Below are 70709 nucleotides of genomic sequence, written 5' to 3' on the forward strand. Positions count from 1 at the left end.
GGAAAGGTGGCTTCCAGGCGACGGATTTGCGACTTCCGGATACCATAGCGTAGCTTGAACATAGGGCTACAAGATGCAAATAGCGGTTGGGCCTCACCATGGCTTGTGGGTGTCCCAAAGAGGGTGTTACTTATGCTTGGTGAGATAGCAAACTAGTCATGCTAGTAGAGGTATCTACAATATATATATATATATATATATATATATATATATATATATATATGTTTTTATATCACTGTCGCCCCACTTCCCATTGATATTAATATATATATCTATCACTCTATCTTACAATTTTCTAAGACAAACTACTACTCGCCCACTCCTAGTCCTTCTGCTTCTGCTATAGCTCTTTCTTCTTCTATCTCAGAAATTGCTTCTCCCCCACTTTCTTCTTTTAGCTAGGTTTTTCTCCTCCTCCACTACTACTACCACTACTATATAATATACTCTAGCAATTTCATAAGTTTTGACAAAAGCTAGATTGGTACTGAGCTAATATATACAGTAGGAATAGATATTCTGATCGGTCATGTCTAGCAGAAGGTCAAGGCAATCATCGGGGAGTCCATTGATCAAAGATGACCAGATCATCGAGCTCGTCTCCAACTGGTGCTGCTCTGCCGTCAAGGAGACGAGGACCCAAGGACTCGAGGGCCAAGTTAGTTGAGTAGCTGCATATAATTTTTCTTCTTGGGGGCTAGTATGGATTGAAGGAAAATATACATATACTTGAGAGTTTTTGGACCAAAATTATGTCTAAGCTGCAGCCCAGACAGCGTACCATGTGGTTCCGCCCCTGGTTTTATCTACTCTCAATTTGTTTTACATTCAAAAGATCCTTCATTTTTAGGTTTAATTTTATTGTGAAACTATAAATCATATATAATTTACACCCTCAAGAAATGAAATCAAATTCACATGCAACTTGGTACAGATTCCTCTTTAGAAAGGCATGCATTTGTTACATATATCTAGTTCACAAACACCGACATCTTCATGCCATCAGATTTGCAGTCAAACCCACACATGAAATAATAGTATGTATCCAACTTCACCTAAGGTTAATGCTTCATTTCCACTTGTATAGTGACCCAAGTTCGGTTTATTCTTGCACTGGTCAAATGCATCACCATCTGTTGCTATCAGATTGTGATAAGCGATATCCCAATGAAAATCTGAGAAACAAGACAAAGCATCGATGAAGATCTGAATAATGTATAATCAAAACTTGCACAAAGAAATATATCAAAGGTTTTAACACAATAAAGTAATGAATTATTCCATCAAAGGAAAGTGATGACAAACTAACAGTAGTAGACAATGATCGAGGACTAAACGTTTCGATATTCAGAACTATAGAACCAAAATGTTCATAGTCTAAATCCAGTCTGATTCATAATGGATTTTTGACACCATATATAATTGATATTAACAAGAAAACTATGGACTCGGGTTATTGTACATGCATTTAACAAACTATGAACATTCCAATGTGGTGGTCTGTTTCCAGAGAAAAAGTTGAGAAATGCAGCAAATGAATCTGGTAAATAATAAGGCTAAGCTGCCAAAGTTCTAGATTACTCACTTATCACATCTCCAGCATAGAAAGTGTTTCTGAGCAACAAAACCACAAAACCAGTGTAATCAATTCCTGCTGCCCAGTTAATGTCGTATGTTGCTGCCATCACCATGATCGGAGAAACGAGAAACGCAATCAGAGCAAGAGCCAAGTATCGTGCCACTGCCATATTAAATACTTCTAGCAAATAATTCTTAATGTTTCTGTTTATGGCTAATTAAGCAATAACAAGCATGCGCGCGCGCGTGTGTATATATATATATATCAAGAATCCGGCTCCTCTAAAGTGAGTTTTTATAAAGTTATGTAAATTTCGTGTAATCCTAATCCTTCATATCATCTAATGACTAGTAAACTACATCCTCACTTAACAAATGATTTTTTTTCTTCCCAAACTGTCCTCGACGTGTCCTTAACTCCATCAGCAGAAGAAAAAAAATGCCATGAACTCAGAAGGAACTGGGAACGCAAACAAGGAATAAGAAATAACATGCTATACTCTCTGATCTCCTCTTCTCTCTTTCTCTGTTATCCTCCCCGTCATGATAATAGACTTTTCAGATTTCAATTGGTGTTACGATTTTAATTTCAACCACCTTGTTTGGTTTTCAACTTTAAATCTTAGGGTTTGACATTAATTATGTTTATTCTCCATGGAAGACTTCGATGTGGTTATTGCCCCTTTTCAGTCGCATATATGTGTGGGTTTAGCAGTTGCCACATGCTGTTTTCTACCCATTTCCTCTACTCCTTGATTTGCATCGATAGTTTCACCTCTTAGATGATTGGTTTCTATTGGCCTTGGTATAATTCTCAGTCTCTAGCTTTTGATTTAATCGCTGGTTGACTTTATACCAATAATGCTTAAAATGAAAGTATTATTTCATGATTTGATTCACTGATATAACAATGGAATATTTACCATTGAAGCCCAGAATATAGTCTTCAGAGAATAAGCGAGCAAAATTCACACAAGCGAATATGACGGTTAGGACTAATCTTGCTCTATTAGGTTGAAGTTACGGGCATTAAGGCAGTTGGAAAGAATTGTGTTCAAGTGGTATTAAGCCCCCGTAACGGATAGTTTGGGAAGGGAAAATTATATAAGTTGTATCAAGTGACGTGGTTATTTTATTAGCCATTAGATCATATGAATGATGAGGATTAAACTAACTTTACATAACTTTAGAGAAACTCATTTTAGAGGAGCCATATCCATATATCAATGTATTAAAAAGAGCGCCTCAAGCGAACCTTAAGGCTTAGAAAGCGCAAGGTGCTCTAGAAAATGAGCGTGTTTTGCAGGTGAGGCGCAGAGGCGGACAAGGCGGCGATGCAGGCGGAAAAGGCGGCCAAGGCGATCCTTAAGGTGACTAAAGCGAACGCCTGAGATTATTATTATTTTGTTGAAGGATGTCGACATAATGTGTGCCTCTACAAACTAGGGTTTAGAGTTGTAATAGGAAAGTGTTCTAGGTATTCAATTGTATTCGGATTCTATTACCTATTGTGTATTTTGTAACTCCCTATATAAAGGGCTCCTATTATCAATAAAAAACACAATTCCAATTCTCCTACAACACATTATCAGAATGAGCTTTAACCCTAGCTGAAAAGAAAAAAAACCTAAAAACCAAAAACTGCCGAAAACTCTACCTACAGCCTCCCCACCGCATCTACTACCCCTGCAGCCCGCGCACCACCGCATCTCAGATTGGAGTATATGTCGATCAAGGATGCAAGAGAGCTATGGGTAGCGCTAGAAGAGCGCTTTGGCAATGTCCAAGATTCCCTCCTCCCTGACTTGAAGGTTCAATGGAACAATCTGCGCTTTGCTGATTTCAAGTCTGTTGCTGAATATAATTCAGAAGCTCTTCGCGTACAATCCATGTTGAGGTTTTGTGGACAACCTGTCACAGAGCAAGAGCTAATTGAGAAAACTCTCTCCACCTTCTCCGTTTCAGCCATTGTGGTATCAAAGCAATACCGTACTGAAGTCAATGCTGGACGGATCACGAGGTTTCATCAGCTTATCAATGTTATATCTGTAGCTGAGAAACATGATAACATACTCATGAGGAATTATAATTCAAGGCCTATTGGAACTAAGAGCGTTCATGAGGCGAATTATAATGCACCCAAAGGAGGGCGCAAGGAGCGGTACCCTAAGAATGAGGGATATGAGGGACGTATGGGCCCATATAACCGCCCTAACCAGGAAGGAAACCGCAAGTTTGGTGTGGATACACATGGTGGTAATGCCACACGTGGGGGAGGGTGTCGTGGTATCCCTAGCCATAACGGTGGCGCCATGGGTCATGGTGGTGGCAGCAACCCTCCTAGGGAACGCCCGCAACGTGCACCTCAATTAAAGGGAGGCAACCACAATGATGTGTGTCATCGATGTGGATCAATTGAGGATTGGTTCAAGAAATGCAAGGCAAGCGAGCAACTAGCTGCAAGATACAGGGCATACAGGGACCTGAGGGAGCAAGAAGTGTACCTTGCAGAAGAAGAAGAAGAAGAAGATAGTGGAGATGTCAATCTCACCATAGAGGACTTCAAAGCTGAAGATGAAGTGCACAAGGATGCAGCAGACTTTGATTAGATTAGTCCTTTTATTTTTCCAAGAACTTTTGTAATGGCAATATGCCTTAGTCAATAAATGACAATTGTATTAACTCTTTCTTATATGGCGGACCCAATAAAATGTGATGTTTAGGAAGGTCATTGAGATTATTGGTACTTAAGAGAGCCTCGCTCCACTAACATCTCTCTCTACTTTCCTGGTCGTATTTGATTGGAGTTACCAAACGGATAGAGTGACTACAATGTGTCTTAGTTTGATTTTATTTTGGATTAGATTTTGGAAACTGTGATGTAATCATTAGCTATTAATAAAGTGTCAATTCTTTTACTTAATGTCTTGGACATACCTTAATTCGAACTTTATTATATAAGAGCCAATGATTTTCATGTGGAAACACATTTTCAGAATGGACAAAGTTCCTTTGCATCACCTCTAATGACTACGGACATAAACGAGTATTAGAGAAACTTATGTGTCGCTCTAGTGGGTTGTATGCAACCACTATTCGAGTTATTGAATCCAACCATGTCATGAGAGACGACTTATGGGATTCTGACACATATAGGCTTTGGCATGATGATCCGTGTATTAAAGACTTTACACTGACATCCATTTTCAGAACGAAGAAAAGTAAGAACCAAGAATTGGTTCGAGGAGCTGCACATGCCCCTCATAGAGCCATAATTGTGCAAAGACATGGCATTGATGTCGACATAATGTGTTCCTCTACAAACTAGGGTTTAGAGTTGTAATAGGAAAGTGTTCTAGGTATTCAATTGTATTCGGATTCTATTACCTATTGTGTACCTTGTAACTCCATATATAAAGGGATCCTATTATCAATAATAAACACAATTCTAATTCTCCTACAAAATTTTTTTTCCACCAAAACGACATCGTTTTGATGTTTTGAGAGTTAAAACTCCTTCCGGTCTCGAGCTGAAGTCATTTTCGATTCCTTCAGCCTCCTCCATCAAAACTCCGACACTTTCACTTCCAAATCCCAATTCCCAGGCAACAAATTTGATAAAATCATCAAGAGCCCATGAGTTTTCTCAAGGATTTGGCTCTAAAGGAGGCTTTTTTCGCACTTGGAGCAAGAGATTTTCTCACTTGGAGAGTTGGAATCGGATTTGCAGCAAAGGATTTAAGGTATGAATTTGATTTCCTCGATCTTGCTGATGAATCAAATTTGCAGCAAATGTTATGTTTTTCTTGTTCAATTAACCACTTTGGTGCAACTGGGAATGTGAGATTATGATAATAGCATAAATGAATGAGAATCATGTATGATAGCAATCGGTGCAGTGATAGCAATTGATACTAAATGAGGGAAAGAACATGGGTATTGGCAAGGTTTGCAGAATATGCAGACCATAGTGTTGGGGATTATCATGTGCTTTGGTCATATTACTCATATATAATAGCAATCTGGAATTATCATGTGTTTCTGGTAATCATTTTGTAATCAAAACAAAGGAGTGGTGTTTCATTATGGCCAAAGTTGTTGGCTTTACCTCCAGCAGAATTGCTTTCTCAATTAAGTTTCTACTTATTGCAGTAATTCCTTGTATGGCAGATCAAACACCTTCAAGTATAGTGAGGCTGGCTAGAGTACTAATCACTGATAATTAGCTTCTGGTATAGCTTCTGTTATTATCTTATAGAGAAACTAACGGTTATGTTTGTGTTGTGACGTGATGGTTATGTTTGTTTTGTGAGTTTCAGGGGCACATGATGTGGCTGCATAGACAAGATTCCTTCAAGGAGAAGTTTGAGGGATCTCAATGAAGCCAGTAACAATGTTGCTGATAATCAGCTTTTAAGCTTTGAGCCATTACCATCAGAATTGTATGTAAACAATTCCCAACTTCTATTTTTTTTTTTCAGTCTGTGTGATTGGTTTCTAAGTTTCATTGTGTAATTGGGAGGGAGCAGTCTGATTTTGGTTGTCAAATTTTAGTTTTTGGTTACAATACATGTTCTATATATAAGACTAGTTATAATACATAAATACAACTAATTTATACGTAAGGTTTATGCCTTACGCCTCAAGGCGAACGCCTTGCTGAGGCTCTCCCGAAAGTGCCTCGGCTACGCCTCAGCCTTTTAAAACATTGATATATACACACACACACACACACACATGTGGGTCTGTCCTTTCTAGGTCGAAAGCAACAGTGGTGCTTTGGTCTGGTCGTTGTGATTGAATATTTGAATATGCCCTCAGGGATTTGTTCTTGTGATAATGATCCAGGACAAAGGTTACTAATTCCTATGAGATTATGCCATATAGATACGCTTTATTCTAGTCTCCTGGTTTCCTCCGCGTCCGACCGGGCCGGATCAATAACAGTACAGACAGCTCATTTCAGGCATCCGGAGCAGCTGGTTTTGGAATCTTTCAAAATGGTGATGGTTTGGCTCCAACAGCTAGTGCTATCGTTTCTAGCTCTTGGTTTTTTTGAAAGTGCACAATGAATGCTTGTTCTGCTTTACTTGCTAGCTCCAGTACTGTTTGTTGCAGCTCCAATTTTTAGTGCCGTTAATTCAGATTCCATTATGGGTCTTTCTTCTCAGTTGTTTTAGCTTGGCCACCAGCAGGGACGGATCTAGGATTGAAACCTTGGACGGGCTTGAATTTCTTAAACCAAAAAAAAAAAATTATATATATATTGCCCGATTTGGAATATCAAACAATTGCCCGATTTGGAATATCAAACAAGTGCAGCTAAAAAAAGCAGCAAATTGGTTGGTTCAATGAAACCGCTTGACACAAACCCATTTCATACAATCATACCTCCATTTATATAGTCAAGTTCTCCAGTCGTCAGACCCACTTAATCAATTAATCAAACATTCAAACCCACTTAATCAATTAATCAAACATTCAAACCCACTTACCCACATCAATTAAACATTTAAACCCACTTACCCACATCACATTTAACCCACATCAATTAAACAATAAAATGATAAATTGCAAATTTGCAAAATAAGGAGAAGGAGAGAACGCTCAACGTTGCATACCAGATTTCCAGACCAAGAGAATTTGACCGCAAGTCCGCAACCTTCATTCTTCAATCCACGAAATCTTCAATCCAATACAACCTACGAACATGAATTTCACATCAATCCTTAAACCCTATAAATTGCCCCAAATTGGATTGATTCAATTAAACAAAATCTTACATTGAATCATTGCCCCAAATTGATGTTGATGTCTTGATCTCTGAGAGAAGTGGAGAAGCCGAGAATGCCAGAGCTGCAGAAGTGCATAGTGCAGAAGTTTAGAGGAGGAGGAGGACTGGAGGAGCCGAGGTGAGATGATTAGACGAACTGGAGGCTGGAGCGTAGTCGAAGACTCGAAGTCGACTAGTCGAGTGAATTGGAGTGGGTTTAGGAATTAGGACGGGCTTGGGCTGGACAATACCCAACTAAAAAAAAAAAGTATACATCTAATTTTTTTTTAAGCCCAAAATTCTCAGACAGGCTGGAGCCCGCCCCACTTATAGTGTACATCCGCCCCTGGCCACTAGCCCACCATCATCAGAAAGAATGAAATGCTGCTTCATTCGGAGTTAGTATGATCTCTAATCTCCTCTCTGGGGCCTCTAATGCAAGCTCTAAAGAATTTTTGGACTTTGCCAAAAATTCTTTAATATTCCGAATTTGCCTACGTCATATTAATATCTCAATACATCAATAGTAGACCAGTTCGATATAAAAATAGATTGACTCTATGCATTAATACAAACTAATTCAAATTATCAAAATAAAGAGTATGGGCAGCCTGAAAAGGCAAAGCATGAGACCAACTAGAAATCTCCAAAGTATGTCCAAGATAGGCATTAGCATTAGCGACAAAATTGGCTTTCCTCCAAACATTTTGAATCGGATTGAGTGAAATGACATAGAGATCATTTTGATGTCTCCAACTATCATTTTGATCTTCCAGGGGCAAGAAATCTTTCTGGTGATATGCTGTCAATGGGAATTTTTGAATCTCCTTGAACCTGAATATGAGTATGACTATGGATAAAAGCTGTTGTAAGGCCTACTCTTAAAGCCAACACCTCCCCAATGAGGACATCAGTATAACCTATATCTTTGGTTATAGGAATCAGAGGATTTCTTTCTTCATTTATAATCACAAAACCTGCAACACCTTGATGATTATGCTTCATTGAGCCATCAGAATTAAGCTTCACAGAATTTGAATCTGGGAGTTACCATCCCATAAGATGTTTGCTAGCATTTCTTCTTCTGTGAGGAGAGGAGTAAGCTTGTTAATATTGGAGAGCCATAGTTGATAATGCATAAACAACTTGAGTAGGAGTTTTATTAACTTGTATAAAGACCGCATGATTTCTGGCATACCAAATTTGATATCTAGTTCAAAAGGGACATTTCTTAACTTTTGAAAAATTTAACCAAAATGAGTATTCTCCTTACTAATATAGAAGATTAACCAAATGACCATGAGGCCCATGAAAGTGGAAAAGGCTTATTGCAACAACTCTTGCAAATCCACTCACTTCCTCTTCTCTACTTCATCAATTTGTTTGTTGCCTATCTGTTGCATTCTGTTCCTTTGCAATTTTCTTGTAGTCATTTTCTTGTACAACATGTTACAAAAATGGGCATAAGTTATGCCTCTCAAATTCTTATTCATCCTATCTTTACATGCCAAAACAGGACATTCTCTAGATATACAAAGAGATGCTCCCTTAAACCCAAAAGTACATATCCACTAGCTCATACCCCATTCATTTTTGGCTAAAGTGCCACTAGTACATACTGCCTCAAGCTACAACCAACATGGATAATTCCTTGTTTTATTTTTGCACATTTTCTATTCCTACTTCTTCTGTTCTCCACAGTAACATTCAGATCTCAGAGTCAATAAACCCAAAATAGTACCAATGGCAATGGGAACCATAATTGAGTATGAAGGCTGAGAGCCATCACCCATTTAGTTCTTGGGATGTAACTGAAGCTCCAGACCTCTAGCACATAGGTAAATATCCTTAATCACTACAGCTACAAACCACGTCACTTATCTCAATAAGAGATCAACCGAAAGCTCATCCACCAAGAACTCAAGCACGGCAGTCTCGATTTGTAAAGCCAACTCCTCTTTCTCATCCTCAAACTTGTTAAGCCACTTCCCTCCTTTATGCATATCTCTAACAAAGGCTTCTTTCTTGTGCTCAAGTCCCCACTCAAAGGGTCCAGTTTTTTCCTCACTAATCCAAGCTTTTGCTTTGCTAACGATCTCCCAATTAAACCCATCATCTGTTTGATAATTTCTTTGTGCACCCAATTCTTCCCTGAAGAAATCCAACAATAGTTTATCTTCCATTTCGTACTCACAGCTCTCTGGTTTTAAGCTAGTTGCTCTGACAAAATTCAACAGTTCCAATGCCCTCTCTTCAATTCCATGCTCTTCTTCTTCTTCGAAGTTGATACCTTCTTCCGGTGACAACCATGAGTCGAAATCAGCGTCTAGGTTGGCAAGACTCTCAAAGTGCTTGATCCTTTGCATAAGCATTTCTTTCGTTCCTGTCAAAAATTGATGAAATATTATGAGGAACCTGTGGTCATTCTCCAATACAAAAAACACTTGAATAATAATGGATGCAAAAGAAAAGAGGGTCAGAACACTAGGGCAGATTCATCATTGCAGATCTAGTATTCAAGTCAGTACATGTTATAGTCTTTTCAAATTCATGATATCAACCTGTTTTTCTCTTTTTGTTGCTTGTGGGTGAAGCCTTTTATGTTTAGCCAATTTCAGTGCTTAATGAACAAAGATTCATGTATATATGTTAATGATATGGTACAATACTAAATTGAAAGATATGATGGAGAGAATAGGGCACTTACTCTCCACATTGGCAAGGCTTTGGTCAAAAGTGGTCGAAAATGCCTCTTCATCGTCTTCCCCAAATTGAAAATCGAGCACAGAAACTGGGCTGTGTTGTTCATCTTCATCACAAAATAGCACCTCAACCTGATGATGTTTAAGTACCAATGATCAGTTCACCCCTTACGAACAAAACTGAACAATATTCACAGAAATGGTTCCTCTGGAACACATGCATATTTTGCATTACTCGAAGAACTACAGTTATGCCTAACAAGTAGAAATGAGATTTTATCTCACCTAATATGCATCACACTAGGGTTTGTAAAATTAAGATGAACACCGCTATAGAATTGGTAACATTATTGATCATGTGGGCGTGTAAACGATTGCTGTCGTAATTTAAGTTAAGATCCGACAAGTAACTCGTCGGTGGATGATCTACTATATATAGGACAAGGGGACCAGAAAGTACCACATAAAGTACAAACGTCAGGATAAGTCAACAAAATTAAATTAATTAATACCATCTGAGGACCCTGAACAGCAGACACATGATATTAATATAGATGCGGTGCACTAAATAATTGCTCTACCTTGGGGTCCAATTCACCGCATCTTGCTGTCCCTGCCGTAGCCTCCGTGGAATTCCTGCCGACACATGGTGAATACTTTTTACCCATCTCATTTTTACCACCAAACGGGGACGGTAAAAACTCCGCGGTAAAATCACTGTCACACCAACTTGACCCATTGCTGCTATTACTACAAGTAGTAGTAGTTGTGGACTCTGTTACGGTGGTGGCTGTGGTACAATGGTGAGGTGAAGAAGCGAAATCCCACGGCAGAGATTGAGGTAACCTCTCATCGCGGAATGATGTCCACCGTAGGATATCTTTGACTTTCACACTGACTTGGACTTGAGTTTGAAGACTCTGCTTCCTTGACCATGAGCTCTTTTTGGACAGCCGCCGTGAGAGGCTCCGTGGTAAAAGGGAGGGAGTTTTTACTGCAGTAAATTGGATGTTTTTTACCACATTCATGAAGGACTGGAATGCTGAGATTGTGGTAGATGCTGCTTTTGATCTGCTTCTATGTAACTTGCTAGTAATGGTGGTATTGGGTTTGGGATTTGGGTTTCTTGCTTTGCAATCAAGTTGTGGTTTTCTTGGAAATGATTTGAACACACTTGAAGAACATGAATTGGAATTTTCATTGAGGAAATCCTTGAGCATTGTTGGCCTGCGCTCTATTGGAAAAGGCTTTTTCTGATCCACATTCTTGTATGAGCATGAAGAACTAGAAGAACACATTTTTGAAGAAGAAGGAAAGTATATGAAAATTTTGTAACCCAACAAGCAATTCTATGTGATTTGACAATTCAAAGTTCTTGAAGCCCAAAACAAAATGATTGAAGCCTTCAAGTTGGATGATCCCAATTCCCAAATGATGCTAAGGATCACAGAAATGAAGAAATTGAAGAATTGGGTTATGAAAAGAGTGAAGTGGGAGAGTGAGAGTGAGAAGAGCTAGGGTTTATATATAAGAAGTGGAAGAAAAGGAGAGGAAGCTTCTTGTTTTCTGGGTTGAGATCTCCAGGTATTTGATCATATACAAAAATTGTAAGTGAGGAAATGAGAAGCTGGGTGGAGGATGCTATATATGCAGAGAATGATTTAAAAAATGGAGCTACATGACAAACAAGTGCAAGAGCTTGGATGCTTCTATTTTGCTCTTATTTTAAGAGAGGAGGAGAACTAGGACTGAGAGAGATTTGGGGAGATCTCTTGGTCTATGGGACTTGGAAGCATGTTTTTGAGGGGAAGGAGGTTGACCTTTTAATGATCATCATCAAGTTGGCCAAGACCAGAGTGTCCTTTAACTAGGGTTTGATTGTATGGTTCTTATAATGTGGTTTAGATTGGTCCTTTATATTGCCCGTTATTAATTCTGGGGGATGACTAATATCTGTACTTGAGAGTCTTGAGACTTGAGAGAGTTTGATCACATATTCACACATGCAGAAGGGTATACTAACTCAGAGTGATTTTGTGGTTCCCCTAGTGTCCTTAAACTGATCCTCTGCCAACAATAATTGTAATACTGAGATTGCATCAATACTGAGTGAGATTCACAACTTATGGAGCACATGATTTTGTACGTAATCAGAGGAAATTTGAAATGAAACACATGAGGCTAGCCAGCCACAAGATAGCTAGATATCATCATATCCAGAGCCGTCTCAAACTTTTCGGAGGTCTTGTGCGAAAGTTTAAGATGCGGCCCTCCAAACTTCAATCTTATATGAAATTTATACTCGAACAAACTCACAATGTAAAATCAAATAACCAATAATATATGATCAATATCATTGGATGAGCCTACAAAAGAGGGTAAGTATTCAATACAAACATAAAGTTTGCAGCATAAAATAATTACAAAAATATGCTTTGATCTGAAACCCTCAAAATAACACATTCTAGCAGTGTTGATTGATATTCATTTGAAAATCCATCTCCTTGCCTTCTTACCTGCAAACTAATCAATTAGCTTATCACAATTTTGTGTTCTAATTTTGAACCGTGCAAACAAGAACAAAAATCAAGATTACTGTTTCAATAAAATTAGTATCAAAACTCGGGAATCTAACAGTAAACCTATCCAGGTATCCAAAAGATCCCCAAATTTAGATATCGGAAAATCAGAAATGACTAAAGCAACAAGCTTTCAAGTGAGTCTGAATTTCCAAAAACAAATCAAAGCATTCATCCGAGCTGTAATCGCATGAAACAAGATCAATAAGGTTGAAATCAAGAAGAGATAGTCAAATTCGTCGCAAAACCTAACAGAGTGAAAGAAAGAAAAGATTACCTGAGGAGAATGAGTCGATGAGGGAATCATCCTCACAGGAAACGTCGATGAGGCTGAGGCGTCTGGGTTGGGTGTCGTTCTTATTGAGCAAGTCGGAATCTTTGATGAGAGGCTAAGTAGAGAGGTACTAAAGCGAATTAGGGTTGGCAAATTGGGCCGAAGCAACCGAACCAGCTGGAATTCGAACCGGCCGGAACTGATTTGGGCCGAAAACTCTGCCTGCAGACTTTCGGATCTGCTGAGCTGTACCGATAGCTCATATTCGGCTCGGCTACTGTATGAGATATTGCATACCGTCGGTATACCGTACCGACCGTATACATGTATACATATCGAATTATATACAAAATATATATAACTTTGTAAGAGGTGGGCTTCGAACGCCTCACCTCCTATACACCAACCCAACTCTCGACCACTCGAGCTGAATCTGCTTTTAATAGATTATGTACAAACTTTCTATGTATAGTTTCTTAAATGATAGATTAAACAAAACAAAGCTCCTTTCCTTATTTCTCTCTCTCTCTCTTTCCAGTCTCTTCTATCTTTTTCTCCTTCGTCGTTCTTCTTCTTCTTCTTCACAGACCTGTGGCTTTGCCAAACGTCGATATCAAATCATCATCAGATCAACACTGCCCACCAAATCAACATCAAATCATCATTAGATCAACATCAGATCAACATCAGATTCATCATTAGATCATCCTCATCTAATTAGTAATTACCATATCTTCCATTATCAAATCAACATCATCTGATCATCGTCATCTCCAACATCATGAATCTCCGGTGGAGGAGGAAGAAAAAAAGTCTCAAAATCATCAGATTTCAGACATGAATCTCCGGCTGCAAACCCACTGAAAAACGAACTATGCCAACCGAAATCTCGGCTTTCTGACAGTCGATATACCGACTATGTCGGATCGGCGGCGGTTTGAAAATCTTGATACCGACAGAGGTCGGTTCGGCAGTGGTTTGGGGAAAAATGGATCAGTTTAGTACCGAATCCAGCCCTAGGTCGAATGGTCGATGAGAATTGACGAGAGGAGATATGGAGGAGAGACAGAACGCAGAAAAAAGAGGAGGATAAGGTTTGGTTGTGTGGCACAGTGGACCTAATTTCATCTTCAGTTTTTAATATTAATTTATTTAAATATAAAACCATGAAAAATAAAATGGGCCCTCTAAATTGAGATGTAGGTGTCAGGTGTGTGAAGTTGTGAACGTAGAAAAAAGATTATGGGGCCTTATTTTATATTATTTATAGTTTTTAATATTTATTATTATATACATAAAACACATAAAAAAATTTTTGGGGCCCTCTCAATTAGGGGCCCTGTGTTGTTGCTCTTGTTGCACATGTTGAGAGTCGGCCTTGATCATATCATATAGAAAACATATATGTTTATTTCAAATGGTTTGATATGATAATGTGGTTATACGTTCGATTTAAATCATTTATAGATGAGTTTTTATTTGATCGTATTGTTAAAGTCGGGTTTTAGATAGTATAATGTTTATTATGTATGTCTAACAATACTAACTATATGCGTGATCAAATCGATTGTGATGAGTTTGATCCTAACTGCTAATAAGAAGTTTTATCGTACTTTGATATCATTTCAAATAACAATCAAATCACAATCATTATTTGACTTGTAGACTTGTAGTAAATGAATCACTATGGTAAGAAATTTGATCATACATTCAAACTATTTCATCAAGGATTATATATATGAGAAATTCTAGAATGTGTTAACGTATGACATGCATACAATTGTCTTAAAGTGGTAAAACGGGTCCTCAAAATAGTAATATTAGTCCTCAAAGTGGTTGCATGAGTCCTTAAAGTAGTAAATTTTCTTAGTTACCGCTTGAGTCCTCAAGTGGTAAAATGAGTCTTTAAAGTGGTAAAAATGAGTTTTTAAAGTGGTAAAAATAGTTAATGTATGAGAAATATATATATATATATATATATATATAAATGTTGTGGAAAATGTTTTGGGATGGTAAAGAGTTCAGTTTTAGATTGAAGTAAGCTTAATGGTCAAATTTGGTGGAAGAAGAAAAGAACAGAGAGGAGGAGGAGAAGGCTGAAGAGCAGGGACATGGTGGAAGAAGAAAGAGGTAAAAAGAAAAAATAAAAAAAGAGAGGAAAAAAAAATTGAAAAACAGTAAATGAGTGTAGAAAAGACATTCTAATGTGGAAATGACTGCCACGTCAGCAAGATAACGGAGCTTCTGACGGAGGCTTGATGGCAAGAACCAATTGGGTGAAATTAGAGAGTTTAGGGAGTTTCTAGGTGAAATTGAAAAGTGAGGGACTGAAACGTCGAGACCCTATAAGTATAGAGAGTAAACAGTATTTTGTCTTATATATATATATATATATATATATATATATATATATATATATAGTTTCTAGGTGAAATTGAAAAGTGAGGGACTGAAACGTCGAGACCCTATAAGTATAGAGAGTAAACAGTATTTTGTCTTATATATATATATATATATATATATATATATATATATATATATATATATAGGGTCTTTCCACTAAGAGATCCCTTTTTTTAGTTTTTTCTAGGGATATGGCATTAGACTAACTTTTCATCATATTTTTGCATCTTAACCGTTCAGTTTTTAGGTTCTAATGTGTAGATCGTTTCTGCAAATTTTCAGTCAAATTGATTATCATTAAGGCATTCAAAAAAGCAACTTAAGATTATAAGTATGAACGGTTCAAGTTTGACATATTTGGTTCATCTATTGATTTAATCTAGTTTGATACCTTAACGATCACATATTTGGCTGAAAATTTGCAGAAATGATCTACACATTAGAACCTAAAAACTGAACGGTTGTGATGCTGAAATGTAATCGAAAAGTTGGTCTAATGCCATATCCTTAGAAAATACCAAAAAAAGAGATCCCTTAGTTGAAGGGTCATATATATATATATATATATATATATATATGAATATTGAATTGTAGAAAGCTTAAGAAGTTTGATCATACTTTGAAATATCTTAAATATACTAAATGAATCACTTTGGTAAGAAATTTGATCATATCTTGAAATTATTTCAAACAAGAATTTATTCATGTTGTGTTTCTCTTAATCGATCTGAATCATTTATCACATGAGTTTTTATTAAAATCAAGATTTAGACAATTTAATTTAGTGTGCATGTCTAAACACTGGTATACATTTAATAATATATAAATAATTACAAATTAATCACTTTGTACCTCAATTTCATATTCCCTTAAATATCTTGTTGAAGTTACAAATTAACAATGTGTGTGTATCTTTTTGTTGTTGGACGAATAAAAATGTGCATTGGTGGTATGGTATGATCAGTCCATTGTATTACCCTACAAGATCTTTAAAAATATGAAACTTGTCCACTAGCTCACCGCCAGATCACAGAGGCAATCACATGAGGCTAGACCTTTCAAGCTTTCACGAATGTACACGTACATTTGGCTGTGGAACCCAAGCATGGTAGGATCCGATGTTGCATCTGATTGGAAATAGTTGTGGGAAACTCGAAATTGCTAAACCATAGTTTATCTCTATTTTAGATTGAACCGATCTGAGAGAAAAAAACGTTCTGCGGTACATAAATATAGTCAATTTATCGGAGCAATCATATTTACCGAACTTAATCAGTGAGATTTTCCTTTTTGGTGCGTGGCAAGCCTCGCGGTCTTGTGATTCCGAGTAGAGGTTTGAGACAGGGGGATCCGTTATCTCCATATTTATTTCTCATCGGGGCTGAAGGTTTTTCGGCTTTACTTCGACAGAAGCAAGCTTCTGGTCTCCTTCCTGGTATTGCAGTTTGCAATGAGTCTCCTTCAGTTAATCACTTACTATTTGCGGATGATAGTATTCTTTATGCTCATGCTTCTTTGGAAGATTGCTATGAGATACAAGATATTATTGAGACATATGGGAGAGCTTCGGGTCAGTTGGTCAACTTTGATAAGAGTTCTGTTGTGTTTAGCAAGAATGTACTTGTCTCAATGCAGGAGGAAGTTTCTAGTTTCTTGGGGGTGGAGGTTGTGGATTCACATGAGAAATATCTAGGACTGCCTACTTATGTTGGGAGGAAGAAAACGGCTACTTTCCATTACATTAAGGAGAATTTGGCTAAGAAGGTTGCTACCTGGCAAGGGAAATTGTTAAGTGGAGCAGGTAAGGATATATTAATAAGAGTGGTGGCTCAAGCCTTACCTACTTATGCGATGAGTGTTTTTCGGTTGACACAGAATTTTTGTGAAGATTTGGAGCAGATGTCTGCACGCTTTTGGTGGGGTAGTACGGAAGATAAAAGAAAAATTCATTGGAAAACCTGGAAAGCTTTGTGCAACCCTAAGGAGGAGGGAGGGCTAGGCTTTCGTAGTTTATCTGATTTCAATTCGTGTGATTAATAACCCTCATTCTTTGATTGCCCGGATTTACAAGGCAAAATATTTTCCAAACGATTCTTTTTGGAATGTGGAGCCTCATCCATCTCCCTCTTTCTCTTGGAGAAGCATCTTCTCTACAAGGGATTTACTACGAAAGGGTACTTTTTGGCAGATTGGTAATGGCACAGTTGTTAATGTGTGGACTGATTCTTGGTTGCCTGGTGTACCAAACTATAGACCTAATATGGATAATGCAGCGTTTTCTACTATTAGCTTGGTGAGTGACTTGATAAGTCAAACAGGTGTCTGGAATTCTACTTTGATTCATGATCGCTTTCCGGTAGAGGAAGCAGAGGTGATATTATCTATTCCATTATCTTCAAGAGAGGTTAATGACCGAGCCGTATGGAGCCTTGAAAAAAATGGAAAATTCACTGTCAAAACCACTTATCAGTTCTCTTTCTCTACTTCTTCTGCTAGAAACCCTTTTGAGCTGCTGGTTGGTATGAGTTTTTGGAAGAAGTTGTGGGGTGTGTTAATTCCTAATTCAGCTAAAGTCCACATTTGGAAAATCTGTCATGACATACTTCCATCAATGGAGCGATTGGTGTCCAAGAGGGTTGTCTTGGAGACATTGGTTTGTCCACTTTGTTCTAATGTTGTTGAATCTACCATTCATTTATGCCGTGATTGTCCCTTCACTAAACAATTGCTGCAGACAAATGGTGTTGCGTTCCAGGTATGTTATAATCCTCATGCTATGCTCTACAATGCCTTGGAGTGGCTTAGCTTTTGTGCTAGCGAATTGTCATTGCAGTCTTTTGGTGAGTTGATGTTTTTATTGTGGAAAGTGTGGAAGGAACGTAATTGTAGAGTATGGGAACACAAAAGTAAGCTAGTTAATGATGTTATGCTTATGGCAGTATCCAGGCTGCAAGCTTTTCGCTTTCACAATGTCCAATCTAAAGCTCACGGAGTGAGGACTGGGAGATTGGTTAGGTGGAAGGCTCCTCCTGTGGGGTGGTTTAAGGTTAATGTGGATGGCTCATATAATCATACAACAAGGAGGGGTAGTTGTGGATTTGTTGTTAGAGACTTTCAAGACTCTATGCTTGCTGGAGGGGGTAAGTCCTTATCGGGGTTGCTATCTCCAGAGCACGCAGAGGTTGTGGCTTGCAAAACTGCGAATCAGTTTATTGTGGAGAATGATTTCTTTCCAGTCCTTTTGGAGACTGATTCTCAGGTAGTTGAAAGGCAATTGGCTGTCAGGGATGGTTATAATACTTCCATCCTGGGACGAATTTACGATGACATAGGAGTCATCTTGGAGCATCATGCCAATTTGCAGGTGGTCCATACCAAAAGGAGTGCCAACAAGGTGGCTCATCTTATGGCAGCTTATTCCAGCTCTCTCTCTCTGCAGAAATTTTTTATTTTTCATCTCCTTCTTTCCTACAAGCTACACTTGCAGCTGATGCTTGTATCATTAAGCTTTCGTTTTCATCAATAAAAGTATGACCTCCTTTCCCTCAAAAAAAATATTTACCGAACTTAAATTAAAGTTTGAGATTTTCTTAAAGATAAGATTTAACAATGAATGAATAACATCATTCATTTTTTTATTTATTATTGAAATGGAGCTGGTGCGGCTATCTTCTAAGGCTTGATTAATGAAATTGCAGAATACAAGGCAGGGCGTAGAGTCTGAATCTCAAATTACAATAAGCATAAAAAGAACATCTTGAAATAATAACAGGATTCTCCACAAAACCTATTTATTCTAACAAACACTAATTAGTAAAGAGGTATTAGCAAATATAAAGTTGAAGTGTTCATGAGTTTCATAGTGAACTGTCATTGACTTGTGTTGGAGTTCATCAGTTTAACTCATGATTTTGTCCTGCTAAAGTGATACGCTAAGGACAGCACACAATTTAACCCTGCAAATGTAGTTGTTAGTATAGAATAAGTATGGATCGTTTAAGCCGGAGATTGAAGGTACATTTGTAATTGCAAAAATAAATAAATAATTAACAAAATTAAAAAATATTATATTTACAAAAATAAAACAAAGAATAGAAATATATACAAGTAAACACAAAAAGGGGTTTTTTAGGATTTTAAAATAATAAAAAATTAAAATAAATAAAATAAAGAAAATGTAAAAATATATATACAAGGGTGGAACGCAAGGAACAAAGATCAAAACCACATTCATATGAATGAAATTGGATTGAATACTTGTTACTCCTCAAACTTTTGCCTGAAAAACAGTTTAGTCCCTCGCCTTTCAAATTAAACTGGATAGTCCTTATTCTTTCAAATTCTCACACAACCGGTCCAAAACAGGTCTAAAATGACTATTCTACCCCCAAGATCCTTTTTTTTATTTTTTTCTCTCTTTTTTTTTCAATTTCTCTCTCTTTTTTTATTTATTTTTTCTACTTTTCTCTCTTTCTCCCTCTCCACAAATCGATCTTCTCTCTCTTTTTTCAATTTCTTTCTGCTTTTCTCTCTCTCCCTCTCCACAGATCGATCTTCTCTCTCTTTTTTCAATTTCTTGTCGCAAATACATAATTTAATAGGCCCAAACATACTGTGATAACCAGCATCATGAAAATACCTTCATCATCGAAGGCACGGACTTGAAGAGTGGCAAGCCCATCTAAGTCAAGTTTAACATAATTATGAAATATCTGGATTTTGGAAAATTTGTCGATAAAAACTTTGCACCGAATCACAACTCCAATATTTACGTCAGTAGCATAAACAACAGTCTCCTTCCTACCACTATAAGAAGCAACTGATCTCAACCGCGCACTCGTTGAGCAATGACTAGTTGAATTATATTCAGGCAGAACAGAGAGAATATCGTGATGATCCCATGACCTGCAACAATTAATATTGAATTTAGGGAAACGAAAAATATCAACAGTAATGTATATCTTCCAAGCACTGGTCAAACATAAGGGCAAGGAAAATACAGCTTCATGAAACGACATTGAAAGGTTTGTTACTTGTCTGAATACCAGAGGAAATCGAATTACATTTCAATCACAAAACCGAAATCAAATATCCAGACGAGAGGAAATATTCCTCATAGGGTTCAATATTTCTACTCTTATTTAATATTTTTTCAAAAAATTCTCACTGACCAAACAGAGCTTCGTGGTTTGTCAATCTGATCAAAAGGTTATCAATCCCAAACTCAAAAGGAGCAAGTAAAACACAGCTTCATGAAACTACATCAAAAGCTTTCCTACTTTCTTGTCGAAAACTAGTTGCATGGCAATTTCAAGTTTTGTGTTGTAAGCTTTTACGATCCTACCAGATTACAAACAAAGAGAGAGAAATTGCCACCTCACTGCTTCCGATCATCGCTTTCTTTCTCCGGATTCAGCTGAAGCTTATTGTTCTTCTGTGTAGTACTAGTACTAGAAGCTGAAGCCGAGCTAGTTGGAGCCAAAGAAGGCGGTGGATATTTGACTGAGTTGGTGGTTGGGTTCATCAGAGTAGTCGTCGGAGGCGGCGGTGCTGCTGAGCCGGTTGAGGGAGTTGAATCGAAAGATGAGGGTGAGGAAGACAAAGACCCGTTTAGTGGCGAGGGTGGGGAGAAAAGCAGAAAGAAGTTGAAAAAAGAGAGAGAAGATCGATCTGTGGAGAGGGAGAGAGAGAAAAGCAGAAAAAATAAATAAAAAAAGAGAGAAATTGAAAAAAGAGAGAGAAAAAAATAAAAAAAGGATCTTGGGGGTAGAATAGTCATTTTAGACCTGTTTTGGACCAGTTTTGTGAGAATTTGAAAGAATAAGGACTATCCAGTTTAATTTGAAATGCGAGAGACTAAACTGTTTTTCAGGCAAAAGTTTGAGGAGTAACAAGTATTTAATCCAATGAAATTCAATCACAACTCCTATAGTTGATTTTCCATGTCATGAGAAAGAAGTTGACCATGTGAAACCTTAGTAAGCAAACGATTTCCCATATTTTACTTTCCTTGAATAATTAATCTAAGTGAAAGCACATAAATTAATCATATTGAACATGCAATCATAGTCTAGAAAACTAGCTACTCAAGAACACATTCAATGCATGAAAAACAAAGAAAGGATGTCAACCAAAGTGCACAACCTAGTATGAAAAAATTCATCTATTTGCAATCCTTCTTAATTGATTTCGACTTTTGTCCAAAGCCTTTACTACTTATGAAATAGGTTCACAAAACTATTAGGTGAATTGTTTACCTAAATCTAGCTCCAATTACGTGCATATATCCTAAGTTGGCCACCAAAAAACACATACATATAAAAGTTTTCTATAAAACAAAATCAATCAAGCAATCTCACATAAGCAACATAGAAATCAACATAAAGAAATCACAACTTTATTTCAAAACATATAAACGGGCTTTAAACTTTGCCTTTAACGTCATGTTAACTAGAATTCATAACTCTACGAATCAAACAAAGGAAAACATAAGAAAGTATGAAATACACCATGAAAAATGGATGACAAGTCTTGAGATGAAGAACTTGAAGATCCTTAAAAGCAAGCAATCTTCTAAGAACGACACAAGGGTGGATGGCGGCTAGGATCTTGATGTATTGCATGACTTCTTCTCCTCCTTGATTGAGACGCAGAGTTTCTGAAGACTAGAGAATGGAGAGAACTTTTTTCTGTTGTTTATTTTCTGAGGGAGAGAGGTGTGTGAAGTGGTGTGGTCGATGCTCCTATTTATAGGAGGATGACAACTTAGTCTCCAAATCTTCAAGATTGATCCACACAGCATTAGCCAATCAGATAATTCCACGTCAGTTTTGCTATGTCATCCAACCAATGAGAAGTCTCCAATTTAACACATTGATTTAGGGAGATTAACTTTGCATTAATTGCATAATTATTTTCTGATTTATCTCCTCAATTTCGGCCAAGGATGGAGTGTGGAGCTCAAGGAATGTATCTGGACCTATTTTTAACCTTTTTGCTTGTTGTAATCTCTTGAATTTCTCCAATATAAGTTCAAAACGTCACTTTCTTCAATTTTCTTTTATTTTCATGGAAAATCATATATTTATCCCCAAAAATTACTTCTTTTACCTCCAAGACCCCTATAATATCTAGGGTTCTTCATATTGCCTAAAATTCCCAAGTATTCTAGAAGAATCTTGAGTTTTGAGTCATCTTGAAGCCACATGGTCTCCTAGTGCCCTCAGGTTTCCTAGCCTCATCAGGATTCCTACTTTGACTGAGATTCCTAGTCGGACCAGGAATACTCCATTTCTTTATTTCAACTCATTTCTGCATCCCTTGTGCCTTGCCTTTGTCTTTTCCAAAGTCTCACATCCTTCTCATGTGTCTTTAAGCTTATTTCATTGTCATTTTCTCTGATATACCTAGAAAATAGAAAATAAATTAAAAATGATTAAGTAGAAGAAATAACTAAGCAAAATATGAGGAAATAACATTTAAAACATCGCATTAAAATGTTTCTATAAAAAAGTTGGCCAGATCGAACTAAACTCGTGAGTCATGACTTTTTGTGTTCGTGTCATAATTTTATAATGCATCACCATTTCCTTCCTAATGATGTTTTCATTGAAGCATCCAAAACCTTTAGTTCTTTTATTAGTTTACGTCGATCCTAAAAACTAATGCATTTCTCACCACCTATATCTAATAGTTTATATTAGCCATGCAGCCATGCAATTGAGAGTAATGCCATTTCCTCATTGTCTCTCTTTTTATTTTGCTACATTCCATTATTATAGTATATTTTTGTTAACATTACTCCTGTAAGATGATGTTTAGGATAATATATTCTTACGGAAAAAGAGAGATAATAATAAACAGGGATCATTCATGTATGAAAGTTCAAGTACCAAGAGAGATATAGTAAAGTATGTGATGCAAAAGAAAATTGATTCATATATAGTAATAATCGATCTATAATATAAAAGTTGGCGATTCACTAGTACGAATATCACATTTCAAGATAGTACGTACTTCATGCTTGTATACTAATTAAGTTGGAAATGATGTTGATTATGAGGTTCGCTGCTAGTTACTAGCTAGTTGGTCAAGCTAGTCTAAAAATTTACTATAGTATTAGAGCATGCTATCCTTCTTATTCTTTTTTTTTTAAAATTTTTTTTTTTTTTTAAAGTTGGGAGGCTGAATCCTCAACTTAGGGCATACTATTCAAGTATTCATAGAACCGATTAATTGCCAAATTACAAGACATGTTTTTTTTTTTTTTTTGAAATCTACAAGACAAGTTGTTATGTAAATCAAATTAATCTTCTATAATCATTATCTATTCACATTCCCTAGGATACATATATAACTTCCACCAAAATTGAGTAGTAATTTTTCTTATTAACAAAACTTGATCATTTAAAATATTTTTTAAGCGCAAGTAAGTAGCTGTTCGTGTATTTAGTTATGCGATAGGTGAGTTAAGGTTCTGAACCCAATTTGTTTCGGCACACTTCGGATTTTTGTGTTCACTATATTGTGATATGGGTGTGAGGTTTGGTTGTCGGCTTCGGATGATGGTGGTGGTGGATGTTGGAGTGGTGGTTCGCATGACTGAGATGTTCATGTCGGCATAGGCTGGTTGGGCCTTGCCTTAGTGGATCTGCTGGGCATGATTTCTTTTCAATGGGTAGCCTGTCCTTTTAATATTACCCTAGTTCCATGATCCATACTTTTTGTTATTACTCCATTATGAGTTTATGATTGGTTTTAAAGGTGAAATTGGATAGGTATTAACTCGTACTGTTTTGGCCTAGGAGGCATTATCTGAGAAGCTCCAAAATTTCATTTGATGTGTTGGCACGGTAACATCTAATTTTAGGCATCAATATGATTTGATAATAAATAAATAAAAAACATCACTATGGTGTTCAATAATTCTTATTTTTTTGACTTATATTGTCAAGAAATATAAATAATGTTCAACATTGCTCGCTTTTAGATTTTCCATCTACTTCTTTGCTAATGACATGACGCATACATGTTTGCCTCAACTCTGACCGCTAATTTTGATCAATGATAAGGCGTCGAGCTCTACTTGAGCAAATACTTTTTTTTTTTTGTAGTTTGTGAAATTTATTAAAGAAAAGAATGTTACAAAGAGAAAGGAGGTAGGACAGGCAAAAGAAGCGCCGCTAGCCTCCTAACAAAAGAAAACAAATTAACGAAAACGAAAATTAGGAAGACCTAAATGGTCCCTATTACAATGACTCATAAAAAATCAGGAGTTGAATCCCACCAAGTAAAGCCATCTGATGAAGCACCATAGTTGGCAAGGGCATCAGCAGCTTGATTGCCTTCACGAAAGATATGGCTAGATTTGAAATGCATTTGAGAGATACGATGCAAGCAATTGCTCCACTGCACACGAAGCCTCCAAGGCACCAGATGAGGAAAACGGAGAAAAATAAGTATAAGGGAAGAATCCACCTCTAACCATACATACTTCCAATCTCTAACCCAAGCTAGTTCAATAGCCTTAATGACCGCCATGACCTCTGCAGCCACAGAACTAGGGATATCAAGAGTAGAAGAGAAAGCACCTATAACCAAGCCTTTGTAGTCTCTATAAACACCACCATAGCCAGCCTGGTTGGAGTCCAATTTCCATGCACCATCAGTATTAACTTTGATCCAACCAAAAGGGGGGTTAACCAGTTTACTTCAATAATTCGAGAGGCCCGACGAGGTTTGCATATAGCGCCCATTCTTTTAACCAGTTTACTTGAGCAAATACTTGTTTCTACATTCTCTCATGCTAAAAGCTTTCGTTGTTCTTGCATCTAGTAAGTCCACATTTTTTTAATGGACACAAAATCGGTATCCCACGCATGCCACCCACAGCCGTAGACATTACTAAAACTAAGAGAAGAAAGTTTGAGACGAAGCGGTCATGACACGTGACACATTTGACTCACATAATGTGTGCACGAACAACAATATCCTCCCCAAAATACCCCTTGTGTTTATACTAAAAACTAAAAGTACCCTCATCGCCTTTAAACTTGTACACAGGGCGTGCTCTAATTGGCTGATACTCCGTGCTTGATTGAAGACCTCCTCACAGAGAGTCAAAAGCGGCATCAGCGTCTCTTTAAAAGCCAGAGCTTCAGAATTCCGACGATTTCAAAAAGCAAAAAACCAAAAAATCCAAACGGCACGAAAATCCGAACGTTATTCTTCTTCTTCATCTCAATTGCCACCATGAATGTCTAACCCACCTTGGCGGCTCCACATTTTTCAAATTCCAAAAAAGTGATGGGAGTGGGTGGTAAATTCTGGGACTTGCTTAAACCCTATGCTCGCCACGAGGGTTTTGATTTCTTGAGGAACAAGCGCGTGGCTGTGGACCTCTCCCTTTGGATTGTGCAGCATGAAACTGCTATCAAGGCGCGTGCACGAAGCCCCCACCTGAGGCTCACATTCTTCCGCACCATAAATCTCTTCGCCAAGGTTCGATTTTTTTACTTGGGTTTGCGGTTTCTGGTTGGTTTTCAAGGAAAGTTGAGAAATTTGTAGAGAAAAAGAGTTGGGTTTTGTTTGTAAGTTTACACATTTGGGTTTGTGGATATTGGGTTTTGATTTTTGGGGTATAATGTTTTATGTAGAGAGGTGTAAAGGGTATGTTTGATTGAAAGGAAATGGTAAGTGTATTAATTTTGGTTGGGTTTTCTTGTTTTAATGGTTTATGGAATCTGGAGGGGAAACTTCAACTGAAACTTAATTGTGGTCTTAGTAGCAATTAGTGTAAACTCTAGTTCTTTCCCCTTAATAGAAGTGAGAAATGTATGTTTGATATATAGTTGAGCAATCTCAGAAGTATAAATTTTACGTAGACTTTGGTGAATTTTACGTACAAGAGTGATAGTTGTTCAGTGTTTGTGCAGTTTGGAGCATTTCCAGTCTTTGTGGTTGATGGAAGCCCATCACATCTAAAGTCACAGGCGAGGACTGCAAGATTCTTTCGGTCTTCTGGTATTGATTCATCTAGTTTGCCTGTGGCTGAAGATGGCATTTCAGCTGAGAGGAACAGCAGATTTTCCAAGTATGTTCAAGAATGTGTGGTAAGTATTTGGTAAATGCAGTTTGAAGTTATCTTTGTTCAGTACTGCGTTAGAAGTTTTCTTTCATTTGCATCTTTTTTAATGTCAAGAATAACTTCCCATTTCCCCCCGTAATTTTAGATGGAATTGTTTCTTTGTTCCGAGGTCACTCATATTGAAGATTTTAGTTATATTTTTCAAATTGTGATCTCTCATAGTGGTAATATAGAGTAGTCTTACAACTCTATGAATTGCAATGCGGAAGCAAGGAAAAACATTGCGATAAAATGTTTTGTGAGTTTTCTGTTGTCATATATGGGTACAGAATAGCAACACTATTAATAGCTTTGGCCTTTTTCTGCATTCTTGTTGTGAGCTACCCCTGTATAAATGAGATTGTTTTTACCAAAATAATAGTTTTTATGTTTGCCTCATGTTTTAGTAGCAGGCCAGATGTTGATGCTTGTCCATGCTTTCATTGTTTTGGTGCCAAATACTTCATCTGGCTGAGATTTGTTATCTGTGTGATATATAGATAGTTCTTTTGGTTTGTTGGTGATGCATTTGGAAGGCTTATCTGGTATTTACTAAAGGTGGTCATGTAGGAACTACTTGAACTACTTGGGATACCTGTTTTAAAGGCAAAAGGAGAGGCTGAAGCACTGTGCGGTCAGTTAAATCTCGAAGGTGATGTAGATGCTTGCATCACATCTGATAGTGATGCCTTACTCTTTGGGGCTAAATGTGTGATAAAAAGCTTCCAATCCAATTCAAAGGTAAGTATTAACTTCTTCGTAGTTGATTTGTGCTTGAGCAACTGGTTTCTCCTTTTCATACTTTTGAACTCATTTATCTTGATAGTCTGTTGCCTAGCATCTTTATATGACACAATGAGAATTCTCATTATGCAGGAACCATTTGAATGTTACTACATGTCAGATATTGAAGCTGGTCTAGGTTTGAAAAGGAAACATATGATTGCGATCTCTCTTTTGGTTGGAAATGACCATGATTTGAATGGAGTGCCAGGTATTGGACTAGATACAGCTCTTCGCTTTGTCCAGACTTTTAGTGAAGATGAGATACTGAATAGGTATATTCGACAGTCATATATGTTGAATTAGAACTCTGTTCTTATAAAAGTTATCATTACTGATAATACGTTTTCATGCACATTTTTTTATTAGATATTGATGATGAATTTGATGCAGATTACGTGATATAGGCAATGGCGATGCTTCACTGTTTCAAGGTGGTATCCAATATGTGGATGATATCGTACCGAGTTCAGCTGAGAGCTCGTTAAAGGCAAAACTTTCTCATTGTTCATTCTGTGGGCATCCTGGCAGCAAAAAAGCTCATTCCAAGTCTTCCTGTGAATATTGTATTACCAACATGGATGAGGGTTGCTTGAAAAAGCCAGAGGGGTTCAGATGCAGTTGCTCTTCCTGTGATATGGTAAATTTCTTTCCCTTCTGAATTACCACTAGTATATGATTTTGTATAACTATATGGCAATTCCAATGTTTGGGGCCATTATATGTTAAATTCCAATGTATGTTACAATTCCCAGCAATGTTCTCTGTATATCCTTAAGTACATGCATCTAATGGTAATGGTAGGATCGTAAAGAAAAGGAACAGAAGAAGCAAGAGAATTGGCGACTGAAAGTTCTCAACAAAATTGCACTGGAGCAGAATTTTCCCAATGAAGAGATAATTGAAATGTATTTGTGCAACAACCATGGTTACTTCAGTGGTATGTGCCTTTTGCAGAAAGGAGTTTCTTTCCTTCTTTCTTTATATTTAATTTTGTCTAAATTGAATTTTGATTACAATTTTTTGACCTGTGGAATTTTGGGAATTAGTAAAGCTTTGACTTCTAAATCTTGCAATTTTAAACTTATGCGTTCGGAAAGGTTTGCTTCATTTATTATTGCTGTTGTTTGTTGATTCCCCAAATGACTGTCTAAGGATTATTAGCATAAATTTTGGTATTTTATTTTTCTTCTGTCATTACACCATTATTAGTTGTTTGTTTAAAGTTGTCATGTTATTGATCAAAAGTCTTTTACTTTTGGGATAGGGAGATGGGAAAGGGTTAGGCTATCCCATTCCCAATGGCTGATCGGTTTTCGATTGCATTTGTGTCTATGTGAATACATCTTGCCAATCGAGGTGTCTAATCATGTGCTCAATTTTCGCACAGCAAATGAGGGCCCTTGCATATCCTGGGAAAGTCCAAAAACTGAATTGCTGGTTGATTTCTTAGCTTTTCATCGGCTATGGGAACCATCTTATATTCGCCAGAGGATGCTTCCTATGCTGTCTACCATTTATTTGAGGGAAATGGCAGCAACTCCTGTAAACAATTTGTTGTATGGGCAATATGAGTTTGATTCCATTGACCGTTTGAAAATAAGAAATGGTCATCAATTTTATGTGGTCAAGTGGAAAAAGGCTGCACCTACAATGAATTCTGTCACTTTCACAAATCCTGAAGAGGAGTCAGATATCCTACAAGACGATGTTATTGAAGTTGATGAATCCATTAGTGTATGGGATGAGTCTGATGTCCCTGAGATTCGTAACAGTGATGGGTGCTACTTTTTGCTAACAGATGAAAATATGGACCTTGTCCAGGCTGCGTTTCCAGAGGAAGTTGACAGATTTTTGCAAGAGAAGGTGCAAGTTCTTTCCCTTCTATTTCAATGTGTGCTTCATTGGCTTCCTTTTCCATTTTCTATCTCTCTTATCAAGGCTTTGACTCGCATATGGTAATTGTGTCTATTTATGAATGATGTTTGAAACTAATCTTCTGTAGGTAATCGTTGGACATGACATCACTAGGGTTTAGTCTTTTGTGAGATTTATTAGTTCCATAATATATGTCAATTGGAGAATCTAGGAAGGCTAAGATGCACATAGAAGCAGAACAATGTGAAAATTATAATGCTCTTTTGGGCGTTAAATTTTTTAATGAATCTCTGTGACGTTGCAGGAGCTGAAAGAACTGAAAAGAAGAAAAGCCAGTGTAATGCCTGAAACACCGCCAAAACCAAAAGGTGTGCAGCTAAATATTACTGAATTCTACCGCTCTACCAAAGCAAAGAAACTGGAGACAGAAGCTGGAGAAGATCTAACCCAGATCAGTGTCAATCAGAATGCTGAAACTAGTAAAGAAAAGAGAAAACCATCTAGTTCAAATCTTCCCAAGTCTGTAAGACGCCGTCTTTTGTTTGACTGAGGCATTTCAGATTTTGGTCCCTTTCTGCCGATTTTTAGGGAAAGTAGCTAATGATGTAAAGTTAGTGTCTCCTTCTACCCCGTTAAACGACAAGGTTAGCTATGTGTATTTTTTGTAATTAAATATTAGGTCTACATTAGTGTGGGGTTTTTCATCTATTTGAGTGAGCAAAACAAAATTTATGTTGTTCCTTTTGAATCTTGTAAAGCTATCTCTTTGATTTTGTGTTGCCATCTAGGACTCTGATCTGAAGTACAAGTTCCAACTGACATCTGATGCATACCATTTCCATTAAATGCCAATTGCCTACTTTGAAAATTGCTAATGCAAGTGCACTGTGCCTCACAATGTAATAGATTAGTTGGTGTTATGCATCGATTCGATTTGATGTGTTTTTTCTACATCCCCAAATTGTTGTACTTTTTGATAATGTAATTTTGTACTTTTATTTCTATACTTATTGATTTTCTGCAAGTGTAATCTCTGCAATACGCACAGCATAAATAACTCGACATTGACATTGATATGAAGAAGTAACTTTGGTAATTTCGTACCACCTATGAATACCGAATGCTGAAGGATTTTGTTAGCCATTATGAAATACCATACTGGGTAATTTTGCAACTACAAATAACATTGCATGTTTGTTCAGTAGTGCCAAAGTTCCCCAAGTGCTTCAGAGTTCTCGTTGATGTTGGGACGTGTTACACGTTGTATCCTATTTGACTACAATTTGAACCAGATTGCACTACAATTAATTTTTTTTTTTTGAGAGATACATATTTAATTCGTTAAGAAAGATAATTGCGACTTGTATCTCAATATAACCAACCATTTTGCAGATAAGGACATATATAATGGGTTTAGCGAGTAATTTATCGTGACATGCATCAAATTAGATCAATAGTCATATGAACTATTTATTAATCTTAACAGGTTCAAATCAGAACATTTTCTGGGCAAAAGACATTGCAGACCATTTTTTGGGGCACGGAGATATTTTACAAAGGCCATTCCCTTCTCTATATAAAGTGTACCATTCACTACACCTCCTCATATCCATTAACTTTCAAATCCTAGCCTACAATGGAGTTCACCAACCAAAGCAAATGCATCTGTTTGGTTTTGGTCCTCATGTCGGGGCTTTGGTCTTCAGAAGCCACTTCTCGCAGTCTCCAAGATGCATTAGCTTATGGGAGGTACGAGCAATGGATGGCTCGTTATGGACGTGTATATAATGATGTCATTGAGAAGGAGAAGCGCTTCAAGATATTCAAGGAGAATGAGGCATTTATAGAATCTTCCAATAATGAAGGAAATAAGCTTTACAAATTGGGTTTGAATCAATATGCAGACCTTACAAATGATGAATTCATAGCCTCGAGAAATCGATTCAAGGGGCATGAATGTTCCACAAAGACCACTACTTTCAAATATGAAAATGCTACTGTGCCAGCGACAATGGACTGGAGACAGAAGGGAGCTGTAACTCCTGTCAAGGACCAAGGCCAATGTGGTATGTAACACACTTCTCTCTGTGCCTTTAATTTTCTTGGTCATAAGACTATTTTCCATTTTGAAACAAAATATATCTCTACTCTAATTGCTACAACTCTGCAATTAAATAAATATGTACAGGTTGTTGTTGGGCATTCTCAGCAGTTGCAGCCATGGAAGGAATTACTCAGCTTACAACTGGTAAACTAATATCTTTGTCTGAGCAAGAGCTGGTTGACTGTGATGTCAATGGTGAAGACCAAGGTTGTGAGGGTGGCTTGATGGACAATGCATTTGAGTTCATCAATCAAAATCATGGACTTAGCACGGAGGCTAACTATCCCTACACGGGGGAAGATGGTACATGCGATGCTAAGAAGGAAGCAAGCCATGCAGCCTCAATTACTGGCCATGAAGATGTGCCTCCCAACAACGAAAGTGCCCTTCTCAAGGCCGTTGCTAATCAACCTATTTCTGTTGCCATTGATGCTAGCGGATCTGACTTCCAGTTCTATACGAGTGGTGTTTTCACAGGACCATGTGGAACAAGCCTAGACCATGGTGTTACTGCTGTTGGTTATGGTGTCAGTGATAATGGGACTAAGTATTGGTTGGTGAAGAACTCATGGGGTGCACAATGGGGTGAAGAAGGTTACATAAGAATGCAAAGAGATGTGCCTGCACCGGAAGGTCTTTGTGGCATTGCCATGGAACCCTCATACCCAACTGCATAAACTACCATTGAAGTAGAAACAAAGCCTATATCCTTATGATATGTACATGAACTTGTATGTGAACTAAGAAACTAGATAAGTAAGAAAACTAGCAAGTTTTATCATTAAATCAATTGAAAAAATATATTTGCATGCTTGTTCTTGAACAATATGGTCTCTAATAATATATCCCCTTTACCATTGACTAACTAAAGTAAATGTGTAGCAGAAAGTTCGCCAATAGCTCAAGGCTGCTCAACGTTCGCTAATATCCTTACTAATGTAAATTTCATGACTGATACTTGGTACATTGTGATCTGATGCTTGTTTTTTGCATTTCTACCCTACAAAACTGTTTACTTCTTTCGGCTTCTTTTTTGGTCTTCTAGTCATAGCTCAATAATATTTTTTATATTTTAGAAAAACATGAATTCCAGGCATTTTTTTGACAGCAAGGGATTGTTAATTAAGAGTTATCTTTAGTAGCTAGTAAGCAGAATAAGATGGTTCCATGTCCAGGCTCTTTATGCATTTCCCCTGCAACAGAATGGCATAGTATAGGCCTTTGATACCTTTTTTGCGTGCTGAAGTTATACTACGATGAACTATATATTGGACTTGGTGAAAGCTCATACCGTAATTTCTCAACTTCCTAGCATATTACAAGGATCTTAAGATTTGAGATGCAAGAATGTAACACGGATTGTTGACTTTATACACATGGAAATATATTCTTAAGAGGTTTTCATGCTGCTTTATGATATAGTTCCTTTGTTGTTAGTAAGTTATTTCCATTTTACTTTGTAGGAAGAAGATGAAGGCTAAGAGGGATGCACTTTAGAGAGGCTGATCCCAGAGGTACTTGACGCAGACGGATTGATAACTAGGTTTACCAGCAATAAACCTAAACAAAGGATTCTGGAGTCCACCATAGATAAAAGAGAATAATCTCAATTTTATTGATAAAAGATGATAAGATGCCTTCTGCAGCCTTAAGGCGGCTTATTTATAAGAAAATAAACCCTAGGGCGACTAACAATGAAACCCTAAAGCCCATGAGTAAAAACAAAACAAATCCAAAGTAAACTAGAAAACCTAATATAAAAAATAATGTAAAACTAGTCTAAAAATATTAAATCACGAATCGGATTATTAAGATGATACATTTTGGCCTAAATCTGATAGGGCTCACTAAAGTGAGTCTTGAAGATCTCGTCGTTCCCATTCCGGAAAGGTATCATGCGTCTCAAATAGACATTCTGGCCAAAAGTTAGTCAAATCTGATTCAAAATCAAAACTGACTTTTCACACGAGAAACCTGAAAAGTCAAAAACCAAATTTTCTTGGATATTGCAGCGGCTAGTAACCTCATTATGCGTGAATTACCTATTTTCCAATCACTCTTCTTAATTCCACGCTGCTTCTTTATTTTTCTAATTTTCCGGCTAAACCAGGTCCATTCTTGTCCTACATCAGTACTGAGTACACTCTTCGTGGTACTAGTGAATAAGCTTTCTCCAGTATGCTCTTTTGCAGCAAGCATTTGCTTTTGTACCTTAAATTTCAGGGTTGTAAGAGCATTAAATCTTACCAATTAAGACATAGTTTTCTTGCTAGAGATACTTATGAACAAACTTTAGTAACTGAATGTTAGGTCTACATTAGGTAACAAAATATTTAACTGGAGCATGACAAATTGGGAGTGGAAAGCACCAATGCAAAAATGTGGAACAAATAAGTTAGCAAATCCATTGCAGAAATAGCAAGTTCCATTCTGTATGTGAGTACAGTAAGTATAGGCCAAACAAATACGTGAAAGGAATGACGGAAGGTATTAAAAACAAATATATCTAAAAGAGTTTACAAAATTCTCAACATGGTAACTCAATTAGTAACCTTGACCTTCATATCGTATAATTGGCAGTCGTTCGTGGGATAATTGTCATTCTAAATTTTGTTCCTGAATTTCATTTAAGCCTAAATTCTCTTTTTAAATTGGTCCTCTCACTTCTTCTCAAAAAACGTAACTTTTGCATAGAGTGATTGGCCTAATCGCTTGATAGACATTTCAACTTTTACTGTCATCACACAACAATTGTAAGCATGGATAAGTGCAGAACATGATACTTTCATTCTTCTGGTACTACAGAATATGATCTTTATCTTTGATTTATTATTATTATTATTATTATTATAGGAAAATGATCACTGCAGCAATGTGCAATGAGATGGCCATCTCAGTTGAATCTATGAAGACTAGTCCAAAACCAGCTAAAGGTTTCAGTGTTTTGGTTGTTGATGGTGATTCTGAATGTCTAGAAATGCTGTCAAGACTACTAGGGAGCTTAGGATATAAAGGTAACTAGCAGAGACAGACAACTTGATAGGAGCAACATTTCTCTTTCTCTTTTTGTTCATTATGCTTGTTCATGATGGAGTTTCAAGTGCCTTTAGGGGTACTGGCTTTTTTCTTTCATTTGGCCATTCTGTGTTTCTTTTTAACCGTTTACAAAATTGAAAAATATGCCTATGAAATTATTCTAATAATTTTACTTTACTCTTACAAGCAGTTTTGACAGCTAAAGGATCCTCTGAGGCATTAGATATCGCTCAGAAGAAGGAAGCTGATCTTGATGTTGTTCTGACAGAGGCACACTTGCCTGACATGAACAAATATGAGCTCCTAGAGAAAATGACCGCAGTCTCCAATTTACCTGTTTTTAGTAAGTTCTAACTCTCAAAGACCACTATTATTATTGTTTTGGCTTTTCATACCATGTCAAATTAGAGCATCCATTGCAAGACCAATTGATAATCATGGTATTTGTATTCAACACTTTGTTTCCTCCTTGGTACTATATTCTGAACAATTACTTTGCATTGCAGTCATGTCTGATGATGATGATATGAATGCCAAGATTGGTTGTCTGTTTAAAGGGGCTGCTTATTATATTGTTTAGCCAGTCACAATGGATAGTCTCAAGAACCTATGGCAATTTGCATTCAAAAACAACAGAAATGTGGTCATAGACATTACTAAAGAGGAAAGCAATACTCATGTAGAATCACAAGCAAAGATACCAAATTCCGAAAGAGAAAGGTCAGAAGGAATGGACAATTATGTGGAGAAAGATAGCAATTGTTCAACAGCCTTTACGAAGCGAAGGGTAATATGGACTGATGAGCTGCATCATAGATTCTTGCAAGCTGTCAAACTAATAGGCATTGATGGTAAGAGTATCATGAAATTAGTTTGGTCATAAAATATTGAACACTGTTAGCTAATTTCTTTCTCGGTTTTTAGGTGCTCGTCCAAAGAAAATAATTCAGCTTATGAATGTTCCTGGACTGATGAGAAGAAATGTTTCAAGCCATTTGCAGGTTTGTTCCATGTGATAAATAATAAAATAGATAGAGTATAAGCACTTCAGAAAATTGTTGTTCTCTTTTGATTAGGCATCATATCACTACAGAATATTAGGAACCCTCTAATGTAATATGTAATTGAACTTGAATCCCTGCCAAATGAAGGTCAATGTTGTTTTTGTAGAAATATCGCCACTCCTTGAGGCGGGAACAACTAGCAATTGAAAAGAGAAGGATCAGAGCTTCCAAATCAGCAAGTTCTCAACCAAGAAAATCTGCATCAACATTTAATTTTCAAGGAGAATTTCCCCAACTCTCAAATCTGTACTCCACATCCACACCATATCAACCAGAACTCAGAAGCCATTTTCTGGAGGACCTCAATAGTCAAATGACCACTAGACCTGCCTTTGGTTCTGCAGATATTCCTATTCATGTGGACTCAAGTAGTAATGAGACATCAAATAAAAATATGGGCAACCAACTCAAAGCAATCAGCTTGATTATAGTTATTTTAATGCTGAGCAAATTGGACCAGGTCAGAGCAGCAGCAACATGGATTTGGCAGCTGGCTTTGGACATGTTGAAAACTTTTTCAGGGAAGATATTTTTCAGGACCAGAACAAGAATTTCTCCAATGTTGGTGATTTTGGTCATCAAAATGCAACAGATTGCCCAATACTTCATAATTCTATACAACAAAAAGAGCAACAGCGGCCTTCACCATTGAAATTAATGCCTTCACCACCACCTCCACAACCACAAGACCAAGAAGAATATAACAGTTTTGGGGAATTTGATCCACACATTCTGCTGTCACCCCTACTAGCATCACAGGAGCAAGAAGAATATAACATTTTTGGGGAATTTGATCCACACAGTCTGCTGTCACCCCTACCAGGATCACAGGAGCAAGAAGAATATGACACCTTTGGGTTTGAAGGAGGAGAAAGTGATGACTTATTTAACTTTGCAGAAGAGGACACCATTCAAGTGTTCGATGATGTGGATTCCGATGATTTCTTTTAAGGGGAGATTATGCACCTTGATTACATATGTTAATGCATGCCTACTATAATGTAGGCTATGTTGAGGATTTTCTCCATTTATATTGAGTTAATACACAGATGTAAGCTTCTATGGGTGATAAACTTGACAGCATTATGAAATAAGAGACGCTACTTCTTGTATCGTATAACAGATTTGCGTAGAAGTTGAGGCAAATACCAAATACAGAACCTTTGAATTTGTATATATTTTAGAAGCTAAACTCATTTGGAGGCTGAAAACTTTTTTTTTTTAAATTAAATAGAGGATTAAGCGACATTAACAGCACTACCTAGGAGCTATGAGCAATTTGGACACTGAAACTTTGAAAATAACCTTGCAGACAAAACATAAGCACCTCTAAGTGTTCTTGCATGTTTTGGTCCTGACTGTCCTTATATGTGTTGAGAATTCTGGCGCTCCTTTGTGAATGTAGCATTGATAGAGAGCTTGCAGCCAACGGGTCATCCTGATAAAACTGCAGAAGCAGTCGATCTTCATCATGGATACTGCAACTAAATGTGTATAAGAAATTTCAAATATTAATTCGATTTAATTAGGAAAACAGTAGCAAAATTCATGAGGAATCTTTGAGTAGCCTTATGCCCCTGTGGTTTCATTTTTTACCTTGAGTTTCTATCAATTAGAGATTCAAGGCATGAACCTTTTAGCCCCAAATTCCTAATTTTTGATGGGCAACATTAGCTTGAAGCCCAATATTACAAGGCTTTCCTATTCCTGATCAGATAAGGAGTACTTTAAATCCCTATTTAGAACCACCCTTTTCTATTCTCGATTCACCGCTTAAGAATAATCAGAGAATTAAGAACAACGATTCAAAAGGATTGAAGAAGATCCAAGATTAACACGACCAAGAGAAACCAGTGACAATCATCAAGGGAAAAAACATCAAGAGAAACATGAACCTGAAGATTGTCATCAAGAATGTCAAGAAGGCAGCCACCGTGGTCAACGGGTCGACGATCAAGAAGAACAATGTCGTGCCCTCATCAATTCAGGAATCAAAACGTAGTTTAGACTTGTCCCAAATCATGACCATGCCCAAAAAACAAGTAAACTTGATACTGCCGAAGTTACCACCAAAGAAACGATGGTTTGTGGTATATCGACGAATGTTAACAAAGACCAAGCCTGCAGCTACAAAAATCACTACGGACATTCCTTTTTCTAAAAGGAAATACGATTCTGAAGATCATTATAATCAGGATGATAAAGCTAGGGTTCCCAAGTTTAAACGTTCGAAGAAGGGCGTACCTCCTAGTACAAATACTGGTCCTGAGTTGCCTGAAGATTACAAGCAAATCATTCTCGGCAGATTGAAGGGGAAGCAATTGACTTTGTTGATAGAGAAGAGTTTGAATGCTAGGGATGTGAAGTGTGACAAGAGCATATTGACCTTGCCATCATATGAAACCCTATCTAAGAATTTCTTGGAACCTAATGAGATTGGAAACCTTGAGAGGCATAAAACCCTAAAGCTTCCATTGATAGACCCGAAATGCTTGGAGTGGTGGAAGATGTCGAAAGAGGAACTTTATGTGCCGAAAACCAACTGGAATGAGATTGTAGAGCAGAATGGTATCGTTATAGGAGATAAAGTTCAAGTTTGGTCATTCCGGGCTAATAAGGATGGGACCGAGGATCAGCTTCACTTGGCTCTTGTTTTGGTTAAGAGAGGTGAAAATCAAATTGGTGATGGTAAAAAGAGTGGCCAAGAAAATGACAGTAATAGTGAAGGAAGTACTGTGAGCAATCTGTGAGGACAGTGCAAATGCAAGACACACGGAGAATGAAAAAGCTGAAAGGTAAGCTTAATAATTTAATGATGGGATGATGGCAGCAGCACTAGGGAGTAGGGAGTATTAATGCTGGGAGGAATATCACCGCTCAAAGAAGCTGCTGACAAAGATGCATTGATTTTTGTTAGAGAACCAGGAAGATAAATTCTGTTAAAGACATTCAATCTTCTCCATTGAATAGCTAATAGTATAGCTATAATCTTGTGCATCAGTTTTGATATTATGCATCAGTTTTGATATTGTTGTTAATGTAGATTTATTGCTTCTTGTAAAACTGCCAATTAGTTTTGGATGTGAATCCTATATTACTTTATCATGGTATCAGAGCGGGTTATTCCACGTTTGAATGCTTAACAGCCACACGGGCTCCATGTCACCCAGCATAAGTTGTCCACGTGTATAGCTTGAAAATTCGCCACACGTGCGGGGGCGTGTTGAGATTATAGATCCCACATGGGAAAAATGGGATCTTGTCTATGGGGTTATAAGGGTTTGGGTCACTCCTTCAATTGACAATTGATTTGAATGTGAACCCCATATTACTTTATCATTGGGCCTACCATTGCCCGCTCAAGTGCTGAATCTGAGTATCGAACTATCGATCTCTTGCCCATGCTAGTGCCGAAACGACTTGGTTAGGTTATCTCCTATATGAACTTGGAGCATGCATTCAATTTTCAATTTTGTTACATTGTGATAATCTAAGCACCACCTATATGGCTTCAAATCCTGTTTTCCATGCCTGCATTAAGTATATTGAGCTCGATTATCACTATGTTAGTGAAAAGGTTGCTCGTGGTAGTCATCGGGCTTGCTTTATTCCTTCCAAGGATCAGCCAGCTGATTTACTCACCAAACCACTTCACAAGTCTCGTCATCTTCTTCTTTCTGGCAAACTCGTCTGTCCAGGACCGCCAAGTCTGAGGGGGGCTGTTAAAGACATTCAATCTTCTCCATTGAATAGCTAATAATATAGCTATAATCTTGTGCATCAGTTTTGATATTGTTGGAAACAAAATAAATGACTCACTCCAAACACTAACCAAGAGAGAAAATAAGAAGTCAGAGGAAGATAACTTTATTGATATCTCAATGACTTCTGCAGTTCTGCTTCAACAACAAAACAAACTCACCTACCTATAGGGAGTCTCAGACTTACACAGAATACTAAAAGACTACATGAAAGTCTTTCGAATGGAACATTTAAAAAACACGTACAACTACTAACTACCTTGGAATATGAAAGGTTCACAAACTATAAGACTCCAGACAACTCAAGATACTAATTAAGTAAATAATAATGGGCTTGGTTTAATTTCCAACAGCCGCTATTATCTTCTGATTTGCATATAGGTATACTGTTCATGAATCATGAAACAAGTCCCTACTGTGTTTCTATATGGACTGCATTCCAGTTACAATTTGGTTATCATAGATTCCATGGCCACATCCATCAATTTCCAGAACAAGGTTTCAGTATTTTAATTTAGAAAGTGTTCCATAAATTCTCCTATATATGAACAACTAACTACTGATTACTCTTATTTAATTGCATTTTCCCAGAGACAAGTGGAAACTATCTTGCTTCTCCTTATCTCCCCTATAAAGTATGCCCATTTTCTTCATATTCCTGAGCACGCTTGACAATTCACCTTGGCTTTTGGATTCTCATTTATGCAACCAGAAAACAATTAGCACTCTACGAGGAAGAGAGGCAACATAGGGTGCACTAGTGCAAGCATTATACTCTTATGCAGTATTCCAGTGGACAGAGTAATTAGACAGTATTAACACAGTTGAAATTAAGTAGTCATTAGTAAATTGTGTGTGGATTTGATAGAGGCAGCACTTCCACTTGCTGACTTGCATAAGTTTTAAGCACAGTTTTACCATCCAATTTCAGTGAACAAGATTATGATTTAATATACAGCATACTCTTCTTGTCTACCATTGGTATTTGGTATAATTGTACTTACGATTTCATTACAAAGTACAAACTTACAACCTGTAAAGAGCTGATATTATTAACTGTTCTGAAATCCCTGACAGAATTAATAAGAAGGCCAAGATGCTGTGAAATTTCTTGCAATTGATCAAGATGCATGAAACAAGTAGTTATTAATAGTATGAGATGTCGCGATGAGTATGAAGCTAATTCAAGTGGAGCAGTTGCTTTCTCAAACTGAAAGATATCAAGTCTTTCATCTTTATGAATGCGGGCGTTGTATAGAGGCGATGAGTCCATTGCGTTTTGAAAATGAAAAGGGGTAGAGGTGGCAAACGGGCCGGGTCGGGCGGGCCCATTTTAAGCGGGCCTAGTCGTGCTTCGTGCCGTGCTTGTATCGGCCTATTTATTATCTTGCCGGGCTCGTGCCGGCCCATTTACTTAAATATTAAGTCCGGCCCGACCCATGGCCCGAGCCCATATCGTGCCAGGTCGTGCTCGTGCAAGGTCAATAACGGGCCGTGCTCGTGCCTACCCACTATAAAATACGATTTTAAAATCTTAATTTGAACAAATAAAAATTACTTTTATTTAACTATTTAGAAAATTAAAATAAATTAAGTTCTACAACGTTTTTCTTAATCTTAGCTTTTTAAGATTAGATTTCTAATAATTTTTTATATTCCACTATAAGAAAGAAAAGAAAAAAAAAACTCAAAATATATATTGTTTTTAGTATATTATTGTGAGATTAATCTTTATTAATATAATGAAGATTTAGTATCTATTATTCTTTCCTTCATTCTATAGTTGTATTAATATGAGATTAGCTGGTCTTTATTAATAAACATATATTTAATATTTAGAAAAAATACTTATGTCAAAACAAGGATATAATGTTTTGTTTCATTATTTTGACAATATAAAAGAAAGCATTGGTGGAATTGTCATGAGATTTTAAATAAAAATGTCTCATATTCAAATCTCATCTTGTAGTTTTTTAATATTTTTAAAAACAAAATGAAATTTTGTGTTTGTAACGGGCCGGCCCACAATATGTCGTGCTCGGGCCAGGCCAATGAGCTAATATTTTTAGGCCTTGGCCCAGCCCGACCCGTTATTCTAACGTGCTCGGGTCGTGCCGGGCCACTAACTGGCTTGGGCCGTGCCGAGCTGCTTTTAAGCGTGCGGGGCCCGTGCCGTGCTTGTGCTTAGTGGCCCGTTTGCCACCTCTAAAAAGGGGTATGGTACCAAAAATTGTCAATTTGCACCCTGCTTTTCTTATCTTTAATACATAGATAATTGATTCATGTGCGTCTGATCATATGACCTATGATAAGTCTTTCTTTATTAAGTTGTCATCTCTATCCATAATACATGTCTCTAATGCCAATGGTGAGTCTTTCCCGGTCTTAGGAATTGGGTCTGTCCAGGTTACACCTTCCATTACTTTTCATAATGTTATCTTTGTACCATCTTTGTCTCATCATCTCTTACCTGTGTCTCAGTTGAATACACAAAACAAATGTTCTGTAACCTTTTATCCTATGTATGTCATCTTTCATGATCTGTGCACTCGGGTGATAATTGGCAAGGGAGACCTGAGGGAGAGATTGTTTCACTTGGATTGCATGTAGGCAGGACAGACAAAAGCACCCCCAAGTTTGCAAAACCCTGTTGCCCTGACATTGAATTCTAATCGGTTGAATGAGTTGTGGTTATGGCATCGCTGTTTAGGCCATCCATCCTTTGGAGTTATGAAGAAGTCCATGCCCTCTCTGTTTTTTAGAATAAAGGAGTCTAGCTTGCATTGTGAGACTTGTGCTGTAGCTAAAAATCATAGGTCTAGCTATCCTTCCAGCTTTCATTCTAGTACAATGCCATTTGAACTGATTCATTCGGATTTATGGGGACCTTCGAAACACTTAACCCTTTCTGGAATGCGTTATTTTATTTTATTCATTGATGATTTCACAAGATTGACTTGGGTTGTTTTACTTAAGTCAAAAGATGCAGTCTTCTCTGCCTTTACAACTTTTCATAATCTTGTTCGTACCCAATATGATACTTGTATTAGGATATTTAGGTCTGATAATTGGGGGGGAGGGAGTTTGTTAATCATTCATTTCGTGATTACTTCCAATCTCATGGAATTATTCACCAAACCACTTGCCTACAAACACCAGAACAGAATGGAGTCTCTGAGCGAAAGAATCGTCATTTGTTAGACATGGGTCGCACCCTTCTCCTTAGTGCCAATATGCTTAAATACCTTTGGGAAGAGGCAGTGTTTTGTGCCTCCCATCTTATTAATCGTCTCCCATCTTCCTCTCTTCAAGGTTGTATTCCATTTGAGGTATTGTCTAGTTACATCTCTATCCCATCTCTTAATACTCTTCCTGCTCGTGTCTTTGGTTGTGTAGCCTATGTCCATCTTTATAAGAACCAATGTTCCAAGTTAGATGCAAGGGCTCCCAAGTGTGTCTTTGTCGGGTATGGGACTCAGCAGAAAGGATACAAGTGTTATCATTCTCCCTCTCAACGATTTTATGTCACCATGGATGTGACATTTCAGTGAGGATATATGTTATTTTCCACCTTCTACGACTCATAGTCAGGGGGAGCAGGGTGTTTTTTATGAAGGATAGTACCAAACAGGGCCAACGATCGATCGCTTTATCTCAAACGATCGATCGTTTAGTGAAGAGAAAATGTCCAGTGGCCCAGAAACCAATGACACTTTTGCAGAAACAGAAAAGGCAATTGCCGAGCAGAGTATTGCGAGTTCCGAAACAGAAAAGGCAATTGCTGAATCATCTACCCTTCGCCATGCAACTGCCGAACAGAGCATTGCGAGTTTCGAAACAGAAAAGACAATTGCTGAATCGTCTACCCTTCACCATGCAACTGCCGGACAGAGCATTGTAAATTCTGAAACAGAAAAGACCATTGCTGAATCGTCTACCCTTCAAGAAGAAGCTCCTAATCATTCAGTCTCTCCCTCTCCATCAGTAGTCTCCCCTGTTCAATCTTCATCTGAGGTATGTAGTAGTTTGCCTTTGTCATGTAACCCACCTTTGTCTAATAGTGTTACTCCTATAATTGATTCTACACATGTTCAAACAAAAGCCTTACCAGAATGGTCCGATCGTGGCCAGTCTACTAAGAAATATGAACCAAGTTTGTTTTTCTAAGACCAAATATCCTGTAACTAATTATGTGTCTACTCATAGATTGTCTAAACCATATGTAGTTTTTGTGAATCAATTATTTAGACTGGGCAAGTTGTATAACTGACCGATGGTCCACTTCCGGATATTCTACATTTTTAGATGGGAGTTACTTGGAAGAGTAAGAAGTAGAAGGTGGTGGCCCGTTATAGTGCTGAAGCAGAATATAAAGGAATGGCTCGTGGAGTTTGTGAGATGTTATGGTTAAGGCACTTGTTAAGGGATTTGGGGTTCAAGCAGAAGAAAGTCATGCCCTTGTTCTGTGATAACAAAGCTATAGTTGAAATTGCTCATAATCTTGTCCAACATGATCGCACAAAACATGTGGAGGTTGATAGGCACTTCATCAAAGAGAAGCTGGATCAACAAATCATCTTTTTTCCCTTCGTACCTATTGAGGAGCAGCTGGCAGATATTCTTACAAAGGCAGTCTCTAGCAAGGCATTTTATGACTCACTTGACAAGTTGGGCATCCGTGATCTATATGCTCCAACTTGAGGGGGAGTGTTGGCGTGAGTCACTCTCCATAATTGTAGGAATTGTAGTGTAATTAGGATTGTATAGTTAAAGAGAATATTATGTAGTTAAGGGGAAGAATATCACAGTGTAATTAGTTTCCTATTAGGATTGTGTATACTTTGTATATATACTCCGTCTTTGGAGAAGATCAATACATCAGAAATTCTCAAACTTCCTATTTGCCTTTGTTCTGTTTGACTTAAACAAATAGGCTGAAATTTTGAGGAAAGAAAGAAACATACAAACAAAAAGTTAAAAAACAAACATGACGGAACCTAGGGTTTCAGAATCAACCACTAACAATCATATTTATGTTTCCATGCAATTAATAGAGTCTTTTATTTCTTTAAATGATAATTCCCGTATCTAAGTTCTTCTTAGGCTCTAGATTATAATTTTCCTTGTGTGTGTGTGTGTGTTAGGGCTGTCAATGGGTCATGTCAGGTTGGGTTCGTGTCGGGCCAAGGTATTTATCGTGTCGCAAGATATAAACTCAAACCCAACCCATTTAATAATCGTGTCAAAAATTTAAACTCAAACCCAACCTATTTATTAAACTGGTTACCCGTTTCCAACCCGCTTAACCCATTTAATAAATAGGTCGTGTCTTATTAGACAAAATGACACATTTAAACGTTAACAATGGGACCAATTTAATTAAAAAAATGCATAAATTGATTAAATTTACTAAAAATCCACAAGACGAAAAATATAAATAATTATATATAATTAATAAATAATTAAATCCAATAATTAAAAAGCGAAATATTTCAAATTGTCTAATCCTATGATCAAATACTCCGAACGTCCAAAATTTCAAGAAGAAACATAGCACAATGGGGTTATACGGGTTCACTTTGTGTTGGCGGGTTGACCCATGACCGACCCATTTATTAAATGGGTCATGGCGGGTTGACCCACCACCGACCCGCTTTTTAATCGTGCGGGTTCAACCCGCTTTATTTCGTGCGGGTTTCGAGTCGTGTCAGCATTGACAGCCCTAGGATGTGTGTGTTTGTGTGTGTGTGTGTGTGTGTGTGTGTCTCTCTCTCTCTCTCTCTCTCTCTCTCTCTCTCGTAAAGATTTTATACCCTAGTTATGTAGTCTATCCTTCTTAGGTAAATTTAACATGCAAGGATTTGTTATGTTCTAGAAAACAAGAGAATCAAGCAAACCATTATTCTTTCTCAAGTAAAAATGCGATTTACCACACTTAATTGCAAGACGCTAATTCAAATTATAATGCATCTTTGCTTCAGCTTTGTCTCCAATTACTAGATGCAAAGTTCTAAGGTGATCAATCAAAGAACTTAAACATAAAGCATAATTTCAAGCAATGATTAAATATTCATGATAAATAAACTATAAATCCGTCAATAAAACATCAAAATACATAAAAAAACATGATAGGGCATCATTCTAACCCTAGGAAGCAGATTGAAATTTAGTGGCACATTTACTTACTTGGAATGGAAAATAATCATGAATCGGAGACAACTAGAATGGGAGAAGAAATGAATCGGTATTGATTCCAGATGAGTTGATTCCTAAACCTATCTCCCCCCTTCGTAATCAAATTCCTGAGTATTCAGGAATCAATTCCTTATAAGGAGGTGGGACCTGCACCCATTCCGATTCTTTCATGTGTTAGTAAACGCATAAATACTTTTATCCAGAATCATTCCAATTCCTTTATGTGTTAGTAAACGTAGGAATAGTTTTACCCCGTAATAATTCTCTCTCATTCCAAGTAAGTAAACGTGCCCTAGGATTTCTACTCATTTTCGGCTTTAAATTTCTTTGTAGGGCTTGGATCAAATTCTTTTCTTGATTTGGAATGGGAAAATTTTGAAATATCTTTAGTAGAAGCAAGAATAAGTTCATCATTGAATCCTCAATCCTCATCTGAATTAACTTCCTTGAAACATTAGGATTGACGATCTTGTGCCGTGGAATTTGAATTCTCAACAAATTTTCCCTAAAATCCCGAGCAGATTTTCTGTTATGACCTATCTTCACCCAAATGATCATAACTGGCTCTATTGGTATCAAAATCAAGATATGTAAAATTATACATAAATTAGACATCCATAGCTTTCCAAGCATATAAGTCTCATTTGCGAAGTTGGATGTTCTGCATAGACAGATGTTGTGACTTGCGATTGCAAATCGCCTTTTAGTCCTAGTTAACTCATTTTAAGTTCTTTTCTTCTCTCTACAAAACAAGCCCACAAAAATACATTTACAAGAGAACTAAACATTAATACCAAAAATAAGAGGCATACAAATATATGAAATTATTAGCACATTAAATCTTCAACTCTGTCAAATTAAACTTATGCAGAGTTCCCTCACTTCTCTCCTGATTTGGTTTTCACATGGTAGGTCCAACGGATTTGAGTCCAAAATTCTATTAGTCCAACCTTGGTCAAAAGTTTGAGTCTTAGGCACATGATATAATTTCTTCGGCCGACCATAATCTTTCACTTTTTGAGCCAAGGGATGCTCCAAGGACATTCATAAATGACATTTCCTCAAATATGCGTGTCCTAGAATATTAAAATCATGACGTCCTGAAATGATGAACGTAGCAACAACGATAAAGATCTTCAACAGCCATTCAGCCAAAAGCACTTGGACAAATAACAATCATAGTCTTCGACGGACTCATGCAAAGTTTCCTCACTTCTGTCTTAAATTGGTTTTCACATGGTTGGTCCCACGGATTTGAGTCTAACATTCTATTAGTCAAAAATTTGAGTCACCACTCACCGGCCGGCAAATAACATTAAAGTTCTTCGCCCAGTGTAATCTTTCACTTTTGGACCCAAAAGATGCTCCAAGATGCTCATAAATGTCATTTCCATGAATATCTGTGTCCTGGAGTGTGGTGGAATGGATGAGCGTAGCAACTAGCAACAAAGGTATATTTAATTTAGAATGAACATGATTGAGTTGCTTTATGTTCAATTTATTTTGAACTTTATTCCTGATTGGATTCATGTGCATCCTGGAATGATGAGCCTAGCAAAAATGGTAAAGATTTAGTTTAGGATGAACATGATTTGAGTTGCTCTTTCTTCATTTTATTTGGAACTTTATTCCTTATGGGATATTTGAAAATTTCCATTACTAACTACAATTAATAGGTTTGTGTTCTCCAGATGGCCCCCTATTTTCAGAGATAAGGCTTAAACAAGAACGATATATATTTCTCCGCATGGCTTAAACAGGCTAGAGAAATTGGGAAAGGGTCTGAAAAGAACATGGTGCGAGAATCATCAAGACTAATGAAACCTGCTGAAGCTTTTCAATCCAATGGGAGGATCGTAGAAAGGTAGAGATTCAACTCGTATAATATATACTAGCCTTCTTGCACGCGCGTACGCGAGTGCGGAAGGGCCGCGCTCACTCGTGTGGAAGAGTCACACTCATGCATGCAATTAGTTTCATTTTGTTAAGCATTAAGCATACATACTGTCTATTACTTTTGCTATAATTGTTTTAAAGTTATTTGTTTATTTACTTGGCTCCGTTAAAGAAATTAAAATTTCTTATTATCATTATTATCGTTTGATGGGTTAAATGTATCATGCATGATAGAAAAATGAAATGAAACAAATAAATAAGAAAATACATATACTCTCAACTCGCAGGAAAATAAGTTAAATTCATTATAATCACACACAAAACACAAGTTAATACAACTTTATAGTCTGAAACAGCTCCCAACACAAGACAGAATCGAGTGAAATTCAAAGATCAGAAACTATATTCGTAAAAACATTTGCAAAATTTTTTTGACAACTTTTTGAAAATGTTCTTAAGAACGGAACCTCGCCTTGGCATGTTGCCCGACCTTGGCCGCCTCAAGACAAATGGGTGCTCTAAGAGCTCTGAAGCAGTGGGACGATCATTTGGGTTGATCTTTAGGCATTTCTGGATGAAATCTTGTGCATCCACTGAGAGAAAATCAGGAATCTCAGGGAGCTTCCCGTTCAATGATCTCCATAATGCCTGTTCCTGTTAAGATACAAGAAAGATCGATAAGATAATTATTTCCAAATCCCGATCATCATTGTAATCACTTGTAATCCTCATGAAACCATAAACTGTAAAGATTAAGCTAGAGTTGTAAAGAAAATGGCACGAACCGGTGTCATATCCTGGTAAGGAACACGCCTGCAGGTTAACATCTCCAATACGGTGCAACCAAGGCTCCATATATCAGCTGAAATCCCATAACCTTGGTTATGCCTTATTGCACTCAGAACCTGCACAAGCATAACATGGCTCAGGGATATATGGAACCAGACAATTATTTATTAAATGGGACTATGAGTCAAATATCTTATTTAGGGTGGAATAGATTGTTCTATCAAAAATTTTCCAGAACTATATATCCAGAAAGTATATATTAAAAGATTCTATTCTTCGAGTTGTAAATGCCATGGATAACCAGGGTCTCTTGTAAGTGAAAAAGGAAACACTCCCTAAATTTTGAATGCATATAAAACCAAAGACTGGCCGTGCTATAAAGAACAGCATACCAACTAGAAAGATTGTGTTCAAGCGGCATTTCTCCTCCCTTCATTGGAAGAGATCCCAAGTCCTAATTATAATCCCCTCTCCCCGCCGTCAAAACCATATCAACCATCATTCTACGTTAAACTGAGGTAACCTATAAATACCATAGTTGAAGCGGGGAATATAAATTGCAAACTCATCACCATCTGAATAAATACCGGGTTAGAGTATTTTGATAAGTTTGCCAAGAAGTGGACAATATATATCCCGGCTTACACATAGGCCCTCAAACTGGTTCTACGTTTATGTTAATCATTATTTGAAGTCATCACCAACAAATTAATGGTTTCCAAGAACATCTTCCACAGATTATCTAGACATTGTCTATATAAACATAAAGCTTAATAGCCAATTTTTTTTTTTTTTTCGTTAAAAGAGGATCAAAAGGTTTCACTTCTACCCCCATGGTGACTCGAACCCATGACTTCGTACATAGGTAGTGGTACATAGGTAGTGGGTGCTCTAACCACTGAGCTAACACCACTTCATCAAAATTAAATTTAATAGCCAATTTGCTACCCCAGGTTTTATTTTTATTAATTTGCTAACTTAAATTTTCATAATTAGACATTGTCTACCGTCTCTAGATATTCACTAAAAATTGGCTGAAATAAAATCTAGGATAACAAATTGACACTAAAAACCTTGTTTGGTTTGCGAAAAGTAAGCACCGGTAAAGAAAATTTTATTCTTTATTGCGTTTGGGATGCAAAATGAAAGGAAATACTTTCCTAAAGAAAGGAAAAATAAGAGGGAAACTGATTCCTTCTTTCCTTGCATTTCTTACTCACAACATATTATTTTATTTCATTAATTACAAACTTTTTAATAACTTTCCTGATAACTTTTCTTATATTACTAAATATCGGAATAGAAGGTTATTGGGAGACAAGGCTTTTCTTTCCCTTCTCATGGGAAAGACAAACGAATTACTTTCCTTTCTACGAATTAAAAGCGGCCTAACTTGAAATCTAAGGTACCAAATTGGCAATTATGCCAAACATAAAAGGGGATGTTTATCCACACACCCAATGTATATGGGAGTAGAGGACGTTACCTAAATATAGTTGGTGGTTATAAATAGTTTATGCAGGTTTTCATTTTTTTACTTCTGTTATAAATAGTTTATTTATTTGTACCATTTCTAATTAATTTAGTTTTCATAGTCTTTTAATATATAAAGGGTATTTACATAAATAAAATTTTGTTTGGACTGACAAGCTCTATTCTCTTAATTATAGTATAGATAAAGAGGGGTTGTTTATGTTACTATGATGTTTGTTATATATTTATTTTATATATAATTGAACCAAATTTATGACGTATTTGACAACAAAATTACCAAAAAAAAAGAAAAGAAAGAATTTTCTGGTAAATGACAATGGCATTAGACAAGAAGCCAAAGGCAAACCTCAGGAGCTGTCCAAAATGCGCTGCCCTGGAAAGACTTAATATCATTCATTCTGATTATCTGGGAAGGGACACACAAGACACAATATCAGGAAAAAAAAAAACTTTATAACAACACATAATATGAGGAGAACAAGTTCAATGGTTTTATGGGATCATTGAAATGAATCTGAACAGGATAAATATGATCGAGGAACGACAGACAAACCTTTCCCACTCCCAAATCTGCGAGCTTTGCAGATCCTTGAGCATCTATCAATATATTTGCACATTTTATGTCCCTTGATACCAGAGATAATATAAAGAGATGAGATTTGTAACAAAATTATTCAAGAAAATACTGAACTTCGAAGTTCTATCTCAACCACTGTTCATCTATTCTGATTCTTTCTTGGAATGACCGAGACATGACTTATTGGTGGCAAGAAAACTTCATTCCAGGTATTAATAGTTAAAAAGTTAAAAGGGAATACAAAATTTTGTGAGAGCGATACAGCCAAAACCATACTATTCAGGTGTTATACATGTTATGCTAGCTATGTATGAAATACCTGTGAATCACATTGTGGTCATGAAGATACTTAAGACCATGAAGAATATCTTTTGTGTATTTGGAGACGAGAAGACAGGAAACGGGATTTGTCTGATAGAAGCTTCGTAGGGATCCTCGAGGTACAAGCTCCATGAACATATAAAGGTTCAGTTCATCCTGATATCAATATATAAGGAAACGATTGCTTTTAAACAGGGATATTTTAGATGAATTCAGGCTGTGAAGATCTAATGATTAACTAGGAACTGTACCCCATGGGAAACTTTATGTATAACAGGAAACTAAAGCATAAAATGATAAAACCAATTATAAAGATGTTCTTAAAATGCCTAGAGTGCTTCACAATGCAACGAAATATATCGTCTTCGTGTTGTTTTAACAAGTTCATAATAATTTGGATACAAACAAGAGCATCAAATAGTATTGCCAACATGCTGATAGCTTAACTCAGACTCTCCTCTTCATATTTGCTTATATACATCGACAGAAAAGATATGAAACAGAAAAGAGATCGAGTACTAATAATTCCATGACAAACAAAAACATATCAGATCAGTTTTTGGGAAATTCCATTATCTTGTTTGCACAAAAATATTAAGGTAATTAAGTAAAGATGCGGGAAATTCTACAGTACATGCATGTATGTGATACACTCATTTACATATTTGACTAACAATATTGTTGTCATTGTGGTAAATAGAGTTATTTTTTTTGGGTAATTTTAGTTCTATTAGAGGTAATTACTCCACTTACGATATTTTTACAAGTTTATGAACAAATTGTTGTCGATGTGGTAACTTGATTCAATTATATATGTAAATGTGTAAAATAAATGTGATAATTTTGTTGTCAATGTTGTAAATTTGGTTCAACTAAATTGTAATTTTGGTTTAATTAGATGTAAATGAGTACTCTAGACAACCCCCTCATAGATGCATGCATATCATCATAAACAGGAGGCTTGCACTCATCAATTATCATCAGATGAATTTGCAGCAACTTTATATACTAAACAGATGATTTGACTGCTCAAGAGTTATTTCTGTAGAACGAACAAGTCTCAGGCCCTTCATGCAGGGGTTAATTTAAGCTCAAAAGTAACAAGAAAAGAAAGGAGTAATACCTTATATGAGTAATAATATTGAACTATGTTCTGATGTTTAAACCGACTCCAAAGAGCAATCTCCTGGAAAAAGGAGGAAAAAACCAGAGTGAAAAATAATCCAGTTCAGACTCTTTGCCAGCAGTTAATTAATAGCAAGCTAGGGTAGGAACACAGAGGACAAATGACACTCCATCACCTGTTCAAGTTGATTGACGCAGTTCGTCCCTCGACTTCCTTCATCATGCAAGGAAACTACTTTGACAGCAAAGTGGAATCCGTTCCTGCGCGCAGTATGAAAAAACATAATCAAACCCAAGAAAAGAAAGAATCACCTTATCCGATATTTCAATTAATCTAGCTATCAAGTTCATACGTTTGTTAGAGGTTGGGCTTTGAGTACTTACTCAAAACATCCTTCGAAGACAGATCCAGAAGACCCACGACCCAGTTGCTGAATTCTTGTCCATTTGCTATCAGGAGAAAAATTCATTTTTCCAAGGAATTCAATATATTGCATCTCATGGCTCATTCTTTGCATTTGCGGGCGGTCGTCAATGCAATGTGGCGAGGAATGGAGGCCAAAGTTGAAGTCACCAGAGTCCAAGAATCATTCTGAGAGTTCATGGCAGTCAATAATTCAATATAAGCACCTATAAAGTGATCCGCTAGCTTTTCAATTTACTTTTCCTTTTACAAGCACGTCTCTTTACTTTCTTTTTTGACGATCTCCTCAGTATCTAAATGATTTTAACTAAATTATTAAACCGCATGATAAAAATATAAACATTTTGAAATTTCAAGTTTAAGAGGAAAATGAATTGTTTCCCGACTTTTGCCATTCTCATTATACCCTACTTGGTTTATTTTTTTAAATATTTAAATGGTATATTAGTAAAACAAGGATAATAAAAAAGAAAAAAGAAAAAATTGGAGCAGTTTTTTCTATGTTCAGTAGGAAAAACTACCCCACCCATGGGGTGTGTTTGGTTTCTGGTATATAGTACTTGCAGGGTGCACACCCTCTATGTGTGGGGAGATGATTCATCTTGAGAGTTTCTTTCCTTCATGTTTGTAGAAATTTTTATTTATATCTACAATATATATGTACAAGTTTATGTGACCAATTAACCTATCTCTATCAAATTTTGACATTAACCCTTTCTTATTTTTTCAGTTTAATAGCCACTAATCTCACTCTCTGGAGAATTTTAGACTAAAATGAAATACATTAGAAAAAGAAAAGTACTATGATCAAATTTATTATACCAAAAAATTTAGAAAAAGACCAAACTTTTATTAAAAAAAATGAAGAAGAAATTTCCATAACAAAAGAAAAAAAATAAAAGGGAAGAGTCCAGTACCATTTGGTCTAGTGGCATAGTCTCCTCTTTGTATGTGGGAGGTTGTGAATTCGACTCACGAAAGACTAGTTGTAGCATTAAACTTGTTTATCTGATAAAAAAAAAAAGGAAGAAAATTTGCACCAAAAAAAAAAAACAAAACTGAAAAATGAGAAGAAATACTAGCCAAAAATAAAAATAAAAATGAAAACGCACTTTGTGTTGCTGAAGCTGGAACCAGAGACACCAAACTACGTCAGAGTCGGGGTGCAATTAGGGAAATCAACATGTTTGTTTTTATGTATAATATACATCATGTAAAAAGTTTTACATGATCAGAGGCCTCCTGGCATCGGAGGCGTGGTGCAGCTGCACCGCCCCAGGTATAAGCAGTGTTGTGTCGTTGAAAAACTATAAGCTTTGAATGCGTTGACAACCAGTAGCAGGATCTACTTTGTTTCGACTTTGATCGTTAGATTCTCCTGATATTTTTGCACTTGGTAACAGCACTTCTATGTCTTCTCATGATATGACTAATTACTTGCCAAATGATTCAACAACTTGATTGTAAGCCGGGAATCTCCCTTTTCTTTATCCCCAAGTTTTGTTGTCAAGATTATATGACCAAATAATGATTGATCCAAGGCGCTATGCATTAACAGACATTGCCGATTCTTGCCCTTCAAGGATTTGCTTCTACAGTGATATCTTCAATAACAGTCATATTGTCACTTGCAGGTCAGGCATGCACATCTACCAAAATTGCCTTAAAATAGCTTGATCCCAAGTAGGTTTTATTTAACCTCTCAAAATATAAGCGAGTACTTAGTCACCAGAACTTTGGTTCGTTGAGTGAACAATTAGTTTTTGGCCTCCGCTTAATTTGCTGCTGCCCGGAGCTTCCAACTTCATCAAGATAATTGACGACAACTTCTCTTCTCCATTGCGCATTAGAAAAATAATGTTGGCTCTGCCCCATGTATTAGGTGATTCATTTAATCCCCTGGGGCTATGCAGGGCCTTATCTTCTCTACTTTTCATAGTCGGGAACATTGATCTCCAGCAATATAGAAGGCTCAACATGATCCCGTAAAATACAACCACCTCCGTTGGGTGTTGTAGCACTTTTCGGTGTGAAAGTTGGTAAATATATGGTCTAATTGCTATGTTAAAAGGAAAATTAAGAAATCATTTATGCAGATTATATACCAAATAGAATGCATAGATCTAAACAATGCAAAACAAATAAAAGTTAGAAAAACCTTAAACAATATGGTCGAGTCTAGAACTTGGTTCTATGTCCTTAAGACGAAATTGCCTCATCATCGGTGTTTAAAGGTTTTAATGGCAAACGTCTCTTAGGATACAATGACCTTCTTCTTGTGGTATTAGCACTCCAAACATCAAGAACAGTGGACTTAGATTGTGTATGAACTCTTTCTTGAAAAGACTCAATTGATCTAGGAAAAACTCATATGTAATGGAAGAAAGATGAATTCAAGAAGTTATTTTCTGAATATGGTGTAGCAAGTGTTTTATAGATGTAAGGTAATTTTTAGAGGAGAGATGACTTTTCACCAAAAGTAATCTTTTGTGATCAGTCATGACTTCTCATTGCATAGTCATTTATATTTATCCAATTTCACATATTTTCACTATATTATTTAGAGGTGGCAAACAGGCCACTAAGCACGAGCACGGCAAGGGCCCGGCACGCTTAAAAGCGGCCCGACAAGACCCGAGCACGTTAGAATAACGGGTCGGGCTGGGCCTAAGAATATTGGCCCATTGGCCCGGCCCGGCCCGAGCCAGTAATGGACCCGGCATGGTAGGAGCACGACATATTGTGGGCCGGCCCGTTACAAACACAAAATTTCATTTTGTTTTTAAAAATATTAAAAAACTACAATGATGAGATTTGAATATGAGAACTTTTTATTTAAAATCTCATGACAATTCCACCAATGCTTTCTTTTATATTGTCAAAATAATGAAACAAAACATCATATCCTTGTTTTGACATAAGTATTTTTTCTAAATATTAAATATATGTTTATTAATAAAGACTAATCTCATAATAATACAACTATAGAATGAATGAAAGAATAATAGATACTAAATCTTCATTATATTAATAAAGATTAATCTCGCAATAATATACTAAAAACAATATATTTTGAGTTTTTTCTTTCTTTCTTTCTTATAGTGGAATATGAAAAATTATTAGAAATCTAATCTTAAAAAGCTAAGATTAAGAAAAACGTTGTAGAACTTAATTTATTTTAATTTTCTAAATAGTTAAATAAAATTAATTTTTATTTGTTCAAATTAAGATTTTAAAATGGTGCTTTATAGTGGGTAGGCATGAGCACGGCCCGTTATTGACCCGGCACGTGCACGGCCCGGCTTAATGTTTAAGTAAATGGGCCGGCACGAGCCCGGCACGATAATAAATGGGTAGGCCCAAGCACGACACGAAGCACAACTAAGCCCGCTTAAAATGGACTGGATCGGTCCGTTTGCCACCTCTAATATTATTCATCCACAAATTATAGAAAATAAAATATTTAATATTAAAATTTCCAACAAGGCCAACCTGGCTCCGTACATTTGCTTCCTGCGAGCCACTTTATTGCCGTCTCTCTTTTCAACCCATTTGTAGGCATTTAGTGTTTGTTGCCACTTGCCACTTGCCACTGTTGGAATCTTGCATTGAAGAACTTTAAGCCCAAAGAATTATGATTTAAACCTGCGAAACTTAATCAAGGCATATATTTGAGTATGAAAATGAAAATAGTCTCATAGGAACAATTTTGTAATTAATCCTTAATTTAATTTATAAAATGCATCACAAACTAGTTGCTTTGTGCAGCGCCAGGCAAACCTTTGGCCATTACCTTGATGTGTCCAAAGAAACAACTATCAGAAAGACTATACGCCTAGGATCAGGGGCGGAACCAGGATTTTACGGTTTTGGGGGGGGGGGGGGGGTGGTTCCAAATTAAAAGCTTTTGTTCGACAACAAAAATTCTTTTCCATAGAAGAAACAAACACAAAATTGTAGCATATGAAATTCACCATATAAGAAAAGATAAATGTTATGAAGCTCATTAAGAAATATTAAACAGAACAAAAGGAAATAAATATTTTAAATTTGATATCATGAACATAAGATAAAAGAAAAGGAACAAATTGAAAAATATCAAACCTTAAAATTTGAACAAAAACTCTTTTTGGTATATTATTGGGGGTGGGGATGGGGGTCGGTTTACAGATTAATTGAGACAGCAAACTATGATCAAGGTAACATAGGTTAGGAAGCTGGGGGTTCGGGACCCTCCCGGACCTGATTGTAAATCCGCCACTGCCTAGGATGAATTTTGTTACATCAACAGCCATCCAACTGCAAATTTTCTAGGTTCTTACTCTTAATTGATATTTGCGGCTCAGTCTATTTCATGTAGTTGTACTGATAGCCTCAAGGTATGCTACTTTCAATTTCGGAATAATTCCCAGAACAAGGCTAGGCTTTGCTTTATCATCACTTCTTAATGGCATCATATATCTGGAAACAAGTTTGCTTAATTAGCAGCAGCATTGTTAAGCTTCGCAGACGAATATTTATGCTATGCAGATAATACTCGTCATTTGTCGGCAGATTTGTTTTGCACCATACCTTCATGACTCGAAAAAATAATGCTTTCCACTGCACTGTCTTCTTCACAGGCTTCATGCTGCCCCACAGCATGAACTAAATCAAAACCACACACCTTGACCTCTATGAATTTCAACAGACCTGTAGTCTTATTTCTCGCTGCTTACTTTCCAGCAAACTACCCGAGAACTTTAACACCAGCTCTCCAGTACTCTCTTAATGCAGGACATATTCACAAGGCCCCTCTTGATAACAAAGCTAGCATCCATTTCAATTGGAGAAGCAAAACTAACTGTTTTTGATTTCTGATTCTCGAGATGCCAGCCCCTTTGTTGATGCTGGATGGTATAATGCTTGTCAATCTCGAAAGCATGTCGCCACACTTACTTCATGTTGTAGCAGCCATCACGTAGACTACTTGACAGCTATATTAAATTCTTGTAATTTCACAAATAGTAATGACGCAAGGCAATACACTTTGTTTACCTAGAATGTCTAGGAGAAGTTTAATGTTGGCATGCCAATTCTTATTGTAGAGATCGCTGTAGAATTGTTGAGCTTACCTGGGATATATTATGCCTCGCAGATTAGCAGTCCGTCTCTGCCTTGATTTCTTCATGATCACATGGCTTTGTCTCCAAGTTGTTCAATATCCTGTACAAACCATCAAAAGTAAAAGTAGCATGGCAATAAAAGTCGTCTCTACTCTCTATGTTTGTATTATTCTTAAAGACTATATCTTTGTTGGCTTCAGTGAGGGAATGGAAAACTATTTGGTTGAAGGTTTACTTGGCTATGGTGCTCACTTTTACTCATTCTCCTCACCTTGTTCCTTGGAAGCTTTGTTTAGAATGGTTTAATTGTTTACATTGTTCCGAATGCATTTCTAGAAGGTGGTAATCAAGCGGCGGATACTTCAGCTTATTATGGTTTGTCTTCTGATGAGCTGGTTTGGTGAGATGTGATCCCTTCATTCATTCTTGAATATTGTTGACGGGATAGCCTTGGTCTTCCCAACTTTAGATACCGATGATCTGTTTCATGTTTTTTTTTTTTTGAAAAGGCCTGTTGGTTTAGATAAAGGGTTTTTTTTTTCCGTTTCTTGAGCTTTGGATCACTCTACTTTGCATATAAACGTAAAAGCTATTTATTTGGACAAAAATTAGTTGCTTGTGTAAGCTGTATGAGATGAGTCAGCAGGTAAGTCAACAAATGAACAAGGAAGAGAAGTCAACCAAACCATCTCCAGCCCGAGCCACGTGTCATACGCTAATTGATCAGCTAGAAAATATTGTTAGAGAAATTAGTTAGGGTTAAGCACAATTAGTTACAATCTGTCCTATATAATACTCATGTAATAAGCTGTCCGATCTCAAGCTTATCAATCCAGTATCATCATCTTCTTCATTCTCTCATCCTCTGATATTTACTCTCTCTTTCTGCTCTTCTTCAAAACCTTAGCCCTGATTTCAACATTTGGTGCCATATTTGAATGACCAATACCTAGCTATTAGGGGAGCCAAATAAGGATAATTTTGACAATCCACTAATATAACATATTAATTGCAACTTATATTAATAGCTTTGTTTTTTTATAATTCAGGGGGTGCCAAGGCCACTGTGGCCCATAAGGAAGCTACACCACTACCGCCAGCGCTGCCTCAGGGCCGGCTAAGATCAGGTTTCTGCTTATCAATTATCATCACATGAATTTGCAGCAACTTTATATACTTATTAACAGATGATTTAAGTATTACTGTGGTAGATATTACTGTGGTAGATAACTCCAGAGGTTATTCAAGCTCGAAAGCAACAATAAAAGAAAAGGATCAGTACCTGATATGAGCCGTAATATTAAACTACACTCTTGTGATCAAAGCCTCAAACAGACTGAAAATAGCAATCTCCTGGAAACAAAGGAAAATAAAAAGGGTAAAAAATAATCAATTCTTACTTTATGAATAGCATGGAGACATAAGAACAGAACACAACAGAAATACGCTATCCATTAATTACATGTTGATCGTCAGCCTCCTTGATTTTCCTCCCACAGAAATACAGAATCTACTTTCCTCCCACAGCAGCAACTACTTCTTCTATTCTATAGAAGAAGTAGTTGCTGCTGTGGAATGGAAAATCAAAATCAAACCAGAAAAAGATCCGTATCACGTATTTCAGGTAATCTAACTATCGAGCTGAGGAGGAGTGATAAATAAGTGATTCAGAGGGTGGGTTTTGAGTTGTAGTTTTAGTTTGAGGGTTTTGAGAACTTGCTCAGAATATAAGCACGAAAACTGGGATTCATGAGAGCCGAACGGTCAGAGAATCATTTTTTTTTTTTTTTCCTATTTTTGAGAGAATCATAGTGGGGCAATATATGCTTGTTTTTCAACTTTAGCCAGCTGCTTTGACTTTTTCTTTCTTTTTTGCAGAGTAGTTTTTCAACTTTAGCCAACTGCTTTTACTTTTTGTCTTTTTCTTTTTTGAATATGAGTGGTACATGTTCAAAATAAAAGAAAAACATGAGTGGTTCGTACTTTTTTGTCTCGCTACTTTTAATACAACAGCTTTATTGCTGTCTTGTAACCTTTTTCTTTGTGCTTTCCATAATTTATCCTCGACAGGAATGCTTTAACCAATGCGCTAGAATATCACATTTATTTATTCATTTTTTTAATTTTAAAAAAAAATAAAGAACTGCTACGACTGTCTTCAAGTTTTGATTAATGAAACTGCCAAATACAAGAGGACATTGAGTCTAAACTCCTGATTACAATAATCATCGAGAGAACGTCCTAATTGTGGAACTTTTTATTTACTCTTTACTAGTCTTTTATTGACTATCACAATTGTGGAACAATTTTATTTTTATTTTTAGAAGAAAAAAAAGTAGTTATATCTGTAAAATATGAGATTTTTTTTTTTAAGCAGAGTTGACTGTCAGTCTATTAATATCAAAATATAAATAATATTGCAAATAAAATAATTCACCTAAAAGTAGGGCTACGACAAGATTGAATCATCATTAAAGAGCAAGTTCTCACGGCCAAAAACAACCATGACGCGCCCTCACGCTCCACATTAAGACAGCCTCAAGGCACAGAGTTAATGGGCATCAGTCCTATATCGAATACCAAATAGAGCTCACTCCCTACTTCACCTATAATAAAGGTCTTTCTCTCTCTCCTTATTCATTATGCATTTATTACCTGCTTAACATTACCTTGTTAACATATATACATTGATTGACTTAGGCATCATCAGGTGACGGTGACACATCCCCTCACTATATCAATTGAGACTTCAGACCCTTATCCGTGTTAACAAGAGCAGGTTACCTCCCTGTATCTTGAGTATTAACATTGGTATTGTTTGTGGGAACCCTTGATCTGAAGGTTACTCACTCATCACTACCATGACTAGTGGCAACGAGGAAGGTGTGGTCGACCAATCAAAGCAGCCCGCCAACCCTCAGCCAGTAAATCCAAAAACGCCCACAATGCGTATACTAGAATTCAATATTCCACTTTACCCTGACGGTCAGCGTCAAGTTGTCACCCCTGACAACCCTCTGCTACACTCCGTGGTGGAGAACAACCCTAGCAGTAGCCGGTAGTAAATCCGAAGCTGGGATCTTGAGACCAAATTGGAGTTGGCACTGGCAGAACTACACCGTGGCAACAGAGAACATGAATAAGAGCGAAAGGAAAAGGTAGCAGCTCAAAATCAAGTGGCAGAGTTGTTAGCAAAATTCGATGAGCTAAAGAAGGCGCTAGGAGGCAGCACCCACCCCACAGAAAGAGCGCAGGACCTGATGCTGGCATTAGGGTCACGATGGTACTTTGCCACGAGTCGGCATGATACCAACAAACTAAGTATTGCAAATGGGCGTTCCACTCAACTCCTCGGAGCTGGAGGGACTTGGCATGGCACCGCGCCCAAGATTAGCCAATGAATAAGTAGTAGACTCACACCCAGCCGATAACTTCTTTAGCGTTGGACAAGCTAGGGAGATGGTTAATCAAGGGTACCGCGCCAACAAGCCCTTGTCAACAACCAGGCCTACCCCAGGCTCATCGTTGACGTAACCACCTTAATCCTTGACAAGGTGCGAGAGTTGGAGGAGAGGCTACTGCGAAAGGAAGTAGGCACCCTAACGACAACGACCAATCTGCTATTTGCTGCACACCTTGGCCCATTCACTCACAAAATTCTATAGACAATAAGGCTAGCGTACGGCAAAAATTGCCCAAAATAACGAGCTGACAGACTTTTTCGTGCACATGGACACCTTCAAGAAGGTCACCAACAATAAAGATTTTGATGACATAACTCTGTGTCACTTGTTTAGTGAAAAGCTAGATAGCGAGGCCATGAACTGGTTCTTTGAGTGCCCGCAAAGCTCCACAGACTCGTTTGCTACCTTGTCGAACCCTTTCCTGTCGCATTTCATTCTCATGACAGAAGGCACCACAACTCCAGTTCAGAATTAAGCAAGGCCTTTAATGAGTCGTTACGCACATTTATTACAAGATGGAGAACAGTAATGTCAAGGTGTAGAGACTTCGATAAGCTCATAGAGATTGCTGCTTTCAAGCAAGGACTCCTGAAAAGCCACTTCCTTTACCATCTTAACTACAACTGCCCAAACGCAACCTATGACCACATTATGAAATGAGGAAATCTTACATGCGCATGTATAGTACAACATCTATGGCACCACACTACCACCACCACTACAAACTCCCAACAAAAGTACCCAGCCATACTTTTCCCATCAAACTACCACTAGCCATCAGCCAAACACAACCCCACTATTTATGCCACATGCGTATAGAGGTGCAAACACCGAAAATACACGGCTCAATGGCCACTCAAAGAGGCTTAAGTCCTAATTCCACAAGGTAGGCCCATGGCCCAACACATATGCTAGACTCACATTCCCAACGTTGGTAGCCCACATCTGGACCCACATGGCAAGGGAAAGGGTGACAAGCCCTAACCTATACACTATAAATACTTGCACCTCTTCTCATTGGGCAAATCGAACCTCAACTCAACAATCCAAAGCTTCTAATCACTAAAATTGAAAACAATCGAAGGTCATACTCACCAGTAGTACTGCAGCAATGGTTATTGATGTGAATCGAATGGATTTGATGTTAAATGAAATCGAATGGGTCGAAAGATTCGATTGATCTTCAAAGAGTTTGAGAGGCTAAGAGCCTCGCTCGGGTGAGAGAGAGAGAGAGAGAGAGAGAGAGAGAGAGAGAGAGAATAGGGAGTGACCGAGAGAGGGACTGATGGATTAGGGTTTGGAAAGTTTTAATCTAACGGTTGTTAGTCAATATGAAATAAAACTGAAAAAAATCAACGGCTATGATTGATAATATAAGAAATATTTAAAATAAATAAATATTATATTAAGGGCTAATTACTATTTAGTACCCTGTGGCTTGAGTCCAACATCGATTCAGTCCCTCAAATTTCAATTTCATCAAAAACATCCCTGCATTACCAAATCTCATCTAATAGGTCCTTCCGTCAATAATCTGTCAGTTGGAGCCGTTAACTCGCTGACGAGGCATGCCATGTCAAATCATGTGGGCCCCACCTATCAACAAAAATATCAAAATTGCCCCTGCCTCTCTCCCAGCTCCAGAGGAACTTGGTTGGCCCCTGCCCAGGCCCAGGCCACAGTGAGAGAACACCACCTCTTCTGCAATGGCCGCCCCTCCGTCTCCGACCTCCGACTAGCCCAAGACTCCAAACTTTCTCTACGCCTCCACCTCCAGTCTCACACCATCAAACCCAGTTCACCAATAACATTAAACTCCAACATAGACAAAAAAGGACTAAAAATTTTCAACAAAATTGACCACCTAGAATCAAATTGAATTAAAAGAAGAACAGAAACTGAGACTTGCATCAAACACAATGAAGGCGATCTCCCAAGGATAAAACAATATCTCTCTCTCTCGCTCTCTGATCATGAGTGCCCACTCGTGGAAGACGACGTCGAATTCACCGGAGGAGGAGGCCATGTCTGTGGCGGCGGCAGCGTTATCTTCATCAAAGGAGGAAGAGGTGGAGGACACTGATGAAACTCAGACCACCATCTCATTGTCGTCGTCGTCCTCTGCGGAGAACAGGCAAAATCTTCGGTTTCATGCGAAGCTAAACCAAGTCCGTCTATTCCAGAAGGCCTTGAGACCCCTGTTTCAGACTGCCTACACCGACCGAGAATACCCGGACGACATATTCCTCACCGGACACATCCGCGACGCCGGCCACTTCTGCATATCACCATGAGCTCAAGGGCCCCACTTTCCCCATATTGGTCCCTTTCCACATAATCTCAAAGGCCAACTTATTCTCCCCTGCACCACCCTTGTCCTCCTCCTTCTGCCTCACTAGATCTCACCCCTCCAGTCGCACCACCAGCCTCACCTTGTACTTCCTTGTATTCAGCGGCGGCCGTTCATCATCTTCACCACCATTCCGATTCAATTGAATCAATTCAAAAAAACCCAACCTAAATTTGGTCTGAAGATTTGGTTTTGATTTGAGAAGGAGGCCGTTATTTCGGGCATTTAGAGAAAGACACTAAGAGGAGAGAGAGAGAGAGAGAGAGAGAGACAGTGTGTGGGTGTGGGATCTAGGATAGAGGCAGGGGCAATTTTGACATTTTGCTTGATAGGTAGGGCCCACATGATCTGACATGGCATGCCTCGTCAGCGAGTTAACCGCTCCAATTGACGGATTATTGACGAAAGGACCTATTAGATGAGATTTGGTAATGCATGGGTGTTTTTGTTGAAATTGAAAGTTGAGGGACTGAATCGATGTTGGACTCAAACCACAGGGTACTAAACAGTAATTAGCTCTTATATTAAATATGTGGTACGGTACGGTATACTGTATTTCTGTACAATTCAAAACCAATATCGTACCAGTTATGTCATCTTGGTTCGGTTCTACCGTACTGCAACTTTGGCTACCGAAACTATCGGTTGCCGACAAACTTAGTTCGGGACAGACTCGGTTGGCTGGTTTGTCTCGGTTGATTTTGGCAGCCCTAGTTGACACCTTGAGAAACCTAGACTGAGAAGCCAATAGTAATTTTTATTTGTTGCTGAATATGTTAGGCATGAAGTCTCTTCAAAAGCACTATTTATAGTCCTCCTAATTCAAGATATATATGTGGATGTATTCTTTTTTCTTCTTATAGAGTTACCATGTAAAATGCTTGAATACAATAGTTGAGAGGTTGATTTTTTTAGCAGCTAAGGCTTTTGTTTTGTTCTGTTCTCAAATATTTGTTAGAAGTTTACAAACCCTGCTCAATTTTGTGCTTTTCCAATTTGATTTTCACATGAAAACGGTTTGTCTATCAAAATAGAAAAGAAGACCAACATTTACCGGAAAAAAAAAATAACAAAAAGACTAATGAAAAACAAAAGAGTATGAATTTGATTATGAAAAGTAAAAGCTACATAAAGAAGAAATTATTATAAGAAGGAATAAATTATGAAAAGTAAAGTCTACATGAAGTAGGAAATGACAAACAAAGGCAGAGATAGAGACTAACTTGAACTCGTCACATTTCAAGAAAAAAAAAAGAAGCTCAAATAGTCAAATAAATGAAAACATTAAGACCAAAAATAAAACAATAGTCAACCATAATTTTGTAAAGGGTTCTTGATCCAAAGCACCAAAATTGATCAAAATTATCTCATTTACCCCGCAACAAATTTTTATTCTCACTAACCCAATTTAAAACAAAATGACAATTTTGCCCTAAGCTAATTAATGAATTTACACCATGTCATCGACCCAAACTGCATACGCGGTCTCTCTCACCTGAGTCCCCTCTCTCTCTCTCTCTCTCTCTCTCTCTCTCTCTCTCTCTCTCTCTCTCTCTCTCTCTCTCTCTCTCTCTCTCTCTCTCTCTCTCTCTCTCTCTAACTCGGTCACCACAATGAACGACTTCCGGCACCGACTAACCAAAACTATCTCGCCGGACATCCCTCCGCTCACTCTCACCTTGATCTCTCTCTCATATCTCTCTCACCACCGACTCCGACGCCGCCTAGTCTCACTGCAAGTTTCCTGCTCCAACAACCAACCTACTTCGCCTTCGTTTTCTTCTCCCACCACCGATCAAGTCCTCGCAATCTTCTTCTTCTTCTTCTTCTTAATTCAGTTCTTAATCCACTATGCTTTCGAATCCGTATGCTCGGCACCACCCAAATCTTCGCCATAGTCGGAGGCGGACCCGACCCGGCCTTCTCGACTAACAAGTCATGATCTGGGACGACTTCAAGTCCCTTAGGCATCCACGACATGTCGTTTCAGTCTGAGGTCAGGGGACTCAAGCTCCGGCATCGAATCGTCGTCGTTTTGAACAAGAAGATCATCGATTTGTTCATAGGTTGTAAAGAATTACAGTTGCGAACTTAGGGGTCCGGTCCAGGCTCTACAACTGGTGAAGAAGGGAGAAGACTAGGTGCCCAAATCAAATTTTTTTTTTTTTCAAGTAATGGGATAGAAGGATAGGAAAAAAAGTTTTGAATGTCTATTGGGGGGTAATAGACATCTATTGAATGGCAATAGACGTTTTTATATTGATATAATCTCTTCATTTTTTTCTTTAATCAAAGTTTTATTTGTCTAATTTTGAGAAGATTAGTTCTCATTTCGGTAACTGAAACGTCTATTGGGGGCAATATACGTCTATTGGGGGGTAATAGATGTTTGAATTGATGTAATCTCCTCGTTTTTTTTTTATTTAATCAAAGTTTTATTTGTGTAATTTTAGGAATATTGGTTCTCATTTCAGTAATAAAAACGTCTATTAAGAGGCAATAGATGTCTATTGGGGGGCAATAGACTTTTATTGCCCTTATATTGGGGGGAAATAGGGGTATATTGGGGGCAATACACTGTTGGAACAATAGACGTCTATTGGGGGCAATAGAGGTTTTCAAAAAAAATCCGGTGGGTGGCTATCTGTGACCGGATTCCAGCGGTCGATGACCGGAATCCTGCAACCGGTGACAGGAATCAGGCGACCGGCGACCGGAATCCAGCAAAGTCTCCTATGGTTTCTCTCTCTCTCTCTCTCTCTCTCTCTCTCTCTCTCTCTAAGTAATAAAAGGGTAAGGGGTAAAATGGTATTAAATTTTTTTTTTTTTTTTTTAAATCTTAATAGGGTATTAGGGAAGACTCCCTTAGAGTGTATTGAGTAAGAGGGAATTATAAAAACTTAATGGGGTTTGTGGGAAAAAAATTCATAGAAATGGGTTAAATAGACAAAAACCCTTTTGTAAATCTATGTGGTGATTACACATATGGAAGTGGACTATAAAAATGGTTTAGAATGCGGAGAGACAAATTTGGAATAAAATATGAAGGTCAGACAGACAAATTTAGCAAGTTTGACTTAAAAACATGAAACAAAAATGCGCACGCGTAAGCGCCGCCCATCCGCATGCAGGAAGGCTAGTGAATATAAAACAAGATTTTTTTTAGGGTTAATTACAGTTTACCCCCCGAGGTTTGAGGGTGTCATCATTAATCATTTCACCCCCTCTACTTTTAATTTTGACTTTTTATCCCCTAAACTTTCCAATTTCAATCAACCGTGTCCAATTTCTCATATTCCGAAGTTTGGACGGAATAGGAGAAATTGGACACAACATTGAAATTGAAAAGTTTAGAGGGTAAAAAGTCAAAATTAAAGTAAAATGGATGAATGATAACACCCCAAATTTCAGGGGGTAAACTGTAATTAACCTTTTTTTTTAATGAAAAAATCATGAGAGCTCTGCAGTCTCTAAACCCGAGCTGCCAAGGCTTGGGTGATCCCCGCCGCTGTAAGGTGTCGGTTTAAGTCTCAGCCGTGGGTTCTCTGACCGAAGTCCAACGTCAATGTTTGTCGAAGAACCTGTTGCTCCGTTTTGGGGTTTTGTTCTGAGCGAGTTTGCTCGTGGGTGAATCCCTCTGGTTGATCCACACCAGATTTGATCTTGAACACAAGGAGGAGATGATCGTGGCCGGTTTGGTGCCCGCGCAGAGGAAGACTTAGTGGTCCGTGTGATCTCTCCCACCGAGATCGTGAACCCCAAATCGATAGTCATGGTGGCGAAACTAGTTTGGCACAGAATCATGGAGAAAACCCTGATTGTTAGATGTGGGTATGGTTCAAATTGCTCAGGGATGTAGTAAGACTTTGATGTTGGATTGGAGATGGGCGTGGTTCGATGTTTGGATGTAGATCCGGCATGGACCTGGATATAGTGAGGCCGCGGTGCTACTGGTGGAACTGGTGGTGTCAGATGTCGTTGTTCTAGTCGCCGGGACCAAGACTTGGGTGTCCCGAGGCTTGATGTCCACCGAAAATGGAGGGCCTTGCTTTTTGGGTTTTGGGAGGGATTTTGATCCATTCCTGGGTCCCTGAGTTGGTCCTTGACTTTTATGTTTGGGATCCAAGTGGAAGTTATGGGGTCATAGGACTATTTAGTCTGCAATGGTTTTTTTTAATTATTTTTTAACTTTTATTTATATATATATTTTTATTTTTTAAATAAGTGAGATTTGATGTTTTTTTTTTAATAACTGTCGCAGGAGCTTTTATTGGATATTAAGTAGTATGATGCGGTACATCAAGTAGAAAAATAAGAGGCTGATGAAACCAAGCCTTACGTTGATCTGCCTCAAAGGCAATAGCAGCGAACCTATGCGCTACATTATTGTAATTGCGAGGTGCATGCTTAATCTGCACATCCGAAACATTCTACATAAGGACAAAGATATCATCCAATAGAGCACCATTCTCATCAAGGTCATGTTCGTCACTAAGGATTGATTGGACTGCCTCCAAACAGTCACTCTCTACGGTGACATTTTGCAGCTTCAAACTCTTAGCTAAATCAAGACCGTCTCTAATGGCTAGTAACTCTGTTTGTTTCGTCGACCCCACATGTTTCACAGAATGCGCAAAAGCAGTCATGAACTGCCCTTGAGCGTTGCAAAGAATGCCTCATGTACCACCTCTGATCATCTTAGGGAGAAAAGTACCATCGACATTCAATTTGAATCTTGGCTCTAATTCCAGTTTCCATCTTTGCTTCTTACCTCTCTGTTCAAGATCAACATTGGTGTTTGCAGCCCTGACTTGTTGAAATTCCTCCAACCAGGTCATTCACTACAAAAAAAAAATTGCAATAGCCACGGCGCGTCCCCGTAGCAAAAGGCTCTTTTGCCGTCGCAAAAGACCATTGGCGACGGCTCTGCGATGGCAATGCTTCCGACGCCGTTGGTGGCGTCACCAATGTTATTTTCCACGACAATTCCCCGTCGCAAGACTATTAGCGACGACAAACGTTTGCTGTCGCAAGAATTTTGCGACTGTAAAATGCCGTCGCAAATACCAATGGCAACTCCACCAACTGCTACTAAAATTTTTTGCCGTCACCAAAAGTCATTTGCTAAAAATATTATTTATGAATAAATTTTTTTTTTTTTTTTTTTTTGAATAAAAGCTATACAAAAAGGAATGCAACTTATACAAAAAGGAATGATACATTCATGAATGTTGCAAAAGGAATGAAGCTTCTACAAAAGTTTACAAGATATATAATTAAGCTTTGTTTTCTTCCTCTACTTCAAGATAAACTTTGAAGGGATCTTCTTCGTTCTACTTCACGTACCAATTACTCTATTGTTGTTGCAATCTCTTTCAATAACTTCAATAGCCACTGCACAACAAGATGCTAATCTATTTCAATAGCTTAATGTTCAAAACAAAAAATCTTTATAAAGACACTAATCTATTACTCCTAGCACATGCTTTCTTTCATCTATACAGAAGTGTGATGACTAGATACTAGTTTTAAACATAGAGCTGATGGAGTGGAAAGTAGTTAACATAAAACCATCCTTATCCTGTAAGCCACTAAGCCTCATTGCAAAGTTTTATTGAACAATATACAGCAAACTACATTAAATGATAATACATCTGAATGTCTACGAGACACCTCTGTGGAGAAAACAATGCAAATCTAGTCATTAAGGAAGAAGCTGACAAGTATAAAATGGAGAAAATAATCCAACCTAGAAGTAGGAAAGGATTCTATGCTCCTTATAGTAGGAACATATGAGAAAGTATGTAAGAAATCTGTACTCAAAATCAGATATAGAATGTAACATATGAAAACTACACTTTCTAGCAGATCCTTAAGGGCATTCAAAGCTTAACAACTATGTATAGTAGCACAAAAGGTGATCACATACAAAATCCTTGTGAACTCATATAAGAACCTCAAGAACCATTCAATGTATATATATTGATGGTTTTGAAAGTAATTACTCCAACTGTTCCAATCAGATGTAGGCCAATGAGAAATATTGGATTAAAAATTTGTCAAGTATAATACATATTGCAGGTAAGAAACATTAATCAAGAAAGCTTCAAGGCCTTTAGAAATGGAAACAGTGCTTATAATTGGGATGATTACTAAGAACGTATAGCAGGCCTTTAGCCATCAACTTTCCAAGAATAGGACATCCTCATAAGAGTATAGTATAACTATCACAATTACTCTCGATTAGATAAATGCATCAATATTAAAACATAAAGTATTTCATGACAATTTGAATGAACAAACATGGCTATTCAAAAAGTAAAAGTGTAAAGATCAATTGATCAGTAGAAATGATCATGATAAAGGAGGTATTCACCTCTCTTTGATAAGCAACTCCAAATTGGACAGCCCAAAGATTTCAAATTCTACACACAAAAAAAATTCCAATAATAAGTATTGTATCATAACCAAGTGGTATATCATACAACCTAGCTCTGTTATATCATAATCAAGTGTTGTAAGGATACATGACATCAATAATACATTCCAGCAAAGTTGCAAACCACATCATTATGGTAATATTTCCATCAAGTATTCAAATCTAAGGTACTTGCCTCTGATAATCAAACAATTACCTAGCAAACCGAACAAATATTCTCATAAATAAAGCCACACTTTTATAGCCATACATTAGAATCAAAACCCATATAGAGAAACACAAAAAATTTATGTTCTATGTTCTTTCACATAGATGCAACAAAAAGAAGAAAAAGAAAGACTCACCATCTTAAAGTGAATCTTGCGCCCAGATCACTTCAAAGTTGTGCAAAGTGAATTTGCTGATCACACATATTGAAGGATTGATCTTGCAGGCAAAGATAGGAGCAAGCAGAGAGATTCTTAAGATTGAGATGGCTCCATTGAAATACTTTCCTGAACACAATAAGAAAGCAGTTTTGCAAAATACCAACTGAATTAAAACAAGAGAAAGAAACACACTCTAGGAGAATAGATAGATAATGTGAGTATGGATATGCACCTTGACATTTTCCTTTCCAAATAGCATTCTGGACCTAGATTTTTTCGTGGCATTCTGGTTTCTTAATCCCATTCTCTGCCTCACTGGTATTCAAAAAGAAAATAACTTACTAATTTACAAACTAAAACTACAAAGAAATAAATAACTCGTGTTTGTATACATTTTGACCGATCTTACTTTGTAGAACCAAACAAATGGACTGGAGATTCATCCACCTCAACTGGTCTTTCTGTCATTCTTCTAGCAACAAATATAGGTTATCATCCTTCTAGCAAACAACAAAGAATGGTTTTAACTTTTAACTTAGAAAAATGCATTTCAAAAATACTATCAGCCATTGACAAAATACTAACCTTGATAACACGGCATTAGCTAATATTTTCCCTTTCATGCCCTAAGACTTCTAATCAAAAGAATAACAGAACCCACAAAAAAGAAAAAAGGAAAAAAAGAAAGAAAAAAATCGATTATTTGATTTATGATAAAAGTAGAGGAAAACAGAAAGATCAAAGCTCAATTCTCACATTCGGAATTCAACTAAGAAAGCCAAATTTCTCTACTCTACTCCAATCGTGTACAAATTCTGGTTCTTTCTCAATATCCAAGTAACAAAATAAATCCCAAAGAAAAACATCAAACACTTTGTCCAGAATCAAAGACGCAACAAAACCAAAAACGAAGTCAGAAAAGAAAAAGGGTAGTATGCAGTCTTCTACTGAATAGAGAGACAACCTACCAATTTTTTGCACTCAAACAAAGACCACGGATATAGAGAAAGCATCCACATACAAATCGCAGTTGTAATAAGGCAATTAAAACCCAAATTACTCCAATTGAGGTAATCGAATTAAAAAGAAGAAAACCTAAATC

The 70709-nt window shown here is 37.3% G+C and overlaps 6 protein-coding genes and 1 long non-coding RNA gene across 13 annotated transcripts; 5 read left to right on the plus strand and 2 right to left on the minus strand.

Annotated features, from left to right (window-relative positions):
* The first annotated feature begins 5059 nt into the window (after window positions 1-5059).
* On the plus strand, window positions 5060-6039 carry LOC112186669. Its single transcript, XR_002930849.2, has 3 exons — window positions 5060-5321; window positions 5749-5810; window positions 5898-6039. It is a non-coding gene; the product is annotated as an uncharacterized LOC112186669 (long non-coding RNA).
* Window positions 6040-8800: 2761 nt separating this feature from the next.
* LOC112187879 lies at window positions 8801-11921 on the minus strand. The gene is made up of 3 exons (XM_024326843.2): window positions 10635-11921; window positions 10059-10185; window positions 8801-9734 (listed from the first exon to the last, which is right to left on the minus strand). The coding sequence occupies exons 1-3, from the start codon at window positions 11349-11351 to the stop codon at window positions 9229-9231; spliced, it is 1350 nt and encodes a 449-aa protein (XP_024182611.1). The 5' UTR covers window positions 11352-11921; the 3' UTR covers window positions 8801-9228.
* Window positions 11922-13469: 1548 nt separating this feature from the next.
* On the plus strand, window positions 13470-29897 carry LOC112201184 (flap endonuclease GEN-like 1). 3 transcript variants are annotated; one of them, XM_040513364.1, is made up of 9 exons: window positions 13470-13489; window positions 25534-25809; window positions 26244-26420; window positions 27005-27175; window positions 27311-27492; window positions 27611-27857; window positions 28022-28157; window positions 28485-29083; window positions 29400-29897. In XM_040513364.1, the coding sequence occupies exons 2-9, from the start codon at window positions 25615-25617 to the stop codon at window positions 29643-29645; spliced, it is 1953 nt and encodes a 650-aa protein (XP_040369298.1). In that variant the 5' UTR covers window positions 13470-13489; window positions 25534-25614; the 3' UTR covers window positions 29646-29897. The 3 variants fall into 3 exon arrangements, with proteins under 3 accessions (XP_040369298.1, XP_024197978.1, XP_024197989.1); XM_024342210.2 differs by having other exon boundaries at window positions 13470-13486; XM_024342221.2 differs by lacking the exon at window positions 13470-13489 and having other exon boundaries at window positions 25426-25809; window positions 28608-29083.
* A 688-nt stretch (window positions 29898-30585) lies between these two features.
* On the plus strand, window positions 30586-31936 carry LOC112181806 (senescence-specific cysteine protease SAG39). The gene is made up of 2 exons (XM_024320207.2): window positions 30586-31161; window positions 31284-31936. Exons 1-2 carry the CDS (start codon window positions 30732-30734, stop codon window positions 31874-31876), a joined length of 1023 nt encoding a protein of 340 aa, XP_024175975.1. The 5' UTR covers window positions 30586-30731; the 3' UTR covers window positions 31877-31936.
* Window positions 31937-34824: 2888 nt separating this feature from the next.
* On the plus strand, window positions 34825-36250 carry LOC112167686 (two-component response regulator ORR26). The gene is made up of 4 exons (XM_024304733.1): window positions 34825-35086; window positions 35160-35236; window positions 35406-35667; window positions 35760-36250. The coding sequence occupies exons 1-4, from the start codon at window positions 34825-34827 to the stop codon at window positions 36248-36250; spliced, it is 1092 nt and encodes a 363-aa protein (XP_024160501.1).
* Window positions 36251-37188: 938 nt separating this feature from the next.
* LOC112167695 (B3 domain-containing protein At2g31720-like) lies at window positions 37189-38049 on the plus strand. The gene has a single exon (XM_024304743.1). The coding sequence runs from the start codon at window positions 37189-37191 to the stop codon at window positions 38047-38049; it is 861 nt and encodes a 286-aa protein (XP_024160511.1).
* Window positions 38050-47434: 9385 nt separating this feature from the next.
* On the minus strand, window positions 47435-58758 carry LOC112179696 (mitogen-activated protein kinase kinase kinase 1). 5 transcript variants are annotated; one of them, XM_040511947.1, is made up of 12 exons: window positions 58449-58758; window positions 55386-58339; window positions 52994-53940; window positions 52799-52889; window positions 51842-52049; window positions 51634-51718; window positions 51456-51518; window positions 50331-50488; window positions 49988-50060; window positions 49781-49840; window positions 47937-48056; window positions 47435-47805 (listed from the first exon to the last, which is right to left on the minus strand). In XM_040511947.1, the coding sequence occupies exons 5-12, from the start codon at window positions 51973-51975 to the stop codon at window positions 47545-47547; spliced, it is 954 nt and encodes a 317-aa protein (XP_040367881.1). In that variant the 5' UTR covers window positions 51976-52049; window positions 52799-52889; window positions 52994-53940; window positions 55386-58339; window positions 58449-58758; the 3' UTR covers window positions 47435-47544. The 5 variants fall into 5 exon arrangements, with proteins under 5 accessions (XP_040367881.1, XP_040367874.1, XP_040367878.1 ...); XM_040511940.1 differs by having other exon boundaries at window positions 55374-58339; XM_040511944.1 differs by lacking the exons at window positions 55386-58339; window positions 58449-58758 and adding an exon at window positions 54145-54237 and having other exon boundaries at window positions 52994-53933.
* Between the last annotated feature and the right edge of the window lie 11951 nt (window positions 58759-70709).

Source organism: Rosa chinensis, chromosome 1 (genome assembly GCF_002994745.2).
Source record: "Rosa chinensis cultivar Old Blush chromosome 1, RchiOBHm-V2, whole genome shotgun sequence".
In the NCBI taxonomy this organism is placed as follows: Eukaryota; Viridiplantae; Streptophyta; class Magnoliopsida; order Rosales; family Rosaceae; genus Rosa; species Rosa chinensis.

What these genes read in the sequence shown, in the direction of transcription:
- LOC112167686 (XM_024304733.1), top strand. Translation starts at nt 34,825, where the DNA reads ATGGATAGTCTCAAGAACCTATGGCAATTTGCATTCAAAAACAACAGA. An exon ending in ATGTTTCAAGCCATTTGCAG is followed by an intron (nt 35,237 to 35,405) that starts GTTTGTTCCATG and finishes TTGTTTTTGTAG; the next exon opens with AAATATCGCCACTCCTTGAG. An exon ending in TCCTATTCATGTGGACTCAA is followed by an intron (nt 35,668 to 35,759) that starts GTAGTAATGAGA and finishes AAATTGGACCAG; the next exon opens with GTCAGAGCAGCAGCAACATG.
- LOC112201184 (XM_040513364.1), top strand. Translation starts at nt 25,615, where the DNA reads ATGGGAGTGGGTGGTAAATTCTGGGACTTGCTTAAACCCTATGCTCGC. An exon ending in AGTATGTTCAAGAATGTGTG is followed by an intron (nt 26,421 to 27,004) that starts GTAAGTATTTGG and finishes GTGGTCATGTAG; the next exon opens with GAACTACTTGAACTACTTGG. An exon ending in CAACCATGGTTACTTCAGTG is followed by an intron (nt 28,158 to 28,484) that starts GTATGTGCCTTT and finishes CTTTTGGGATAG; the next exon opens with GGAGATGGGAAAGGGTTAGG.
- LOC112179696 (XM_040511947.1), bottom strand. Translation starts at nt 51,975, where the DNA reads ATGCAAAGAATGAGCCATGAGATGCAATATATTGAATTCCTTGGAAAA. An exon ending in GACCACAATGTGATTCACAG is followed by an intron (nt 50,061 to 50,330) that starts GTATTTCATACA and finishes TCTGGTATCAAG; the next exon opens with GGACATAAAATGTGCAAATA. An exon ending in CATTTTGGACAGCTCCTGAG is followed by an intron (nt 48,057 to 49,780) that starts GTTTGCCTTTGG and finishes ATGCTTGTGCAG; the next exon opens with GTTCTGAGTGCAATAAGGCA.
- LOC112187879 (XM_024326843.2), bottom strand. Translation starts at nt 11,351, where the DNA reads ATGTGTTCTTCTAGTTCTTCATGCTCATACAAGAATGTGGATCAGAAA. An exon ending in GCGGTGAATTGGACCCCAAG is followed by an intron (nt 10,186 to 10,634) that starts GTAGAGCAATTA and finishes AAACATCATCAG; the next exon opens with GTTGAGGTGCTATTTTGTGA. An exon ending in AAGCCTTGCCAATGTGGAGA is followed by an intron (nt 9,735 to 10,058) that starts GTAAGTGCCCTA and finishes AATTTTTGACAG; the next exon opens with GAACGAAAGAAATGCTTATG.
- LOC112167695 (XM_024304743.1), top strand. Translation starts at nt 37,189, where the DNA reads ATGAACCTGAAGATTGTCATCAAGAATGTCAAGAAGGCAGCCACCGTG.
- LOC112181806 (XM_024320207.2), top strand. Translation starts at nt 30,732, where the DNA reads ATGGAGTTCACCAACCAAAGCAAATGCATCTGTTTGGTTTTGGTCCTC. An exon ending in CAAGGACCAAGGCCAATGTG is followed by an intron (nt 31,162 to 31,283) that starts GTATGTAACACA and finishes AAATATGTACAG; the next exon opens with GTTGTTGTTGGGCATTCTCA.